This window comes from Oncorhynchus mykiss, chromosome 5, assembly GCF_057628025.1.
Source record: "Oncorhynchus mykiss isolate SJ-2025 chromosome 5, ASM5762802v1, whole genome shotgun sequence".
Lineage (NCBI taxonomy): Eukaryota > Metazoa > Chordata > Actinopteri > Salmoniformes > Salmonidae > Oncorhynchus > Oncorhynchus mykiss.
This window is the reverse complement of record NC_143026.1, coordinates 28,360,310-28,431,263: the sequence shown is the minus strand read 5'-3', so window position 1 is coordinate 28,431,263 and position 70,954 is coordinate 28,360,310. Positions and strand designations below refer to the sequence as shown.

Here is a 70,954-nt window from a genome sequence, read left to right as displayed (position 1 = left end):
GTGATATGAAAGTAGAGGGATTTATGTTTCTAGAACCGTACCACAATTAAGAATTGATTCACGTTTAGATGGAGTATTTGGTTGTTTTGGTATCCATAGCAAATCGCCTTCAAACAGAACATGTAAGGTCCTTGGACTATAAGGACGAATGTTAGGCTCCTTTAGTCCATTATTGGGCCTAGTGTAGCTAATGGGTACTGTGTCTGCAGACTTAAGTTCCTGACAAACTACAACGCAACTTTCACATTACGAGCTCATTAAATCTAATGAAATGTACACAATCTAGTGAACTACGAGCATAGAAGACAACTGGGAACATTTAGGCATTGAGGCCTCCCTTCACAAAGCCATGCTGGGACAGAAAGTGAGGGACTCCTACCTCTAGAGCCAGGGCCGTCTTGTCATAGGCACAGGGCACTCGTTTCTGGATGGCCTTAGCCATGACTGGCCCATTCTGCATGGAGGGCAGGGGGGTGATGACCGCTCCGGGGGTGCCAGGGGGAAGGGGCGAGGGGGTCTGAGGCTGAGCGTAAGCGTGGGCCGGTTCGGGGATGCCATAGCTGTTGGAGTTGCGGGAGCCGTGAGGAGGCTGGCCAGGATGAGGGGAGGGTCGCACCAGCTTCTCCACATAGGGCACAGGGATCATGCCCATGCGGCCCTCCTTGCTCTTGGCACTCCACCACTGCTCCTCAGGCTTCTCCAGGATGATCAGGATCTCCCCCTTCTTAAAGGGCAGGTCCTCAGCATCGCTGCCCGTGAAGTCGTACAGAGTCCGCACATACTCCAGGTTGTCTTCTGGGCCGCCCATCGTCTGAATGGGGCTGGTGCCTATAGCTGTGCTTGGGTACCTGGGGAGGAAGAGGGCCCGGAGGAGGGGGGAGCATAAAAAAAAAAAAACAGATTAACATGTACACTGAATTAAAATATGAATGCAACATGTAAAGTGTTGGTCCCATGTTTCATGAGTTGGAATAAAAAGTCCCAGAAATGTTCCATATGCACAAAAAGCTCATCTCTAAAATGTTGTGCACAAATTTGTTTACATCCCTGTTGGTGAGAATCTCTCTTTTGCCAAGATATTCCATCCACACCTGACAGGTGTGGCATATCAAGAAGTCAATTTAACAGCACGATCATTACACATGTGCATCTTGTGCTGGGGACAATAAAAGGCCACTAAAATGTGCACACAACACAATGTCACAGATGTCTCAAGTTGAGGCAGCATGCAAATGATATGCTGACTGCAGGAATGTCCACCAGAACTGTTGTCAGAGAATTGAATGTTCCTTTCTCTACCATAAGCCACCTACAAAGTTGTTTTAGAGGATTTGGCAGCATGTCCAACCGACGTCACAACCGCAGACCAAGTGTATGGTGTTGTGAGGGCGAGCGGTTTGCTGATGTCCACGTTGTGAACACAGTGCCCCATGGTGGCGGTGGGGTTATGGTATGGGCAGGCATAAACTACAGACAACGAACACAATTGCATTTTATTGATGGCAATTTGAATGCATAGAGATTCCGTGACGAGATCCTGAGGCCCATTGTCGTGCCATTCAACTGCCGCCATCATCTCATTCTTTTAGCATGATAATACACTGCCCCATATCGCAAGGATCTGTACACAATTCCTGGAAGTTGAACATTTCACAGTTCTTCCATGGCCTGCATTCTCACCAGACATGTCAACCATTGAGCATGTTTGGGATGCTGGATCGACGTGTACGACAGCATGTTCCAGTTCCCACCAATATGCAGCAACTTTGCACAGCCATTGAAGAGGAGTGGGACAACATTCCAGAAGCCACAATCAACAGCCTGATTGATGCGAAGGAGATGTGTCGCACTACATGAAGAAAATGGTGGTCACACCAGATACTAACTGGTTTTCTGATCCACGCCCCAAACTTTTTTTTTAAGGTATTTGTGACCAACAGATGCATATCGGTTTCTCCAGTCCATAGACTAGGGCCTAATTTATTTAAATTGACTGATTTCCTTATACAAACTAACTCAGTAAAATCTTTTTTTAATCGTTTCTTGTTGCATTTATACACTATATATACAAAAGTTTGTGGACACCACTTCAAATTAGTGGATTTAGCTATTTCAGTCACACCAGTTGTGGACAGGTAAATAAAAATCAAGCACACAGCCAGGAAATCTCCATAGACAAACATTGTCAGTAGAATGGCCTTACTGAAGAGCTCAGTGACTTTCAACGTGGCACCGCCATAGGATACCACCTTTCGAACAAGTCAGTTCGCCAAATTTCTGCCCTTCGAGAGCTGCCCCAGTCAACTGTAAGTGCTGTTATTGTAAAGTGGAATATCTAGGATCAACAACTGCTCAGACACGAAGTGGTAGGCCACACAAGCTCACAGAACACTGACCACCGAGTGCTGAAGCACGTAGCGTATAAAAATCTTCCGTCCTCGGTTGCAACACTCACTACCGAGTTCCAAACTGCCTCTGGAAGCAACGTCAGCACAAGAACTGTTCGTCTGGAGCTTCATGAAATGGGTTTCCATGGCCAAGCAGCCGCACAATGCGTAATGCCAAGCGACGACTGGAGTGGTGTAAAGATCGCCACCATTGGACTCTGGAGCAGTGGAAACACATTCTCGAGTGACGACTAACGCTTCACCGACAGACGAATCTGGGTTTGGCGGAGGCCAGGGGAACCCTACCTGCCCGATTGCATAGTGCCAACTGTGAAGTTGGGTGGAGGGGGAATAATGGTCTGGGTGCTGTTTTCATGGTTTGGGCTAGACCCCTTAGTTCCAGTGAAGGGAAATCTTAACATTACAGCATACAATTACATTCTAGACGATTCTGTGCTTTCAATGTTGTGGAAGGCCCTTTCCTGTTTCAGCATAACATTGGCCAAATGCACAAAGCGAGGTCCATACAGAAATGGTCTGTTGAGATTGGTGTGTAAGAACTTGACTGGACAGAGCATTGACCTCAACCCCATCGAACACCTTTGGGGTGAATTGGAATGCTGACTGCGAGAAAGGCCTAATCACCCATCATCAGTGCCCGACCTCACTTATGCTCGTGGCTGAATGGAATCAAGTCCCTACAGCAATATTCCAACATCTAGTGGAAAGCCTTCCCAGAAGAATGGAGGCTGTTATAGCAGCAAAGGGGGACCAACTTCATATTAATGCCGATGATTTTGAAATAAGATGTTCGACTAGAAGCAGGTGTCCACATACTTTGTCATGAAGTGTATTTTGGTTCAGTATTGATTATCACACAACTGTTTCAATATAATATGAACACAAGTTTTACTGCTGAAATACTGAAATCATCTGACTAGATCAGTATTTCCCAGTATTTTGTTTTTTGCCTTAGCACTACACAGCTGATTCAAATAATCAATGTTTGCCAGTGCAAGGGCAAAAAACTAAACGGGCACCTCTTGGGATCCACAGGACAGAGTTTGGGAAACGCTGGACTAGATCAAAGTACATACATTCCTCTCCCCAAATGTCACTACTGTTTTGTGTCACACCCCCTTTGTGAACATACCACACCAGTCAAGGTTAAAATTGTTATGAAACATATAAATAACTCAAACTGGTGTAAGACAGTAGCCCTAGCCGGACAGGAACTATGTAAGTCATTGTTAAACCTATCATTACATGCAGTCACTACTCAATAAGTAGAAGACTGGTCAAGTTTATGATCGACATGGGATACAACCCTGACTCAGTTTCTGAGAGGTCCATCACATAGCAGGTAATGTGTCAAGTCATTGGAATTTTAAAGATCTTGAAAACCTGAGGCCTAAATAAGAGCTTTTAACTTATTTCCATTGAGTGGTATGTGGCCGCAGGCACAGCCTCTGGCAGTTCCTTACCTGGGGGCAGGTTCTATCAGTGTAGTCGTATCCAGGTAGTGGATTTTATAGAACTCCAAAAGTGCTGGGAGGTGATCAAATTCTTGATCTCCAATTTTGAACCTCATGCTTGGTAAGGAGTTGATGATATAGTGGGACACTTTGGAATTTTCAGATACTGACAGCACATAGTCGCCAGGGCAGGTTGAAGAATCCCGAACCAAAAACATGCCATGCCTCTGTCCTTGTAATCTATTCTGCGCCTCCTGTCTCGACACCGGCCCAAAATACCAACTGGACCGGTCCGACGGATCGAACCTTGCAGATGACATATTTGATCAAAATTAACTTCTATAAACAAAATAGAAATAACAAATATTAGCTTAAAACAATAAATAAACAAAAACACAGAAGTTAACTAAATAAGCTAGATAACGATTTTGAAGATCCAGGGAAGGGTAATCAGCCGCCCAAATTGATTTTCAAGTCGAAGGCTGCAGGTTTCAGTTAGTTAAATCCAATACAAACGTAACCTGACGTTTCAGAGACTGTGAATTGCCTGAGACAACTCTGAAGCGTAACGGTTATTCGTTTATTGTCAATGACAAATGCCAGTTCTCAATGTCTAAAAGTAGAAGCTATACATATACAGAATGCCTGACTGCAACAATGATCAATCAAGGTTCCTCTTTAAGTTCCGTCTTCCCGAAAAAGCAAACATACATCTCATGAAACAATATAATGTATATCCAGTCCCTGTCAGTAAATGAGAACGGAAAAGGTCGCCTCACTACTTGATTAAACGAGTCTCCATTGTCGATACAATGTTGCAAATAGCTGTGCGCCGGAGCCCAAATTGTTACTTTGTATCTTCTTGGTCGAACTGTAAGGCACGAAATATATATGTTCAATCCTTTTCTTGAGTCCCGACAGACTTTTGAGGCAGTAACAAAAAATGGCGGCCTGCAACACGTCTCCACACAAAATTAAATCACAAGAGTGTCTCGGTTCCCCTGCATGTGTATAGAGTCCCAAAACAGTCGAATTTCTTGAGTATATTTCTGTCCTCTGATTTTTTTCAATAATAAGGACTCACTAGTATTTGTCTTTCCCTTGTTTATACTCGGCTCCACACCTCCAACCTGATTGAGTCTGAGACAACAAAAAAATGGCGGATAGAGGGCGGATCTGCGCGCTCCCAGTCTATCTGCACGTCACTGTCGCCTCGAGCGAGTGCTCCACCCCGGCGCGACAAAAAAAATACACTGTGGGTTTCTGAGAAGAAGAAAAAATCACTAAAGCTGTCTATATGAAATAGATGTCTATCTGAAACGACACAGTGGATTTTATTATTAGTTGGCTGAGGCTTATCTAATTGCCTGAAAACCCCCACTGATAATGAGTGGAGGTAAAGACAGGTTCTTGGCCTGCATCCAATCAATATGGACAACATAGGAGGACTTCATATCCAGATCATAGGAAGACCTTGATGGTGGTCCTTTGTACAAATGTATAGTTTTCAAATGGACTTTGATTCAGAAGGCAACTTGAAGTAGCACCCATGAAAAAAGTATACAAATATTGTTTGCTAAAAAAAAGTAGTACACTGGGCCTTTACTTTTTAAAATGTGTTATTTAACCTTTATTTAAATATACATTACTGGATCTTACATAGCCTGGTCATCTAGATTTGTACCATTAGACTTTCCATCACCATGAAGAAAAAGTATGCATAATACAGTAATTGAATACATTGAGAAGTCTAGTGGTTTGTGGCAATGTGATGTGATGCTGTGGCTCAGTTAGGAAAGCATGGCGCTTACAATACTAGGGTTGTGGGTTTGATTCCCACGGGGGACCAGTATGAAAATTTATGCACTCACTAGTAAGTTGCATTGGATAAGAGTGTCTACTAAAAAGGAATCAATCAACCATTTCAGTTTTCACATAGAAATAAGTTGCATTTGCAAAGTATTTCAAGAAACTGGACAAGATATATCAAGCAAGTATTTTTTATTCCACAAGTATTATCAGATGAACTGCTTTGTACAGATAATTATCAGACTCAAGTTACAAATGCTGGTAAACATTCAAATACATTTAATGTTTTATTTTTTATACTAAAGTAGTGCACTGGGCCTTTACTAGTCCTGTATTAGTGGACCGATTTAGACATCTTCAGCGCAGGCAACTGTTGACAGTAGATTATTAGCCTAGTGTATGCTATTCACCATTCAGTCTACACATGAATAGATGTCCCCAGCAGCATATTTCCCTATTTCAATTCCTGTTGATTCTCAACTTCCCCTCCATTCAAGCTTCTCTGAAGTGTCATCTGGCACAGAACCGTGACAGATCAACTTGGGCCTCCCCACATTCTAGAAAGGGACAGGCTGCATTTGAATTCAGGAAACATTGCCACCCAAGACCCCTCTTGCAAACCATAAAGCAAATGAGTTCATGCATGGTATTAGGACTAATATTAGCATGAGATGTTGTTTTGTAGACTTTATGAGGCAACCACATAGAACAGAGCAAAAAGTATAACATTGGGCCACATTGAGATTGTATCTTCCTCTCTTGGTTTGGAAATAGAAGAGTTGTCATGGTCCATACCTCTTGAGACTGCAGCTGGTTTGGTCTCATCACTGCAACACAGTCTGAATGTTAATAGATTTGCACCCACTGGTTCTTGCTAATGCCTGCCAATTCCCACATTCCCGCAAAGGCTCACTGGTGCAACAAATTGGATGAAAACAATCAGGAGTTTTTATGTGAATGTATAATATCTGCTGATTTCACCAGAGGTGGCTGGTCTGAGGAGCTATAGGACAGGCTCATTTTAATGGATGGAATGGAATAGATGGAATGGAATCAAACACATGGAAACAACATTTCCAGCCATTATAATGAGCCCGTCCTCCTATATCTTCTCCTATAGCTCCTCTCACCAGCCTTCTCAGGATTACAGGTATAGGCCTAGGATGCTTTATACAAATTGCACATTGCATTTGTTCTCTTCACTGACCAAGATGGAAAATACCATAAAGATGCATTTACAGAATTTCTGCAAACCTGCTGATTTATTTTTTAGTGTTTTTATGTATAATTTCTGCATTTTGGTTCTTTGAAAAATGCCTTCTAAGTTATTTGTTTCATTTTAATTTTCAATTAAGGAAGAATGTTCAGTGAATCTGTTTTTTATGATTGTGTTTTCCTTTTGTGTATTGTCTAATAAAATGTATTTTAATGTGTATGGATGTGTAATTTAATGTGTATATTGCATTTTGATGTGTAATGTTATGCTAAACAGGGCTCATCTGGAAAAGAGACATTGGTCTCAGCATTGACTCCCTATCAAAAAATATAAAATTCCAGGAATGACCAACGATTCTGTAAAAACAATAAAACACACACACAAAAACAACTGCTACGGCAGTCATAAGTGTTGGTAAGGACAGACAAAAATGGATATATTGTAGGCCTATGCATATCAGAATCAGACCTGTTTCTTTGTCCCTTTGAAATACACTTCCCCTTTACGAATAACAAATCACCCATGCAATATACCGTGTAATTTATGTTAAAAATGGTCATGCCCAAATGTATGCATTTAGGCTATTTGGGAGATGCAATCTTTGTGTTTGTGTGACTCTGCTGAAATGCAAGACACCTGGTTTCCTCGATTTCAACACGCTCTAGTGGGTAATGGAAACCACCATGAACCTTCATTAATTTATTTAGAACTTTCAGTATTTCCACAGTGAGATCACATGATGCTGAAATAGATTCTGAATAGACTGAGATCCCTGAAGGAGAGACATGGATGAACATGGGTAAATATTAACACGAGTGAACATTTAAATCATATATCACATTAACCCTATATATAGATTCCTCTCGCTTCTTATTTCTCGTGTTTTATTTATATATACACTGATTGTACAAAACATTAGGAACACCTGCTCTTTCCATGACAGACTGACCAGGTGAATCCAGGTGAAAGCTATGATCACTTATTTATGTAACCTGTTAAATCCACTTCAATCGGTGTAGGTGAAGGGGAGGAGACAGGTTAAAGATGGATATTTAATTATTGAGAAATGGATTGTGTATGTGTGACACTCAGAGGGTGAATGGGCAAGACAAAATATTTAAGTGCCTTTGAACAAGGTATGGTAGTAGGTGGCAGTCACACTTGTTTGAGTGTGTCAAAAACTGCAATGCTGCTGGGTTTTTCACGCTCAACAGTTTACAGTGTGACTCAAGAATGGTCCACTACCCAAAGCATATCCAGCCAACTTGACACAACTGTGGGAAACAGTGGCGTCCACGTGGTCCAGCATCCCTGTGGAATGCTTTCGACACCTTGTAGAGTCCATGCCTTGACAACTTGAGGCTATACTGAGGGCAAAAGAGGGTGCAACTTAATATTAGGAAGGTGTTCCTAATTTTCTATACAATGTGTGTGTGTGTGTGTGTGTGTGTGTGTGTGTGTGTGTGTGTGTGTGTGTGTGTGTGTGTGTGTGTGTGTGTGTGTGTATATATACAGTTAAAGTGGGAAGTTTACATACACCTTAGCCAAATACTATTAAACTCAGTTTTTCACAATTCCTGACATTTAATTAAAGTTTCCAACATTTAATCAAAGTAGCCACCCTTTACCTTAATAACAGCTTTTCACACTATTTGCATTCTCTCAACCAGCTTCACCTGGAATGCTTTTACAACAGTCTTGAAGGAGTTCCCATATATGCTGAGCACTTGCTGGATGTTTTTCCTTCACTCTGCAGTCCAACTCATCCCAAACCATCTCAATTAGGAATATCATTTGAGGTCAGGTGATTGTGGAGGCCAGGTCATCTGATGCTGCACTCCATTACTATCCATCTTGTTCAAATAGCCCTTACACAGACGTTGAGTGTGTTTGTTGGGTCATTGCCCTGTTGAAAAACAAATGATAGTCCCACTAAGCGCAAACCGGATGGGATGGCGTATTACTGCAGAATGCTGTGGTAGCCATGCTGGTTAAGTGTGCCTTGAATTCTTAATAAATCACAGACAGTGTCACCAGTAAAGCATCCCCACATCATCACACTTCCTCCTCCATGCTTCATGGTGTGAACCACGCATGCAGAGATCATCCGTTCACCTACTCTGCATCTCACAAAGACACAGCACTCATCAGACCAAAGCACAGATCTCCACCCGTCTAAAGTCCATTGCTCGTGTTTCTTACCCCAACCAAGTTTCTTCTTTTTATTGGTGTCCTTTAGCAGTGGTTCTTTGCAGCAATTCGACAATGAAGGTCTGATTCACTAAGTATTCTCTGAATAGTTGATGTTGAGATGTGTCTGTTACTTGAACTATGTGAAGCATTTATTTGGGCTGCAATCTGAGGTGCAGTTAACTCTAATTAACTTATCCTCTACATCAGAGGTAACTCTAGGTCTCCATTCCTGTGACGGTCCTCATGTGAGCCAGTTTCATCATGATGGTTTTTGTGATTGCACTTGAAGAAACTTTCAAAGTTCTTGACATTTTCCGGATTGACTGTAATTTCTCTTTGCTTATTTGAGCTATTCTTGTCACAATATGGACTTGGTCTTTTACCAAATAAGGCTATCTTCTGTATGCCACCCCTACCATGTCACAACACAACAGATTTGCTCAAACGCATTAAGAAGGAAAGAAATTCCACAAATTAACTTTTAACAAGGCGCACCTGGTAATTTAAATGCATTCCAGGTGACTACTACATGAAGCTGGTTGAGAGAATGCCAAGAGTGTGCAAAGCTGTCGTCAAGGAAAAGGGTGGCTACTTTGAAGAATCTCAAATATAAAATATATTTAAATTTGTTAAACACTTTTTTGGTTACTACATGATTCCATATGTGCTATTTCATAGGTTTGATGTCTTCACTTTTGTTTTATAATGTAGAAAATTGTAAAAATTAAGAAAAACCCTTGAATGAGTTTTGACTGGTATATATATAGTGATACTATGTTGATGTTGATTTCTGGACTGTACAGTAGAGCTTGCGAGTTAAGCATTTCACTGACAATAAATCTTGAACATAAACTATAGCTACTATTAGAGATATTTCAGCATATAGTCTCATTCCAGTTGCATGGTGATGCTTTGAAGCTGGTACTGATAACCCATAAAAAACACATGGCACAGGGTGTATGTTTGTAAAACAATGCACATCTAATTCCTTGTCTCACAGTTACATCCTTAGAATAGAAGGCTTTGTAGACCCATGAAATTCATAGGCCAAGGCCAAAATGTAATCATTGAAGGGATTTGCCTGCCTACTGATTTAGATTGCCCTGATTTGAACCATTTCTATTTTGAGTACAAAAGTGCATCACTTCCCGTCAAGGATTTGCTGATCACTACTACAATCAACTTAATCAGAAATGTCTTTGAAAATTACAGTTACATTGTTGCATTTATTGAATGGATGGAAAACTTTAACTGTAAATAAGTATGTTATTCTGCGGTGGGGTTTAACGGTGGTTGGCATCCAATATGTTGCAGTAGCCCCTAACTGGACTATAGGAAATACAAAAAAACTTCCAAAGAACCCTAAACTCAACAAAAACCCACTACCCCATTCCACTACTTTTACCCTATCTGCTTCTGCACCATGCCAATGGCCTGGGAGGACAGGACACCACCAGTCAACACACCCTGTAACTCTCCTGAAGTCTGACACCACAACATCTATTGTCTGTGATTTACGTTAAATTGCTATGAACGCTAAGAAGCCAACATTACTGATGCATATACCACTTGTTGGCGTATCACTCTGTGCTGGCACAGATCTACTACACCTTCTGCAATACTCTGACTCTGGCCACCTCAAACTACTTCTCTCACTGAACACTTCTGATCTCCAGCACCATGTCCACTACTACAATTAGCACATACCAATTATTTCCCCAATACTACACATTCCTTTGTATCATGATTTTCTGCACACTTCTCACACCTAGGAACTAACCTCCTACACACTGCTGCCACATGCCCATAAGCTTGATACCTGTAACAACGTAATGGGTTTGGCACAAAAACTCCTATTGGATAACTGAAATATCTAAACATCACTTTGTCAGTCAAAGAATCAACATCAAAACTCAAAACAACAGACAACAACTCCTCTGTCTCACCACACGCGCCACCATGCCTACGTTGCACCAACTGAGCATCACAAACACTGGGAATCTTCCCATTCAGCTGGTCCGCCTTCACATTTACTGCTACCCCAACAATCACTCCTTTCAATGGTGCCCTGTTCCTAAGAGCAAAGAATTAAACCGATCTTGCCCTGAGTTGCATGACATGGAGCACCTGCTCCCTCTGGTTGGAAGAAACACACAAATATCACAAACCCGCTACGTGTTACTTTCACCGACTCAACTCCTTTTCCATCAAGCCTGAAACCACAAATGGATCCGCCAAAAGGTAAGGATCCACTTTCTCCAAAAATCTCACTCCTACTAGACCAGATTCTACTTTATCATTGATGCCAGGTTTGGGCTCCGACCTATTTACCACACCTTCCACTTCACTTATCTTGCCATCACTCACTTACATTTCACCTCCAACACTCAACTTGGCATACTGCTCACTCTGTACTTGACACCAATCTTCTTCACCCCCATCTCCCTTTCTTCCGCAATCTTCATCAAATTCAACCTCTGCTTTCCTCATTCTCTTTGAAGCCTTCTTCCTCTTTTTCCTCTTCCATTCCTCACAGCTAAAAACAGAATACTGTCTCCTGCAGCTTTGGTAGCGGCAGTAAATCCCCACACTCATAACAGATGTTCCTGTTGTTCCCGCTTTCCACTTTACTGTGCCCACAAAATCCATGCTCCTGGATCCGCCCCTGCTATGTAGTTAGCTAACGTTAGTTAATGGTAGTTAGCAAGATGCTAGCTACAACACAGACCCCAGTGACATTCCTGCTTGGCCTCACTTGGAATAAAATGCACTTTATCTGCCAGGAATGAAACGAATATCATTGGCATGTGTTGCTAGGAAAATACAGCAGGCAAAATCTATCTGAATCGCTTCTTCTTTTTTAGTGAGTAGGAGATGAGAAAGGCAGGGACTGCCCACATGAAGTCCAGCAATGATATGGAGAATCATGTTTATGTCAAAGCCAAATCTTGTGTAAGTGAACATTTTAAATTACACACACACCTAGTAATCTCACACATCTCATCATGGATCATCAGACTACTCTTTAACATTGTATATGAGTAACTGGAATTATTGGTAAATAATGATGACCATCTCTCATCTAATAAGTATGTTATTGTTTACTTCTGAAAAAGAAGAATACTTGTTCCTGGTAGCAAGGTTGATCATTCACTTAAGGGATATTCGTCCGAACCCCACATTCCTTTTCTATCTGCTATGTAGTTCTGGTTCACGTTCAGATTTTTCGAGACAGCTATTCTGTCAAGTCGAGTTACGTAATGGACTGTGTTTTATTTTGCAGATAAAAAGGCGCAAGGAGGAGGTCCTGGACCCTGTTTCAGAAAGCGGGTTTAGAGTTAGTTGACTCAGAGTTTAAGAAAACTTTGGGTTTTCGGTTCTACAAAGCCAGTTCAGCTTAACTCTGAGTCAGTTACTATGGCAAGAGCTAACCTGCTCACTGGCAGGTTTTCTTCAACTAACCCTGAGTTTATCCTCCTCTTTAGCTGAAGCCTGTCGGGAAGAGGGTGATTAGACCCCGCTTGGATGTTTTATCATTCCCTGATGATTATCTGTTTGAGCGTTTCCGTTTTTCTTCCCAATTGATCATTCATCTGAACAATTTTCTCAAGCCTAATATTGTTCATGTGACACATCGTGAACATGCTCTCAGTTCGGAACAAATTCTTTGTGTTGCACTTAGTTTTTTTGCCATGGGGGGTTTCTATATAACCACGGTGACGCTGAGCATATTTCCAAGGCAACCGTCTGTCGGTCTGTCAGAAATGTGACTCTTACACTAACGTTTACTGTACACTTTTGTGGTGTTCCCAAGTCACAGACCCACAAGACTCCAAGAATTCCACAGAATTGCAGGTATCAGTCTAAGCAATAATTAATTAATTTAGTATGAAGCTTTGAGACTTGATGCACTAATCAGTTAATTTGATATATTTTAGGATTTCCAGGTGTGATTGGCTGCATAGATGGCATTCATATTCCTATCACAGCTCCTTCAGTAAATGAAGAAGAATATGTGAATAGGAAGTCTTTCCACAGCATTAATGTGCAGGTAGGCTTAAATAGTAGCCTTTGGCATTCCAAATGAAAGTTACATCAGAATACAGCTACTGCAGCTAATTACTGTTCTGCACTGTGAAGATCATATGTGATGCAGCGCACATCAGCCACGTGGAAGCAAAGTGGCCTGGGTCTGTGCATGACTTGCACATTTCTGTATACACTGAGCGCTAGATTTGCCCGTGGTGAGTTATATATATATATATATATATAGCTATATCCAATATCCAATTGTTTCCTCCTAATGCAACTGAAAATGTTGACTGTATCCTCGTATTATCATAGGAGAGTTCGATGGTTACCTGCTTGGTGACAGAGGGTACCCCTGCCAGCCCTATTTGCTGACCCCTTACCCTTACCCTGATCCTTAGCCCGGCTCGCAGCAACGTTATAACTTGGCTCACTGCAGGACACGAGCCAGGGTAGAGATGACCATTGGGATGCTCAAGGCCCGGTTCCAGTGCCTTCGTAGGCTCAGGGTCACCCCAGAAAGGGCAAGTGTCATTATTGTGGCATGTGTGATTCTCCACAACATTGCCACAATTAGAGGAGATCAATGTCCTACTCAACCAGTGAACGATCCTGATAATGATCCTAACCACCCCACTGACGCATGAGATGGAAGAGCAGTCAGAGACACAATATGCTACCATCATTTCTGATTGATCCATCACCTCCCCAGTGTCAAATAAAGACTTTATATATAATAAGGTTTTATTATGGTACAACACTATCATCAACTGTTAGATGTTATTTTTAAGGTGTAAACCTCAATAGGCCTCTCTGTATCTTCCCTCTCTGTGGCAGCTGACAAGGTGTCTTCATCCTCCTGTAATGAAAATTCAACCATTTGGGTGTTCTACTCTAACCCGTTATAAAATCTGTGGAGTATCAAGAGTACTTACAACTGCATGGAGGTCTGTTATGGCAGAAGGCTCCACCGGACAGATGACACCATCAGTAACTGGTAGAAGATGAAGATTAGACAGTTAAATTATAACTTTACCCAGAAAAGTTCCCCACCTAATATGAATTTTGTTTTTACAACAGTGTGCAGGCCACATAAACTGAGTCACCTTAAAACAGATTAGGATGTCTGAAGGACAATTAAGAATCTGAAAAAGTAACAGCAGTCAATTACAAAGAATTGTACTGCTACAAGAAAATCAGTGTGCCAAGTTGTGTCATAGATGGATGGGTGGGAGTCACTGAGGTGACACTGGCAAAAGGATGAATGTACATATAATTCATTTTAATAACTAACCTCTTATGTAGGCCCTTGTGTCCCTTCAGCCTCTGTGGGTGGTGGTAGGGGTGGATCCCCAACTGTTTTTCAGCCCTCAGCCTTTTTTATATTGGCTATAATGGAGGACAAATTTGAACATGTCCAGTGAGCACAAATTTGGAGACTTGTATGTACAAAGGCATTTAGGTGTTACTTTCAAATAGACAGTATTAAATGCTGCCCGTGTTAGGATGGCTGAAAATGCTACTTTTTTTTTTTGTTGCTTTGAAAATTTCACTAACTACTTAAATATCACATGTTGAATGTAGCCAATGAATGATGTTTAATTAGGTAGGGTAGGCTAAACAACATCACAATTGCTTGCTGCCAAGTACGTTTTGTTAAATATTAAAACACACACACACACACACACACACACACACGTAATAAATATGTTGAATAAGTGGAACACTCAAGATAAAAGCAATTTTTTGTTGTTATTTTGCTGCTGCTACTGTATTGCTTTTTTTCTTGCATACACATTCATTCATATTTCTAACTCAACTGGGGTGAAGAAGGAGGTTTGAGACCTTTTTTCTCCTGTTGCCATGATGAATCATGTCATTTAATTAATTTCCCAAACGTCACTTTACCACTCTATATTGCTATAGAATGTTCACAAATGTCTTACTATACGTCATTTACAAACATTCTATGAATTTATGAAAATGTGAACAGGGCACCGCTCAAAGGGGTGTTCAGTGGGTTAGCGTTGAGTGTAGAGGTGGCTCAAAGGAAAAATAACATTCCTGGTGTTTGTGACGCCCGCCGTTTGGTGATCCATAGACTCAGTGGCAATGGCGAGACTGAGAATAAACTGTCTGTTTTGTAGATTTTTGACACAGAGTTTCTATCTGATGAGGTCAGGTTAGGTTGTAGTTGCTATTCTGCTATGAAACCTCTACGGTGCTTTGGGTGTCAAGGATTCAGACATGTTGCAGCAATGTGTAGAAGGGAGACCCCAAGATGTGAGAGATGTGCAGGAGGACATAGAGGTAGTGTACAGTTGGGATAGAGAAAGCACTGTGTGTCAACTGTGGGTGCACCCATGCAGCTGGGGATCCGAAGTGCCCTGTGAGAAAGAGAGACAGGTTGAGACCGCCAGAGTTCGAGTGTGGCAGTAAGTTTCCTATGCTGAGGCATCGAAGAGAGTGGTTAGAGTGTTGGACTAGTAACCGGCAGGTTGCAAGTTCAAACCCCCAAACTGACAAGGTACAAATCTGTCGTTCTGCCCCTGAACAGGCAGTTAACCCACTGTTCCTAGGCTGTCATTGAAAATAAGAATTTGTTCTTAACTGACTTGCCTAGTTAAATAAAATAAAAAAAAAAGAGTAGAAGATAGCCCAAATGTGAGTGATTAGACTGGGAGTGAGTAGGCCTGAAGAGTAAGGTTTAGTAAGGTTGGGTTTCTTGTGTTTATAGCCATGGTGATCAACTGCACTGTACTGATGGAGTGGGAATCACAGGAGATAGCTGTGGTAGTTGCAGCAGCATAGTTTTCCCCTAATGGCCTTCCCTATGCCCTATATGAACTTGTTCTTTCCCTTTGTTATTATTCTGAAGAAGGCCATTGACGGCTGAAACGTCAATCTTTTATTAAACGTGTCTAATAAAACTATGTATTATTATGGTGAGCAAGGTTGCGCCATTTCCTCTCCAAGGTTGCAGCAGCAGATAAATATTTTGAGTGTGAGAGGTTTTAGTGCATAAGATCTACAGGAAGTTGAGAGAAGGGGTTCCATCATCCCAGGTCGACAGCCTGGCACGACCATTTAGGTCCAAGTATTGGGATGAGGTGGTGGGTTTTGGGGATAGTGTATAGGTGCAGGGTTAGATGGTAGAGAAATTAAAGATTTCCCGATTCCCCAGTGACCAAAATGTGCAATCCGCACTCCGACCTGCGAAAGGCAGCAATACGCAACACAGCGTCTAGTCTCCCGGAAATTTACACGAAGAAGAAGACTCTGCAATGGAGGTCCCAGGACCAGATAGCGACTGGAGAAGCCCTGCATTCCGACAGAAAGTTGTTGCACAAATGTGAGACAATTATGTTTTATTAATATTGTTTGTAAACGTTGTGATATTTTAGTTACTCCGCTATTATCACTACAGTGGCTAGCTAGCTCACCACAACTTCAGTCAGCGCTAACGAGTTAGCAGCTAGCCGGGGCAGTCGCTTATTTGGCTTTATGGATCAGCCCATTGGCGGCTCCTCTGGTTACTAGCCAGCTAGCTATGAAACATGCTTGTTATGAAGCCGTAAACCAAGCTTAATCAGGGTTGATGTAGTTAGCTACATGTGTCCGTATTTGCCATAAAGACCTAGCTAATTAGAGTGTTTTTCCCGAGAAGTTTTGAGACGTTTAGCTATTTGGGCTTTCAGCTAATGGTTAGTTAAAGTAGCTAGTTACTATAGTCTTCGCTGTCTTTGCTTCGCTTGCTATGTAACTTCTTCGGAGAGGTTTATCGGCGGTTGGCATCCAATTTATGTTGCATTACCCCCACCAACTAGATTGGGATATAAATCCATTATAATTTGATGCACAAAATTACACGATTTAACCCTATCTGGCCCTACCCCAGGACAATGGCCTGCGAGGACAGGACCTCAACACACCCTGTAACTCTCCTGAAGTCAAATCTCGTATTCACACATACTTCTCTGCTGTACAGTTGGTAACCATAGCTATGAACGCTAAGAATCCAAGCATACTGAAGCATTTCACTCATTGACCTATCCCTCTGCTGGCACAGATCTACTATTAATTAGCAGGGATTGTCTCAGTATCCCTCACACTGGATCCATCTTCCTCTACATCTTTCACTGCGTCTAATCCTGGTAACCTCAACCCGCCTCTCTTGCACCGGACACTTCTGATCTCCAGCACCATGTCCACTACTACAATTAGCACATACCAATTATTTTCCCAATACTACACATTCCTTTGTATCATGATTTTCTGCACACTTCTCACACCTAGGAACTAACCTCCTACACACTGCTGCCACGTGCCCATAAGTTTGACACCTGTAACAGTATAGTTGCGTGATGCGTAGTGCCTGCTCTCTCTGGTTGGAAGAAACGCACACAAATGTCTCAAGCCCACTATGTGTTACCATCACTGACTCAAATAATTTCCCACCCAACCTGAAACCACAAATGGATCCACCAAAAGGACAAATCTCACTCCTACTGGACCAGATCATTCGTTTTCATGTCCATCGATGCAGACCTCGGGCTCCGACCACTACACCACACCTTCTACTTCACTTAACTCGCCTTAACTCACTTCCATTTCACCTCCAGCACTCGACTTGGCACCAGTCTATTTCACCCCCTATCTCCTTTTCTATTGCCATCTTCATCAAATTCAACCTCTGCTTTCCTCATTCTCTTGAACACCTTCCTCTTTTTCCTCTTCCATTCCTCACAGCTAAAAACAGAAGACTGTCTCCTGCAGCTTAGGTAGCGGCAGTAAATCCCCACACTCATAACATAAGTTCCTGTTGTTCCCACTTGTCTCTAGCCTTTTAACACTCGACTGTCCCCACAAAATCCATGCTCCTGGATCCTCCCCTACTATTTAGCCAGCTAACGTTAGTTAATGTTAGTTAGCAAGATGCTAGCTACAACACAGACCCCAGTGACATTCCTGCTTGGCCTTACTTGGAATAAAATGCACTTTATCTGCCAGGAATGTAACGAATATCATTGACATGTGTGCTAGCAAAATACAGCATCTATCTGAATCACTTCTTCTCTTTCAGTGAAGAGGCGATGAGAAAGGCTGGGACTGCACACACGAAGTCCAGCAATGATATGGAGAACCATGTCTATGTCAAAGCCAAATCTAGAGTGAGTGAACGGTTTAATTTACACACACCTAGTATCCTCATCATGGATCATCAAACTCTAACATTGTATATGAGTAACTGGAATTATTGGTAAATAATGGCCATCTCTCATCTAAGTGTGTTATTGTTTACTTCTGAACAGGAAGAATACTTGTCCCTGGTAGCAAGGTTGATCATTCATTTCAGAGACATTCGTACGTACCCCACATACTTTTTCTATCTATTATGTATGTCTAGCTCACATTCATATTTTTCGAGACGGCTAATCTGTTAAGTCACGTAATGGACTTTTTTTGTTTTGCAGATAAAAAGGCGCAAGGAGGTGGTCCTGGTGTGTTATTATTTTGCAAAACATGTTCTCCGTTACTAAAATACTTTCAGAAGAATATCTACATATGCCACTGCACATTTGTAAATGTACACATTGCCTCCCCTCTTCCAGATCCCATGAATGCCCTGACAAATCTCCCAGGTGTTCCAGGGGTTCCAGGGGGCATCGGTATGGGGCCTCGGCCACCTGGTGCGCCCATGGGTGGAATGGGGCAGATGCAAATGAGTCAGCATGCCATGGCAGGAGTGGCTGGAAATCCTCAATCGAGTGAGTATCTCTGAAGCTATTTAATTTTCTCACTTTATTTCATGTTTATACCATGGTGTTGTTGAATACTCGTTTCTGATTGGCTTGAAGGGCTTTCTAGAGCCTGCATTATCACTATAACGTACGGTAGAATTCACATGTTCGAGCTGCTTTTGAAAGCAAAAGTTTAATTTAAAACATTGATATTATTGAATTAGATTTTCATAATAGCAGGCTAGGACTGATGGTTTGGTTAGCTAAACTAGCAAGTCTGTTTGGTTGACAAGGCAACTACTGTAGCTATCTAGTGAACTTGCTAGCTACTTCAGTGGATGTTGAACACAATACTACCTGCAAATTAACATTTCGTTCGGCAAATGTGTTAAAGTGGAACTGACAGCATTTTAACTATATACTTTGCAGATATGAGACAAACAATCATAGTCAATAAAATTCCCAGTTTATGCTTCAAAACCAACTTTGAGGTTTTAAAAATAGGTTATATTTGACAAAAAATTCCATGACATACAGTAAGGCATTGTTGGCAGAATAGATGGATGCAGTTCAATACATGATTAATATAATTCACCAATACTTGGTAGTCCAAAAAATATTGCTATCAGGTTGTAAATCAGATGGCCTGGTACATTGTTTGCTGCCTCCACACAATCGGGGCTCACCGTTTGTTTCAATGACTCAATATTTTGAACAGAAAATGTAACTACAATCACACTTGCAAGGGCAATGATCATAAGGTGGATAATAGGTTAGCTCACATGTGTAACAAACAAAGCCCGTGGGCCGACTAGGGCACACAAGCTAGTATAAAGGAGTCAACAGTTAAGTCATCTACTTTATGGAACTACAGGCTGATGTGCTTGCATCACTAAATTCAAATTCAACTGCACTGCTTTCGTGTGTCCCATTTAGAGCCTACAGCGCAGGGAAACTGTACAGACAGACACATGACACAGTCCTAGCTAGGCTGCTAAAATGTTGCAGTCTGGTTTCGGTTTTTAAAGCTGGACAATGAATGACAAAACTAAACCTGCAACAAAACACTATGCAAAGGAGAAATATGCAGGCCTATTACAGCAACATATTAAGCAGTCGCCTAGTCTGGCTACACAACTACAATACATTTTAAGTGCACCATACAGCAATGCTGCCTTCAACCGCACCGGGGATTCATGCAGTACAAAAACACTGAAATCCATGTTAAGTTCAAATGTTGCAACAACCTATAGATAGGTTGTTGATTGGAGTAATTAAATACTTTTTGATTAGTTTCACAACATTATGAACACTTGCAGGCATAGCAGCAAAGCTGGACAAATATTATTTATATTTTGTTTAAATAAGTCAAAATGCTATATACGACATCCTATGTACATAAGTGGACATTATAAAGGGCCATATTTTGGCCATTGGGTCGAAGTTGCACGTAAAAAAAATACAAAGAAGCTATGTCTAGCCCGCAAATTCATTGTTTTTTCAATATGGCCTGTTCGCTGATGGAGTTTGACACCCCTGGGCTAGCATATTTATTTTTGTAGCTAGTTAAAAATCACAAAGCCTAACATTAGCTAGTTTCTAGGAGGATGTCATGTCATTGGAGGAGTGGGTGAGTGACTGACTCATTGTTTTGGGGTAGGTACAGCTAGAGATGCAGGTGGCATTTGGTTAGCTAGCAAGAAATGTGAATCGCTTTGCTAGCTATTTAAGCTGAACTTAGAACGACTTATCCACAGTGTCACGAACCGGCTCAAAGCACGTAACAAACAAGGAGACAACGTGGAGATAAGGAACAACAAAATACATGTATTTAAGTAAAGTAACCTAAATATAATTAACAATGGTGTGTGTAATCAGTAATCAGTAGTGTGAGTGGTTGCGTGCAAGGTGTAAACACCAAAAACAGCCACAAAAATGCCACAGCCAAAATCTGTGTCTGCATGGCAAGAGTCTCAATGGATTGGGAAGAGGTGCATTTTTCCTGGGACACACCCGAGCCCAGGTGTGCCATTTTGCTGACGACCCTCCTGGCTCCGCCCACCGACATCCTATTAAGGAAAACAAAAGCAAAGAGAATTCGGCAGACAGTGGGAGGGTTGTCCCCCCCCCACCCAATAAAACCGGGGTCCAACAGAGACCCCGGAACACCATACCAGTCACACGGCAAATTAATCCAGCCTTTGCGTCCTTTTGCCCCAGCCAACCTCGTCCTCCCCAGACCTCAGCAACCTTTGGACAGGAAGTAACCTTTAAGAGGAAATAAAATGAGACCAAAAGGGAACAGACAGGAGCGACAGAACAGGACAATACCAGACACAAAATAAAACACTGTCAAGGGAGCGACCACAGTAGAGAAGTTCCAATAAAAACTACAATAATAACCACTCATTCTCGAGAAACGCATCAATTCCTTTTTAGTAGTTGGTGGTGGAAAAGCATCAATAGCTACCACTTTAGCCCAAACAGGACGCACTTCACCCTGCCCAACCACCTTTCCAAGGTATGTAACGGTCGCCTGAGCAAACTCACATTTAGCCAGATTGATCGTGAGGAGACCCGGAGCTTGAACAAGGCTTGAATACGGGACAGATGTTCCTCCCAAGTATCTGCATATATCACTACATCGTCCAGATAAAGAGCGCACCCGGCCAGACCGGAGACAACCCTGTTCATAAGTCGCTGAAAAGTGGCAGGTGCATTACGCAGGCCGAAACTCATAACTGAATACGAGTACAGACCAGAGGTTGTAATAAAGGCAGAGATTTCACGTGCCCTACTCGTCAGTGGCACCTGCCAATAGCCCTTTAAGAGGTCAAATTTGCTCACAAACTTAGCTGCGCCGACTTGATTAACGCAGTCCTCCATCTGAGGAAGAGGTAATTAATCTGGCTTAGTGACACTTTACCTTCCGGTAGTCCGTACAAAATCTGTTTGTCCCATCCGGTATACTGACCAAGATACAGGGAGAAGCCCAACTGGAGAAAGGCTCTGCCTTCTTACTCTCCAGCATGTACCTGACCTTAGCATCCAGACAACACAGTTTCTCTAAAGAAACTCTATAGAACCGCTGACGAATGGGGTCAGCATCTCCAATGTCAATATCATGTTCTATTAAGTTTGTATGGGTAGGTGTATCAGAAAACAAACATGGAAATCTCAGAATCAGACCAACCATCTCTTTCTGCCCATCAACAGGTAGATGAGCGAGAAGGCTGTCTAAAATATCCAGTGTCTCTGAATTTTTCAATCTACAAACGTCAGGACCAGGAACATCTTCCTCCTCATGCACGAACCGAGCATGACAAGAACCTAGGGAAATAACGGTATCGGCCAAAATAACAGGTTTACTGTCCTGTTGACTCCCACTGTTCAGTCTCAGAAGAATGTGCATAATAGTTTTAACAAATTTACATGGCACAGTTGGTGTGCTTTTCTCCATTCTGGAGTGGCAACTAGATAGTTTTGCTCAGTGTACTGGCGCATCACCGTATATGGACCTTGAAACTTGGCTTGAAAAGGAGAACCAACAATTGGCAGCAGAGCAAGAACCCGGTCACCTGGACTAAAGTGACGAGGCTCAGTTCGCTGATCAAATATGCCCTTCATCCTCTCCTGTGAAGATGACAGCTTCTCTTTAGCCATTTCACTAGTGGCGTACAGGCGTCACCGGAAATCACACACATACAATAAACAGGGACTGAGGGGACTTCCAGTCATCCTGGAGAACAGATAGAAGTCCACGCACCTTATGTCCAAACACAAGGTCATTTGGACTGAAACCCGTGCTCTCCTGTGAAACCTACCTAGCGGCTAACAGTAACCAAGGCAACCCCTCCCAATCCTTATCCATCTCCGTACAATAAGCTCTCAACAAAGACTTAAGTGTTTGATGGAAACGTTCCAGTGCTCCTTGACTTTGCGCGTGATAGGCGTTAGACAAATTGTGTTTAATATGGAGCAGTTGGAGAACCTGACCAAACAGATTGGAGGTGAAATTAGATCATTGTTCTCTCTGAATGACCTTAGTTTCTCTCACTGTTTGGAATCCCTGAGTCAAAGCTTTTAACACAGACTTAGTCGTGATACACCGGAGAGGATAGGCAGCAGGAAACCTAGTGGTCTGACATTACAGTGAACAGGTAACTACTACCCTTTTTAGAACGAGGCAGAGGACCAAACGTCAATAATCAGATACTCAAAAGGTTGGCTGAGTACAGGAATAGGAAACAGTGTTACCGGCTTGATTAGGTTTACCAGTTAATTGACAGGTGTGACAAGTTTTGATGAACTCCTAAACATCCCTCTTTAACCTAGGCCAAAAGAAATGTCTTAATATGCGATTGTAGGTTCTCCTCACACCCAAAAATAAAATAAATACCATTGGAGAAAATAGCCATGGGCGACATCTCCCAACTGTTCCACAGGCACAATTTGGTCACGCAACTCTTCTAATGTGGGGTCAATCCCGTTGCGCATTCATTAGATCGGATAACGTCGATACCCTCAATAGGCAACGAAGAACAAACCCCCACAACAACCTCACCTTTAACCAGTCCACAATCCAACATCAGTTCATGCAATGGAACTGACAGTGTTCAAACCTATTCCCCTAATTAGAACACTATTCACCGAATCAGTCTCAGCAGAGAAGGGTAACACAAATTCCAACACAAACAATTCAGAGGCACTTGTGTCTCAGGATCTTTACTGGCACTAGGTTCTTCCTGACGACAAACCGCTCCGTAATGAAATGTAAATAGTCTGGGTCAATATGGACTTTCACATGCCCCTGGGCATGAGACGAGGTGTCAGGAATGAACTGATGTGGAACAGGCGCAGCTAACGCCGTAGGCTTAGATTTAACGTAATCACATGTACTGAATTTACCCCTAGCCCTGAGAACCGGACATTCGTTTTTCCAATGACCTGAACCTTGACAGTAGTGACACTCTTGACCAAAGTCAGCTTTACCACGGGAGTCAGGCTCCTAGTTGAATGAAACTCTGCCCGTGAACCAAAGTATCTCGGTGAGCGAGGCCCAAATCGCTCGGAACGCTCCCACTCTCTCCAAATACGTGGCTCTGCAAAGACACTTGTGAGTCAAAACATACTCGTTCGCCAAAACCGCAGCTTCAGCAACAGTCTTTACTTTTCGTTCATTAATGTACGTGGCTATACGATCAGTGATTGTGTCCTTTAATTGCTCTAACATAATCAGATCACACAGCCCTTGGAAAGTCATAACTGCAGAGGTGGAACATCAGCGATAATACTCGTGCAAACTCAACATGAGTCTGTATCATCCCTTTTTAAAGTTCTAAATCGTTGACTGTAAGCCTCAGGAACCAATTCGTAAATTAACCTAAGTGTCATAACTGACACTGTCGGCAACACTAAGAGCTGGATATTGCATCCTGCGCTTTACCAGTCAGTACACACTGCAACATTAAAGTGTGGTCAGAATCAGGCCAACTCCTAGCGTCAGCAACACGCTCAAACAACGAAAAGAATGTCTCAGGGTCCTTTTCATTAAATTGAGGCAACAACCATAAGTTCCCAACAATATCAAATGTGTCCGGGGCACGACCAAAAGAGGAATGACCCCTAGGTAAATCTGGGTCACCTTCCCAGAGCAAACTCTCCCCTGAGAGCTTTCCTTCCCTAACCAACTCTAACCGCTCTTGTTGCAGCTTGAATTTAGCACGCTCCAAATCCGGTTTAAACACCAATTCCTTTTCATACTTTACACAATCATGCTCTAGCTTTTCACGATCATGCTCTAACTGTAACCGAAGCAGTTCAAAAAGAAGACTACTAGGACTAACCGATGGCGCGGTCATTGTAACGATACGGGGAGACAGCGAGTCCTCAGCAAAGGCTGCCCCAGTGGTAACTTCAAGAATACCACTCCATCAGATTGGCCTTCAATATCACCCTAATAGAATTTGACGTTTATCACAAATTTCAACCTTGTAGTGTTCAGCAACTTTCAACAGCTGTTCTTTAGTACATAATTCTAACAGTTCCTCTGATGGAAAGCGAATGAACTCGTCTACGTAAGACACCATAGTCAACAGAAAATAAAAAAAATTAAAAGATCTCGCTCTTCCCCTCTGCTGAGCACACCAGACCACAACCAGATGACAATCACACTGGGCACCACAGAAGAGAGAGGAGATATATATGGAGCTTCCCCAAAATCTACAGTAACTCAACCCTAGTCTTCGAGCGGATTTGTGGTTGGTAATTACGCACTGTAGCGCGCTGGCAAGGAAATAAACCCCCCAGCACACTGGCAGATTCCCCCAAGCCACGGCTGTGCCCCCGAGACAATTGTTCAGTCCACAGACACCACACAAAACAAAATAACCATGCCCAATGTATTCCAAAGTGAAACACGTCGCTAAGCCTAACAGAGGGGAGGGGGAGGACGAACGAACCAATGTACTTTCTCCAATGCAGCACACAACGAACTATCCACTGCAGTGGCAAGTTTACCAACCAACCAAACAAAGGCAACCAGTACTGGGCACCAAACATTACAACTAAAACAAGATGTAACAAAAGATGCAAATTAAGCACCTACAGAGTTTAACATTAACACATTTTTCGCCCAAACAACACACATACTAGTAAGCCAAATTACACTAGTATTAGTCCTTCATAATGCAACAAAGTGCTATACACCAAAATGTCTAGGAACCAACCTTATGAAATCCCGGACAAGCCCCCACTTGTCACGAACCGGCTCAAAGCACGTAACAAACAAGGAGACAACTTGGAGATGGGCAATAACAAAATATATTTATATAACTAAAGTGAACTAAATATAATTAACAATGGTGTGTGTAATCAGTAGTGTAAGTGAGTGGTTTCTTGCATACGTGATAATGAGGGTTGTTGAAAGGTGCCAACGCAAACAGCCACAAAAATGCCACAACCAAAATCTGTGTCTGCATGGAGAGAGACTCTTCAATGAATGGGAAAGAGGCGCATTTATCCTGGGACACACCCGAGCCCAGGTGTGTCCCATTTCGCTGACGACCCTCCCGGCTCTGCCCACCGACATCCTATTAAGGAAAATAAAAAGTAAAGAGAAAGAATTTGGCAGACAGAGTGGGAGGGTCGTCACAACAGTAGGCATATCTCTTAGTTGTCAACCAAATGTATTTGGCATCAATCAAATGTATTTGGCATCGGTCAAATGGGTGGGCTGGCAAGTTCCCATTCAGTAGTCAAAATGTGGGTTGGGACAAGCTGCAGGACGAGCAGGCGACTATTCCACGCTACTATTCCCCATCGTTTATCTGTGAAATTGACGGCCAACTAGCTGAAAACGTTTGAGAGGGTTTATCTAATGTTCCCTCTAGATTTGAGCTAATCTCACTCTGGCTAGCATTAGTTGTTGATCTTGTTGATGTGCATAGGCAACTGAGGGGGAGAGCCTATATTTTTCATGGTTGTTTGATCAATAGGACTGTGAAATCTATTCAGGTGTATGTTGTGTAGCTGTTGCTACTGCCTGTAAACACAGTCCATTTCAAAGTGAAAGATATTGGGCCCGTTTGGCAAATGGGTTATTTGCATATAGGCCTACTGTAGCTCAGATTGGCTATAGCGCACCAGTTTGCTTAAAGGTAATTTGTGGTTTAGTACGTTACCCTGCGCCCCTGCTTCATTGCTCCAGACCACCGCAAGTGGGAGATAGAGTGCTGATTATGCTTTTTTGGTCCCAAGGCGCTAATGTGTGTCTACCTGAATGAATGCTGTCAATGATTTGGTGATATAAACCAAATTGATACTGAATTGTGCATGACTTAAATTAAATTTGAATTAACTGAATGATAAGGATGAAGAAGAAGAAGAGGGCGATTACATTTAGGACAATAGTGTAAGAATTGCTCTTTCTCTGTCCACACACGCACACCTGAAAAAATACTCATTTTTTTTTGTCTCTACTTCATCAGAAGAAGCTGTAACTGGACTGTAGCATATTACTTCCTTGAACTGTTGTTAAACTAAGTGAAAATATCTGTTGACTGAATATAAGCAGCAAGTAATGTCTGCTAAATAAACAAGTTGATGGTGCAGTCATATAGCCTCGGCACATACAAACGACAACTACATCGCACTTGCCCAGACCCACCTGCTCACATCCCCATCTCCAGCGCCTGTATCACTCTCCGCCACATGGCCTCAAACTGCACTATTTTGTTTCTCTCCGTTGCCCACGCACTTTCTACATTTAAATAAAGCATTTAAAGGCGGACTTTGGTTGATTTTCAATTTGTAAGAAATTTTTTTTTTCAAGATGATTGACGAGAAAAGTATCGTCCAACCCATAGGGTCTCACTGCACTCTTATATCCCAGAAGAATGGCTTCAGAGGGGATGGCTGGTTGAGAGAATTCCAAGAGTGCAAAGCTGTCATCAGGGTGAAGGGTGACTACTTTGAAGAATCTAAAATCTATTTTGATTTAACACTTTTTTTGGTTACTACATGAATACATATGTGTTATTTCATAGTTTTGATGCCTTCACTATTATTCTATAATGTAGAAAATAGTGAAAATACAACTTGAATGAGTAGGTGTACTGTATATCCACTAGGCTAAAACATTATCACATTTTTCCTTTGGATTATTTAATGAACCTATATCATGTTATCCCTTTGGAGCACATGCAAAAGCGAGTTGTTGAACGGAAGTGACAAAATGTATTACAATTGAATTTTAATGAGCTGATTGATGAGGATGATGAAGAGTGTTTGAATTCAGAACAATAGTGTAAGAATTGCTCTTCCTCTGTCCCACGCGCACATACAAAAAAAAAAGTTTTTTTGTTTCTACTTTGTCAGAAAAAGCTGCAACTGGACCGTAGCTTATTACTTACTAAAACTGTTACACTGTACGGTTTTTATTCTAATAGAAATTAAAATGGTCTTATATTCTTAAACTAGGTGTTTACTGAAATATACGCAAGTGATGTCTGCTAAATTAACAAGTTGATGGCGAAAACCAGAGCTATTAAATGTAGGTGTTATATTTATTACATTTACTTGTGGAATGTTACCGAATAGATAACAACAATAGAAAAAATATTCTGGTGGCATTGGTAGAGAGTCAGGTGGAGAATGGCGTGAAAGTGCACTGTACTGTAAGTATGTAATAACGCTGTGGGCCAGGTGTAAATGGTTTAGCAGCCTTTCCAATACATTTGAATACATAAGAAGGCATCCACCCCTTGATGGGCTATCAGCAGGACAATACTCTTGCCGAGTTTAGGGACTTTAAATGTATTAATGGATGTTTGCGAGGCATGTCACTTCACCCATCTCTTTGCATAGCCCACCACATGCACTGTTTTCTAACCACATCTGGATGGATCCATAACGAATTACTATGGGAATAAATCACTGAATGAGAGAAATAGTGGAATAAAGTAGGCTAATGCAATTGAAAGCAACAAATTGTTGCATACTGAAACACCCAAAGTTATCCAACTGTTATAATAGGATTTGAAGCAATAGCCTACCCACATGTGGTCAACTATTTCCGCAGCGTTTCACGCTGCTTTTAGACATGCATGGGGACTGGTCTTGATAAATCAATCATATCTCCGTTTAGATATTAGTTAGCCTACAATTAGACTGTGGAAATGTTAGGATTATTTTGCTCTTCTCTTCCAGTCACTTAGTAGCCTAGACCTAGCCTAGACCTACTCTCGACCGGTCGTACAGCGCCATATTGTCCTAAAGGAAACCCTGAGGCCTACATAGGCTAATGTAAAATGCATTTTCATTTTTCTTGGAATAGAAACACCATAATATTAATCAATTTAATTAAGCTACATTTCTAATAGTATAAACAACACATCAAATACAATAATACTTTACAACCAAATTATAATCAATCCCATATAGTTAAAAATGTTTTAGTCTCTAGTATAGCCAATATTAAAAACAGTAAAATGCGATCGTGAATTCAATCGCTTTAGCCACATGTTACGGTTTATTAATTGTTTAAATATTCAAGGGTCCCTTAGTTAAGTACATGGATGACTTGTATGCTGTGTGATGACATGCAGGAATGATTGATTGATGTACTGTATATTGAAGTCGGCCTTTATGCCAATAAGTAAGTTACGCTAAAAACAGCTACAGTAAACAGGACTCTTAGGCTTACAGCTCCATGTAATTTCAATAACTTTATTTAATTAAAAACCTTAAACCCACCTGTCCCTGAATTTACTGAAATATGTGTATTTCAAGTAAAAAATATGTGTACACTCAAGTAGTAGGCCTACATTAAGATAAATATCATAAAAGACAACTTACTGAGCATTTCATCAAAGTACCATGAAGGTCTGCTGTGCGCTATGCATATTAACAGTAGAATATCCAGGACTCGACAAGTAGCCTACCAATAGCTGCCAGTCTATAAATACATTTAAATACACAATCACAAAGGAATCCATTAATATTTTGTTTAAGGTCATTAAAAAACATAATACTAAGACAATTTACTTTCAAAAGAACAGAATAGCATGTATTTCTCTGTGCTATAGTAGCTGAGGCTATGGTTGCTTCATGTCAACAAAATTCATTAACTTGTTATACTCTTTCAGATAGGGTATAGCAATCAAAATGTCTGGCCTGCATGGACCTCTGTAGGATTATTTAGGAAAGAAAGCAAGCGCCAACAAGCTTCATGAAGACGCCCTCAAAGATGCCCTCTGGTGGCTTCAACAAGCATTAAGGGCATTAACGGCAACAATGGCTGACAGTAAAATACTATGACGTCATGCACTGTAACATGCTGTACCATACCGAGGCATCCTGTAAGTGGTGCTGCAGTACGATGCAACTTTGAAATGAGGAACACACCTTCCACGTCATTCAATATTTTTCCATAGAACGCCTCGTTGATTATCCCTTACTTATTTTAATTCTGTCTGTTAGCACACAGAAACAATTGGATCAATAGCTTACCAGTCATGACATTTTGATTTTGTATCAGGGACCTCCAAACTCATATTTCTGTGTCCTCCGTGAGGCTCAGAGCATGTGAGCGGAGATGAGTGGGAGCTGAGCGGGCACAGTTTGACTGGAGCGTGGGAAAAGACGTGGAGCGCTCTGTGAGATGAACAGGGTGTCCAACTGCTCAACTCGGCTTACATGCACTGCTCCAGACTCTTATTTCTGTGTGCTCAGGTGTAGGGCTTTTCCTCCAGGGCTTTCCCCACGTTTTCAGCTGGAGGATGTCTGTTTTGTCCACATCCTCCCTGTAGTAGGAGGTCCAGGGCAGATGCAGATGCAGCAGATTGCCCAGCAGCAGGCCCAGCAGCAGGCCCAGCAACAGTCCATCCAGTTCCAGCAGTTCCAGGCACAGCAGCAACAGACAGCCATGCAACAACAGCAACAGACGGCCATGCAGCAGCAGCAGCAGCAGCAGCAGCAGACAGCAATGCAACAACAGACAGCCATACAACAGCAGCAGTTTCAGGTCCAGCAGCAGATGAAGCTGCAACAATTACAGCAGCAACACCATCAGAACCAACAGCTCCAACAGCAGCACCAAAACCAGCAGCAGCAGCAGTCCCAAAACCAGCAACAACAGAACCAGGTATAAGCTTAAAAGCCCTGCCATGATAGCCTGCCTAGATGTACAATTAAAAGCAAACATGCAAGAAGGCAGTTGAATTGGTTTATCTTTTGGTAAACAAGTATGACATGACGACAAAATATATTTTTGGTTTAAAATAATCTGCTTCTTAATTATTTACACACCCTCCCCCATCTGTCTTCAGATGCACCCATCAAGGCACCAGCAACAGCAGATTCAGTTACAACTCCAACAGCAGCATGCACAGTCCATCCAGCACATGGTCCAGCAACAACAGCAGCAACAGGTTCAGTCTCAGCCCCAGCCGACCCAGCTGCCCCCCCACTCCCAGCAGCAGCAGGGCATGGTGCCCCAGTCTCTGGCTGGGCAGATGGCCCCCACACAGCATGTGCCCATCAGCTCACTCAGTCAGCAGCAGCAGCAACAGCAGCAGCAGCAACAGCAGCAGCTCAAGATCCAAGCCTTGCAGGTAAAGCAGAGGTGGTGTTATTGAAAAAGATGAACTTAAAGTTTAGTTAAATCTCTGTAGAATAGTGGTGACTCTTTGTTGTCCACTCTAAATTGATAATCTATAGTATCTGGGATAACACACATATTCCAGTAACTTGTTTACACACCCCTCTGCTTGCTTGCTTCCCTATGTGTGTGTATGTGCCGTGTGTTCTTTGTATGTGTGTGTGCTTTGTGTGTGGCCAGGCTAGAGCATTGCAGCAGCAGCAGCAACAGCAGCAGCAGGCCCAGCAGGCAGCGCAGCAAGCCCAACAGGCGGCGGCTCAGGCCCAGCTAGCGGCAGCTGTACCTGGCCAGGTAAGAGCACTGCAAGCTGGTGTGGTGGAACTGATTGACTGCCACTGGTCACTGAGCCTGGCCTGGAGTGAGTGCATGCTTTCAGATTTACCCGTTTGGAGTGACGACAGGGTTGATTGAATTTTGGGTCGCAAACTCTACGCTGCCCTACCAAGCAAAAAGGCATTAACTGCTCATAGTGTGGAACTGAGAAAAATGGCTTTTATTTACCTTGGTCTCACAGTAACTTTATGCAGTTACTGCTAACATGACCTCCATTCTTTTCTCCAAAACACAATATAATAGAGGCAGGATATTTGTCCACATTATTAAGCATTTAATGTAGTAAAAATGACATTAACACATTTTTGACGAAATGAGCAGTTACTGCCTTTTTGCTTGGTTATGGCAGTACTGTTTTGATCATATTTAGTTTCCTGTGTTGCCTGTTGCCATACTTAAGCTGCTGCCATAGCCAGAAGGTAGTAGTAGTTGTTATATCACATAGCATTAGCTAGAGAGACTTAAGCTTGCATCGATTCATATAATGGCACATTTTCTGCTTAATGGCTCAGGGGTTCTTTGGTTTGAACAGAATGATGAATCTCCTACGTAACCCAGGGAATCAATTTAGTTGGTTGTCATTTGCATGTACAGTGCCTTCAAAAGATTCACACCCCTTGTGTTTTCCACATTTTATTTTGGAATGGCTTGAATTTAAAATGGAATAAATTTATATTTTTATCACTGACCTACACGCAATACCCCATAATGTCAAACTGGAATTATGTTTATTGACATTTTTAAGAATTTAATAGAAAATGAAAAGCTGAAATGTCTTGAGTCAATAAGTATACAACCCCTTTGTTATGGCAAGCCTAAATACGTTCAAGAGTAATAATTTGCTTAACAAGTCACATAATAAGTTGCATGGACTCACTCTGTGTGCAATAATATTCTTTAACATGATTTTTGAATGACTACCTCATCTCTACCCCACACATACAATTATCTGTATGTGTGTGTGGTAGTCGAGCAGTGAATTTCAAACACCGATTCAACCACAAAGGCCAGGGAGGTTTCCCAATGCCCCACAAAGAAGGGAACCTATTGGTAATTGGGTAAAAATATAAAATACATTGAATATCCTTTGAGCATGGTAAATTTATTCATTACACTTTAGATGGTGGATCAATGTTCCTGAGTGTTCCGAGTTACATTTTTACATTGTAATCTCTGCCAAAGCTGCTTATACAAAGTATTGACTCAGGTGTGAATACTTATTTATGTAAATTAGATATGTCGGTATAAAATGCTCAATACATTTGCTAAAATGTCCAAACATGTTTTCACTTTGTCATTATTGTGTGTAGAGTAATATATTTAATATATTTAGAATTCAGGCTGTAATGCAACAAAATGTTGAATAAAGGGCATGATTACTTTTCTGAAGGCACTGTATGGTGCTTTTTGAGAATTTCCTGATAGGCTTGGTACTCATCTTATCGCTTCCCGGCAAAGGAGTGATAGAGCTAGGATTAATTTCCACAGGACACTCCCCCATCCCTTCTTTCTCTACCAAACTAGAATTAATGGAGACCTCTTCACCCCAACGCTAATTCTCCTCCCTATTGAAGGTTTCTCAGAATGAAACCCATGGGTGGGCTGCTGAGAGAAATGAAAGTTTCTCTCCCAGAGGATGTCTCTTTATTATACCTCAGACCTACTTTAGAATGTGTTGTTCCCCCTTCATGCATGTGTGCTGTTCGTGCAATGAATGCTATAACTGCATGCCTACTCTGTCCTGCAAACCAAATATATCCTTTAACTCAGCTGCTACATCTACTAGCGCTACTCTTAGATGCAAAGATATGGCATCATCAATTATTGAAGGACCCCCACCATCTCATCCAATTGACCAATAGACACGGTTGGGAAATCACTGCCAAACCTCTTACTGGGGGGAACAATGGGGTTCCACCATTGGCGGTCATTTAAAATACTTAAAGCTAGTTATACTAGATTACCAAAAATGATTATGTTATTTGTAGTCATTTGACAGATGTTTACCTTCTGTACTTCACTAATCAATTTAAATAATTGTCAAACGCACTGCATAGTTTAGCCTTGTGAATAAAGAGGGAGCAAGTTCCCACTGGCTGTGGAAGGCCTCATCACTGTTGTCATGGTAACACTGCCTGGCTGTGTGTCTCACACCAGGGTTAAAGATATGACTAACTGTTACTGTGTGATGTGTGTCAATGAGTGTGCGTGCATGTGTGTGTACGTGTATATGTTTGTTCTTGTGTACCTTACAAGTGTTGTTCTTGGGAGCTTGCTTGCATATGCGTGTGCAAATGCATTGTGCATGCATGCGCCTCATCTCCGCTGATGCATTGCATTTCTTGTTTTGCTTGTGATATGTCTGTTGTCCCCTCTGTCCACCTCCAAGATGATGATGCCCCGCCTTGGGATGCAAATTCCGCCCCGGTTGCCCCGCGCTGCCTCGAACCCCGCCATACCTCCAAACTCTGCTGCCGTGGGAGGACAGCAGTTACCACAGGTATTTACGCCAAGGTAGAGTGACCAGGCAGTACTCTGACCCTGACCTCTATGGTGACCACCTCTCCTAAAACCATGTCCCTCTGGTGTGCTTCCTTATGCCAACTATTACCCTTCAGTGCAGCCCTCTAATCTCCTCCCCACTTTACCCAAACCACCTCTCCTGCTCCTTACACAGACCATTGGAATTAGATCTGATAGTGAATGTCTGTTCTCATGCTCAGCATGTAGTTGATTCATGAAAAGAGAGTTGTACCTTCTACAATCAGGTTCTGATTTGGAACCCATGAAGGGTAGGCCTTAGAGCTGGGACAATAAACCCAAAATTACCGACACCGACATTGCCTTCCTCTTACTGAAGCATTTTGTGTACCTCTGTAATTTTTTGTGATTTTGCTACACAACGTTCCTGTAGATGGCTCTGAAATAGTTTTTCCCACAGTAATAGCCTATGCATTATCTGCTATGAAAGTATCTGCCTGTCCCTGTTTTGCTGTTGGCTGCTGTGAGCGAGCCACTCCCTCTCCCCACTGTGTGCACGGAGGAGGGAGAGATGCATTCTGAGAAGCACAAGTATATGACCGTTTCTCAAAATGCAATTGCGGGAAAAATACAGTTTTCAAAGCAACTACTGTTCCAGTTCCAGAGAGGAGTGTCACAGCTTTCTGTGAGTATAGCATTTATTTATCACCTCTTAATACTGAGTTCATGGCACCACTTTATAACTGGAGTAGGCTGTAAGCCTAGTATGGTTTCGATGCGCCCGAAGAGTGGAGCGCGCAATTTGCAGTGTATAGGCCTACATCAAGTAGCCTAGGCCTAGCGCTGGAAAGTTTTTGTAGATCATTAGCCTACATTTACTGATAGATTCATTAATTAGTCTACATGGCAACAATATCATATTTAGCCTGTAGTCCGATGTGCACAAAGAGGCCAAATTAAATCTGATAGGCTAATCCTAGGCTGGATTCTATTTTGACAGGTTGCATATCAAAATAACAATCATGCATTCCCTGGATATGTTAGATGAAATAGCTTATTTTTTTTAATCATAAGCTACCATCTATTGTCTTACTGGGTACTGGAAGAAATCTGTCTAGAGTCCTACCGCTAATGTAAAGTATTTGTCCATGACATCTTTTTTTTAATAGTTGTATTTATTATTATCCAGCAAAATAGTTACATTTATCACAATGACTTTTTGTACATATTGCCAACTCTAGCACCTCCCCACAAAATAATAATTTAGTAATGATTTATCAATATCGCAAACAACTGGTCAATTTATCGCAATATGTATTTTTGTCCATATTGCCCAGCTCTAGTAAGCCTATAGATTTTGTTGGAAATGTAGTGTATTGCTAAGTATTCATTGTTGTGTTTGGTAAGTACCAATAAGACACTCAATTATATTTTCTTCCCATCTTCCTCAGTAGGCACTCAGGCCCTGATCGGCGTAATGGCTTGAAGCAGGTTTTTCCCCCTGCTATTAAGGTTGGATGGTAATGTGATGCAGCTTCCAACCAGCTGAACAGTTGCTTGGGTTCCTCTGATGTGAGCTCTCTTTTCTTTTCACCTCCTCCAAAGGTGCAGCAGCACCAGATGATGTCATCGCCCTCGCCGGTACAGGTGCAGACACCCCAGTCCATGCCCCCCCCTCCCCAGCCACAGCCATCGCCACAGCCCCCATCCTCCCAGCCAAACTCAGTCAGGTGAGCAAAGTTGGCATGCTCACTCATTGACTGGAATATGGCATTTGAAAGTTTTATTTCAGGTGTAATCTTGAAATGAAATTCTCTGGTGTCAACTATGACCCTGTATTGTGTTTCTTCACAGCAGTTCTGGTCCCACACCGTCGCCGGGGGGCTTCCAGCCTAGCCCGTCCCCCCAGCCCTCACATAGCCCAGCCACCGCACGCACCCCGCAGAACTATGGTGTCCCCTCCCCAGGACCTCTCAACACTCCAGGTACTGTCCCAACTCCTCACTGGAGCAGAGGTGCGGTTCTAAGCCCGTAAGCCTCATACCTCACCTATGATTGTTTTCCTTACTAAAGTTGACATTCTTAATTATCTTTATGTAAGATGCTGATTTGTATGGAGCTTCTTTAGTTTCCCATTTGCCTGTTATGCCAAATATTGGAAGCCCAATCAAACCCATTCTCAGTACCCCTGTATATGTATACACATATTGAATGTACAGTTGAAGTCGGAAGTTTACATACACTTATGTTGGAGTCATTAAAACTCGTTTTTCAACCACTCCACAAATTTCTTGTTAACAAACTATAGTTTTGGCAAGTCGGTTAGGACATCTACTTTGTGCATGACACAAGTCATTTTCCCAACAATTGTTTAGACAGATTATTTCACTTATAATTCACTGTATCACAAATCCAGTGGGTCAGAAGTTTACATACACTAAGTTGACTGTGCCTTTAAACAGCTTGGAATATTCCAGAAAATGATGTCATGGCTTTAGAAGCTTCTGATAGGCTAATTGACATAATTTGAGTCAATTGGAAGTGTACCTGTCGATGTATTTCAAGGCCTACCTTCAAACTCAGTGCCTCTATGCTTGACATCATGGGAGAATCCCCCAAAAAATGTAGACCTGGTTAATCCTTGGGAGCAATTTCCAAACGCCTGAAGGTACCACGTTAATCTGTACAAACAATAGTACGCGAGTATAAACACCATGGGAACACGCAACTGTCATACCACTCAGTAAGGAGACGCGTTCCATCTCCTAGAGATTAACATACTTTGGTGCGAAAAGTGCAAATCAATCTCAGAACAACAGCAAAGGAACTTGTGATGCTGGAGGAAACATGTACAAAAGTATCTATATGCACAGTAAAACGAGTCCTATATCGACATAACCTGAAAGGCCGCTCAGCAAGGAAGAAGCCACTGCTCCAAAACCACCATAAAAAAGCCAGACAACGGTTTGCAACTGCACATGGGGACATGTCCTCTGGTCTGATGAAACAAAAATGGAACTGTTTGGCCATAATGACCATCGTTATGTTTGGAGGAAAAAGGGGGAGGCTTGCAAGCCGAAGAACACCATCCCAATCGTGAAGCACGGGGGTAGCAGCATCATGTTGTGGGGGTGCTTTTCTGCAGGAGGGACTGGTTTAATTCACAAAATAGATGGCTTCATGAGGTAGGAAAATGATGTGGCTATATTGAAGCAACATCTGAAGACATCAGTCAGGAAGTTAAAGCTTGGTCGCAAATGGGTCTTCCAAACTGACAATGACCCCAAGCATACTTCCAAAGTTGCGGCAAAATGGCTTAAGGACAACAAAGTCAAGGTATTGGAGTGGCCGTCACAAAGCCCTGACCTCGATCCTATAGAACATTTGTGGGCAGAACTGAAAAGGCGTGTGCGAGCAAGGAGGCCTACAAACCTGACTGAGTTACACCAGCTCTGTCAGGAGGAATGGGCCAAAACTCATCCAACTTATTGTGGGAAGCTTGTGGAAGGCTACTCAAAACATTTGACCCAAGTTAAACAATTTTAAAGGCAATGCTACCAAATACTAATTGAGTGTATGTAAACTTCTGACCCACTGGGAATGTGATGAAAGAAATAGAAGCTGAAAAAAACACTTTCTCTGCTATTATTCTGACATTTCACATTCTTAAAATAAAGTGGTGATCCTGACTGAAGACAGGGAATTTTTACTATGATTAAATGTCAGGAATTGTGAAACTGAGTTTAAATGTATTTGGCTGAGGTGTATGTAAACTTCAGACTTCACCTGTATATGAGTATTCTGATTGTTGTCCCATGTGGTTGTCTGGTGATGTGTAGGGAACCCCAGTTCAGTGATAAGTCCAGTCGGTGCCTCTCAACTGGAGGACCAACAGTACATGGAGAAACTCAAACAGCTTTCCAAATACATCGAGCCGCTGCGCAGGATGATCAACAAGATAGACAAAAACGAAGGTATACACTCATGCCATGCTCTTTCTTACTTTTATGTCCATTCTCGGCGGTTCCCACTCACTAAAGGGAGTTTGTGTTCCCAACAGATAGGAAAAAGGACCTGAGTAAGATGAAGAGCCTGCTGAACATTCTCACTGACCCCAGCACAAGGTACAATAATACAAGTGTGTTGCTTATGAGTGTGTCAGTGCCTATCCATGTTGGTCTTAACAATGGTTATAGAATGTATCTCCTCTCCCTGACTTGCAGGTGTCCTCTCAGGACCTTACAGAAGTGTGAGATAGCACTGGAGAAACTGAAAAATGATATGGCTGTGGTAAGCGTGAGACCCCGTTTTTCAATCATGGTGAAAATCTTTGTGCCGTTATATTGCTCTTTGGGTCTCAAAATGTCTTTCTGTTGTGAGTTCATAAAGGTTACCCATTGAAAGTGAATCATTAGTTGTAAAGAACCTAAAACCCTAGCAACTATTTAACTAAATGTTTCCCTATTTAGCTTATTAATAAGACATTATTCTAAACTTGTTCTAGCCGACACCACCCCCTCCACCTGTGCCCTGCACCAAGCAGCAGTACCTGTGCCAGCCCCTCTTGGATGCCGTCATGGCAAACATCCGCTCTCCTGTTTTCAACCATTCCCTGTACCGTACCTTTGCCCCAGCCATGACAGCCATCCACGGGCCTCCAATCACGTGAGTTTACCCTAACCACTCCTTCATGTCCAGAAACCCTACAGGGTGGACACATTTTCAGCTGATATCTTGGCGCGACCCTGCTTTAGATCTGTCCACGTCTCTATCATTGATACAAGACCATCCTCATTTCCCTACAGTGCATTTAGAAAGTGTGTGAAAGAGTACAGTAGCAGTGGGATCAGGCCGTCATCTGACACCCATCTCTATTTTCTCCCACTCCACTCCACAGAGGCCCCACCATCGTGGCCCGGAAGAGGAAACACGAGGAGGATGACCGCCAGACCATCCCCAACATCCTGCAGGGGGAGGTGGCCCGCCTCAACGCCAAGTTCCTGGTTAACCTGGACCCCTCATTCTGCAGTAACAACGGCACGGTACATCTAATCTGTAAACTAGGTGAGTTTAGGGCAGAGGTTGGCAACTAGATCCAGCCACGGTTGCATTGAGACACGATCACGTCTCTCTTTTTTATTCGTGGGAACAGATTTCCTAAATTAAACTAATTTCTAGCTGAATTCCTGATTTTTACAAGACTAAAATCCTTACGGGGCCGCCTGTTGCCGACCCCTGGTTTAGGGCGTTAAGAAATTAAGGCTGGGGGAAATCACATTATCCTCCCTCAAAGATAAAGTTAATTGATGTCTGATGCTATTCTCTGCTTTTCTCTTCCAGACGACAAGAACCTGCCAAGTGTGCCACCTCTCCAGCTCAGCATCCCTGCAGACTACCCAGACCAAAGCCCTCAGTGGGCAGACGATGGGCAAGTGTATGGTAAGACACACTGGCTCTCTCTGTACCCATACTCAAGTATGTAGCCTGTTTTAGTCAAATTGACTTTAACTTTGGTTGTAATGAAATGTTGCCCAATATTACCTACAGTTTAAAATGTATAACAAATTAAATGTTCAGCAAAATAACAATTTTAATTTTTTAACCATACTGCCATGTCAGTAGCTAGTCTTTTCAGGTTTCATGCATTTTCTAGTTGATTAATGCATCACTTTGTTTTTCTCTCCAGGTGCCAACCCCTTCCTAAAGAACGTTCACAGAAACATGACCTCCAAACTCCTACAGCTCCCAGACAAGCACTCTGTGACTGCACTGCTCAATACTTGGGCCCAGAGTGTCAGACAAGCCTGTCTTTCTGCAGCGTAGACAAGAGGCTCACCTCTTCATCAAACCTCTGCTGGAGACAACATAACTTATCACAGACTGTGCAAACTGAAAAGGGTGGGCTACCTCACCCTGGAACGCCAGCTCTCCCCTACCACCACTAGGGTGTGCTGTTGAGGCTTCAACACAAAATGGTATTATGAGAAAGTCCATTTGGGGTGTGTTCTGTAAAGAATTCTAGGGTGAGAATATGTATAACCAATAACTAAACACTTTTCTGTGTAAAGCTTTGAAGTGTGTATATGTGCTCGTAAGGGAATTTGTCTTTTTGTTATCAAGAATAAATACTTTTTTGCTCACCTGTTTTCATTAACCAGATCCATCCCCATCATCCTTTACCATAAGACGAAATTCAACTGACTTGACCAACCTAACAACAACGGCACACCAAAATAAGTTTAATAGGGAGAAATAAAAATGTATGTACATTGAAATATTAACTTTATATACAGTACCAGTCAAAAGCTTACATGTTCTCTACTCATTCCAGGGCTTTTCTTTATTTTTAGTATTTTTATATTGTAGAATAATAGTGAAGACATGAAATAACACATCATGTTGTAACCAAAAGTGTTAAACAAATCAAAACATATTTGAGATTCTTCAAAGTAGCCACCTTGATGACAGCTTTGCATTCTGTCAACCAGCTTCATTAGGAATTGTATTTTTTTTAATTTTACCTTTATTTAACTAGGCAAGTCAGTTGAGAACAAATTCTTATTTTCAATAACAGCCTAGGAACACTGCCTTGTCCAGGAGCAGAACAACAGATTTTTTACCTTGTCAGCTCAGGGATTCGATCTTGCAACCTTTCGGTTACTAGTCCAACGCCCTAACCACTTGGCTACCTGCCACCCCAATGCTTTTCCAACAGTATTGAAGGTGTTCCCACATATGGTGAGCACTTGTTGGTTGCTTTCCTGTGGTCCAACTCATCCCAAACCATCTCAATTGGGTTGAGGTCGGGTGATCACTCTCCTCCTTGGTTCACCTACACCTACACCTACACCTACTCTGTCTCACTACTCTGTCTCACTAAAACATGGTGGTTAGAACCTAAAATCTCACATTTGGACTCATCAGCCCAAAGGACAGATCTCCAATGTCCATTGCTCATGTTTCTTGGCCCAAGCAAGTGTTTTCTTTTTATTGGTGTCCTTTAGTAGTGGTTCTTTGCAGTAATTCAACCACGAAGGCCTGATTTCACACAGTCTCCTCTGAAGAGATGTTGATTTTTCTGTTACTTGAACCCTGAAGCTTTTATTTGGGCTGCAATCTGAGGTGCAGTTAATTCTAACATCCTCTGCAGCAGAGGTAATTCTGGGTCTTCCTTTCCTGTGGTGGTCAACATGAGAGCCAGTTTCATCATGGCGCTTGATGGTTTTAGCGACTGTACTTGAAGAAAGTTTCAAAGTTCTTAATTTTCCAGATTGACTGACCTTCATGTCTTAAAGTAATGATGGAGTGTTGTTTCTCTTTGCTTATTTGTGCTGTTCTTGCCAAAATATGGACTTGGTCTTTTACCAAATAGGGCTATATTCTGCATACCACCCCTACCTTGTGTTGTGACAACTGATTGGCTGAAACGCATTAAGAATGAAAGAAATTCCACAAATGAACTTTTAACAAGGCACACCTGTTAATTGAAATGCATTCCAGGTGACTAGCTCATGAAGCTGGTTAAGAGAATGCCAAAAGTGTGCAAAGCTGTCAAGATAAATGGTTGGCTATTTTGAAGAATCTCAAAATATATTTTGATTTGTTTAACACTTTTTTTGGTTACTACATGATTCCATATGCAGGTAGCCTAGTGGTTAGTGTTGGGCCAGTAACTGGAAAGTTGCTGGATTGAATCCCCGAAGCTGACAAGGTAGTAAACCCACTGTTCCCCGGGCGCAGAAGACGTGGATGTCAATTAAGGTAGCTCCTCTGATTCAGAGGGGTTGGGTTAAATGCGGAAGACACATTTCGGTTGAATACATTCAGTTGGACAACTGACTACGTATCCCCTTTTCCCTTCACTATTTTCTACAATGTAGATGTATTTCTACAATGTAGAAAATAGTAAAAATAAAGAAACCCTGGAATTAGTAGGTGTGTCCAAACTTTTGACAGGTACTGTTAACATTCATTAAGTGGTAATTTAAGTCCTTCAATGGCCATAATAGGAGCTGGTCCTGATCTTATTTAAAGAGGCTTTGGTTCTGCGGTGCTGGCTGGCCTGCTGTACTGTTTGCCCCTCTCAATGCACTGTTCTCCTCAGCCTGCTCCTCTGTACAGCCTGGGTCCTTTTCTGCCTCTCTGCGATGCTGGAGCTCAGGTGCTGTTTGAGGGCTGGGAGGATCACCCTCTCTGTCACCCCTGCCTGGTTCCCAGACCTGGAAAGGGTACAGGGACATGGAGGATAGCTGTTCCACTACCAAGGTTAATGTTTCTGTATAAGAGATTAGGAAAGATTCACTTACATTCTCTTGGGAAGTGCTAGTTGGGGAAACTTCTCTGCCTTGCTGAGAGGGAAATTAAATGTATTGTACAATTTACCTGTATTTTTTAAATATTTTTTTAATATAAATGACTTATTCAGGTGGACAAGATGCCTACTAAACTGCTATTTACCTGGTGCTGTCAGCAAGGTAGGCCTTTGTCATGATGTAGTTCTCAGGAGTGATTTTCTTGTTGAACACAATGTCTCGGAGGACAGCCTTCACACGTATAATCTATATGAAACAAACCATCAGGGAGAGCGATACTTCACTGAAAGAACACTGTCAGTTCTCCATGTAAACTTTACATTGAGTTATGGAGAACATGGTCAGAAAACAACTAGCTATTGGGCAAATGACAAATTATGCATGCCTTTGTAAATGTAAGACATATTTATGTAGTTTATGGTTTTACAATGTGACAATCTATTTTAATTGTCTGCTGCACAAAATGACCGGTTTTAGTAGAATCATTCTAAACCAGTGGTTGCCAACCGGTCGATCGCGATCTTTAAGGCATTCCTAGTCGATCACCCAATATTTCTGTAGAAAAGCCAACGAACAATAAAGGCTTGCGCTCCTTTAAAAAATGTTGTGTTGAGCTGTTGCTGGCAGGTGCACTTGATTCAAAAGTCCTGCGCACCGGGTAAGCAAAGTGTTCCCATGAGACAAACTCCGCCTACCTGGCGGACCGGCAAATCTGTGACTAAATCGAGTGCACCTACTGCGCTGCCCAGTCGGATAGCTCAAATCACTGTAGTTACAGAGCTTCCATGACCCTGGCCACAGCCAAGTTTAATAGGCTACTAGCCTACGTAAGATTGAATAACTTTTAAAACCATGACCACAGAGAGACTCAACGAATACAGCCAAGAGCTGCTGTTTTTATGAGTGATTTTAAGTCTATATTCAACACTATTATAAAACACGATTCTTCAGGCTGCAACTGCAATGAATGAGTAGCCAAGTATCGATAGCCCTGCGTTTTATTATTAGCAGCTCGACGTGTCAAATTTAATATTAAGGGATATTTAACTTTCTCTGGTCATAGGAACAACATGAATTTGTGCATGAGGCAGATGCGGTGCGACTTGAGTTTCGCCATCAGGTGGAAGACGGTGTCCCCTCTCTCTGGTCAGTCTTACCGGAGGAAAGGAAGGAGAGAGCAGGGACCGTGAGAGGCGGTTGGGAAAAATAGTTTTGAACGGTCATCGTCCTGATTTGACCTGGTTGACCATCAGATGCAGGCACCATCAGCCCAGTAAAACAAAAAAGCTAATTATTTCAATTCATGCTCCACAGTGCCTCACAAGTGCTAAACCAATTATATATTTTATTATCAAAGCTTGAGTTTTGAAATATAATATGGTCTGATTAACAATATTGGCAGGCCAATCATATAGCCAATATGCTGTGATAATGTTTTAGGCCTACTGCCCAAACCGTATTCCTACAAAACTGTATGAGGTTAATGTAAAAAAGCTAAATCTGAGCAGTAGATTTCCACTTGCTTTTTGACTGCGAAAGTGATCTTGACTCAGAAAAGATTGGTTTCCCACTGTTCTAAACCATAGTTATGTTGGCCAATGCTAAGGGACTGTGCAATAGCATCGATGTGTCAGAGGATGACATCTGACCTCCTGAGACTGCAGGCTGTTGGCGTTGTAGAGCTGCCGTATGATAACCTCACATTCTTGAAGGGTGGGGGGTCGGGGGGGATGGGATGGGCTGCTGTGGATCCGGAGGGGTTGTAGAGAGGTGATGAGGCCTCCCCTCAACTCTGACTCGTGTTCAAGCTTTGCCACTCCAGTGGTCTCAGTGTAGGCGTGAGCCACACAACCGTCCCCCGCTATACTGCTTCCGTGGGGGTCAAACAAGTGTTTTTAGACGAGACACTTTTGGAGAAGATGAACTAGGGGGTAGAGGTATGGATGCTTACCTGAGCCATGGGTCTTGAGATGGGCGTGTGTCTTGTAAAGGTTGCTCCAGGTAGATCACTCTCTCTGTCTGGGCCTCACTGCCCTGTGTCGGTGGCCTTGTGCTCCGGTGGCTTGATCCTAAAGAAATACCTTCCCCAATAGGTAGGCATATGCGCCACACAAGCTTACACAATCCTTGTTCATTGATTTCTATTATGGGAAACTTAAAGAGATGTTGTGAAAAGTAATATCTAACGACCACAGATCTGAAAGTCCAAGAGCCAATGCTTTATTGGTCCTAATAGACCTAGCCCACTTGTTCCAGCAATGATTGAAGAGATGATTGAAGCCTACCTTTTCTGCAAGACTTTGAAGGCTCCATGATCAGCTTATACTGCAGCTCTGTAACATCAAAGTCAAAGAGAGGTCATGTAGAAGACATGACACAGAACAGAAGTAGACATGACAGGTGGCAGCAACAGCATACCTCAACTGCCGTGCTGTTTATAAGCTCTTCTAACAAGGTCCTTTGAGCAACCTTGGCACTATGTGTCTCGCTGCTCTGACAGAGTGAAGACAGAGGACCCATGTGATTCTTTTTAACTGGATTGAAATATCTCTTTGTGGGGGGGATAGGATGCGGAGGCGATATAGAGAAGCTTGTCTGTTCTGTAAAATGATACTGCATTCCACCGCCTCCCACGGTGAGATACTCACCATCCTTTCATTTTCCTCATTCAATAACTATCACTATGCAACCACTAGCGCTAGGCTATAGTGTGTCACCTCTGTCAGCAGTGCCTCATCCTCAGATCCCTGTGTGATTATCATGCTAAAAAACGTGCAAACAAACATGTATTACAGATACAGATTTCCACTAAAGAACTTTATCATATACAAATTATTGCTGGCTAGTGGCTACCCATAAAATCTAGGCCTATTAGGCTGTATGGAAAGAAAGGCAGTAGTCTAGCTTAAATTGTGGCATTGGTATAGTTAAGGGGAAAGGCCATACATTTTATATGCTATTTTAACTTAGTAACATGATGTATAACGTTACTGTGCAAAGATGAAAATTATGGTGCTCAAACCATGACAAACAAATCTGCTGCCTATGATGACGCTTTTGGAAATCAAAAACATCAGTAAAGACACGAGGACAGGTTTGACTCACCTTTATTTTCCCGTCTGAGGTCATCTATTTCACCGTGTAGCTTCTGAAGAGTGTCCTTGTGCTGTAGTTGCAGGAACTGAATATTCCTCTGAAGCGATGCAACGCGAGTATCCATGTCCCGGTGAGATGAGACCTCTCCCCCTCTGTCCCCTCGGGGTGAATCGGACAGCGGTTCAAGGTGGTTAAACGGGAAAGGACGTGGTTGTGGAAAGCAAGGCTTGTCAAGACATCCAACGCGGGACCAGTGGGGTAGATTTCGGACAGGCGGAAGACTGTTGCCTGACATAGCTAAACTATACGGTTAGCTAGCAACACGACAGTTTTTTTTAAACTGGCTGGCTAACTTAGTCTAGCTAGCTACTATGTAGCTAACAAATAACAACAGGTCATTCTTTCCGCATGCATAATCGTGCAGCCATTACCCCTTATCGTAAACGTTCCCGGTTAAATGGATTGTTCACCTCCACAATATGCAAAGTTTAGAAACAATTTAACGAGACAGCTAGGAAAAATAAAAATACACCGATTACCCACAGCCACTATCGACAACGATTTATTTCCCCTTTCACTCTCCTTAGTGGACATGCACTACTACCATACAACGTTGCCATGACAACCATACTGTGTTGCTCCGGTGGCGGGAAATATAAACGTATCTGAACATTCGACCATTCGAACGCAGCATTGTGTCACTGTAAATGTCTGTCTCGTCTTTGCAAGAACACATATAGACAAGCATACAGAAACGATAAAGGCAAATAATTATATTTTCAGTTCAATTTATTACTTTATTTCTTAGAAATTAAGTGCGGGTCTGGACCGGTTCCGACTGACATTTTGGTGTACAAAGCACCCTGTGAATACCATATGGTTCTATGTGAAGCAGAGTTTCCAAACCAAGAGGAGCAACATCGCGAGACTGGGGGTGGTGAAGATGGCGGCGAGTGCAGACGAGATTTCAGCTTGCTCCGAGTAACCTTAACTTTTATCCCTCGCAAACGTACTTAAATGTAACAGAACTTGGCTTATAGTAAACACAATAGAGAACAAAGCTTAATTGACCGCTAATTTGATCTGAAACTTTGAGAAATGTAAGAAAAAAATGTGTGAAAGAGCAAAGAGAAGGCAGTTTCTAGCTGAGCACTCATACATTGGAGAAAAAACGCCATCTGACTCCTCGGGAGAACATAGTCGATGCTGTCTCTGCAAAGATAAACGAAAGAGCCGATGGTCTGGAGAAAATGATACGCGAAAACATCAAAAATAGTTGACCTCGAGACCTCTCTGAGTCATGCATACAAGAGTATCGAAGAGCATAAACGTGCAAAAACGGCTACTTCTGAGAAATGCACTGCACAGGAGAAGACCATCACAGACAGTCAAGAGTGCTTATCCGAAGCAGAGCGATACCGGAGAAGGTGGGGGCTACGGCTTTACGGTGTCCCCTAGGACCAGGATGAGAATGTGAAGCGCTTAGTAAGAGACATCTGTAACCGTGTGGCACAGGACTTCTCCGATGGATATGGCTGTGGATGTCTCTCATCGTATTGGGAAGAAAAAACCTTCTCTGAAGAAATAGCACACTTTTTACTTGAAGCCTTTAGGAGGAGGCTATAAAGAAGGGAGAATTACCTGCCTCTCTGAAGCAAGGGGTTATTACTCTTATACCTAAACCACACAAGGATCTCTTAAATATTGATAATTGGCATCCAATCACACTCCTAAATAACAACTACAAAATTATAGCCATAATCTTTGCAAAAAGGTTGAAGTCTTGCTTGAATGATCTGATTGATGAATGTCAATCAGCGTTTATGAAAGGGCGCCATATATCTAATGACTTCCCTGTTATCCTATTTTGGGATTTTCAGAAAGCATTTGATACAGTAAGTCACAATTTTATCTTTGATTGTCTTAAGCATTTGGAATTTGGTCGTTTTTTGCTGTTGATGCTATTAGAACTATATTTAATGGTGGCAATAGTTGTATCAAACTCTGTCATGGAACATCCTCAAGATTTAACATTTACAAAGGAATATGACAAGGTTGTCCAACTTCACCTTTTTTATTTTTGTTAGTATCTCAAATTTTATGCTCATTAGTTCATAAAAGTCAATTTGAAGGCATTACATTCCTGGCCAGAGAGATCAAGATATCCCAACTGGTGGATGACACCATTTAAAATAAAATAAAATGTGTCACAAACTAGATTAGCATTGGATATCGTGAAGCAGTTCTCCAAAATCTCAGGTTTGTTATGAAAGGAGCTGTCAATCCATCAGATTGTAACATCTCTGAAAAAGATACTGTAACCTACCTCGGTGTAAAGATCATTCACAGCCGTAAGATTTTTGGTGATCTTAATTTGAACCCTGTAACTGAATCTGTCACAAAAAAAAGTCTTCAAGGAAGGGTGCTTTTATCCGAAGCTGAGGGGCTATATCGTGCATCCTATCTTTTTTCATCTATTGACATTCCCAAATCCACTTGCTGTACCTTAGGCTTTTGTACAACTTCATATGGAAAAACAAGCCACATAAGAGGGTTTGTGATGGCGGTCTAAATGTCTTAGACTTCACTCTCTTCAATCAGATATCAAAGGTCAACTGGATTAAAAGGTACATAAAAAATCCTCATAGTTTCTGGAATGTTATACCTCGTTTTGTTTTCAGAAGTTCAGAGTAGAGGTCGACCGATTATGATTTTTAGTGGGAATCTATTTACAGAGAAAATGTATGGAAAGATAAAGGTTGAGGTTTCAAGCAAGGCATATGACACAGTTATTAAAGCTATACCTAGTGGGATAAAAACTTTACTTCAGAATAATGCATATTTTGGAACATCTCCGATTGTAAGCGATATCCAGGTGAATGGCATTGGTCTACTAGATACGAAATTCAACTATCGTTTATTAAGGGATATTTTCTACAGGAAGTCTATTCCCTCTGCGATATTTTGTTGGGCTTCAGTGTTTGATGTAAACTGGCGCCATGCTTGGCTCACTCCACACATATTTATGGTGACCAATAAAGTAAAGGAGATCTCCTTTAAGATTATCCATAGATTCTATCCGTGTAATAGCTTGATTTCTAAATATATACCTGATGTTACCAGTGAATGCAGTTTTTGTGAACTAGAAACAATCTATTGAACACTTCTGTCATTGTTTATATAGTGAAGTGTTCTGGACTGATGTAAAACTATATCTTGGCCTCAAAATATATGAAGAAAAATCCCCTTAATTTTTAAATCTGATTTGGAAAACTATTTAGAGTCGTTAAAACGTATACAAAACAAAATGTTTAAAAAATGTATTTGCTACATGTCTGTATTTGAATTGATATAATGATATAATTGATATAATGTGGATCATTTTAATTTTTTTCTAATTTCTTTGTGGAAGCCCTCTGGCTGTTATGTTTGGCATGTTACTGTTAATAAAATAAAAACATTGCGAGACTTCCCGGGCATGCTTGCAAAACTTCCGGACACGTTTTTCTCGGAAAGCTGTGAGTACTATTATATGATACAGTATCAGTACTTGTTGCATTTACACAGGGGTGGAAAGTACCAAATTGTTGTACTTGAGTATAGGCAAAGATACCTTAATAGAAAGTGACTCAAGTAAAAGTGACAGTCACCCAGTAAAATACTATTAGAGTAAAAGTCAAAGTATTTGGTTTTAAATATACTTAAGTATCAAAAGTAAAAGTATAAATATTTTCTAATTCCTTATGTTAGGCAAACCAGATGGCATTATTATTATTTAATTTTTTTAATTTACAGATAGGGAGGGGCACACCCCAACACTCACATAATTTACAAAAAAAAGCATTTGGGTTTAGTGAGACCGCCAGATCAGAGACAGTAGGGATGACCAGGGATGTTCTCTTGATAAGTGCAAAAATGTGATAATTTTCTTGTCCTGCTAAGCATTCAAAATGTAACGAGTACTATTGGGTGTTGTAGCGAGACTATATAAAGGGGGTACCGGTACAGAGTCAATGTGTGGGGGCACAGGTTAATCATCCTACCTGTAGCCTACCTGCCTCTGGTTCAATGCATTTCCACCTCTCACTATTAGTCTTGATTGTCCATCTTCTGGAATTAAAATGAGATATTCTAAAAGATCAATCTTGCTGGCAAAACATCATTAAATATTGCTATGTTATTTAGCTATAGTTAGTGTGTATATAATGAGCACCCAGATGCTGTGTAGGCATCACAATAATATCAGACAGAGACAAGCTGGCTCTGTGAAAAACTTTACGGGCCGCCTTGGCGTTGGTTACTGCACTGAACAAAAATATGAATGCAACATGCAACAATTTCAAAGATTTGACTGAGTTACAGTTCATATAAGAAAATCAGTCAATTAAAATAAATTCATTAGGGCCTAATCTATGGATTTCACATGACTGGGAATACAGATATGCATCTGTTGGTCACAGATACCCTTAAAAAAAGTAGGGGGGGGGGGGGGGACAGTCAGTATCTGGTGTGACCACCATTTGCTTCATGCAGATTGATCTCCTTCGCAAAGAGTTGATCAGGCTGTTGATTGTGACCTGTGAAATGTTGTCCCACTCCTCTTCAATAGCTGTGCAACGATTATGGATATTGGTGGGAACTGGAACACGCTGTCGTACACTTCAATCCAGAGCATCCAAAACATGCTCAATGGGTGACATGTCTGGTGAGTATGCAGGCCATGGTAGAATTGGGACATTTTCAGCTTCCAGGAATTGTGTACAGATCCTTGTGACATTGGACTGTGCATTATCATGCTGAAACATGAGGTGATGGCGGCGGATAAATGTCACGACAATGGGCCTCATGATCTCGTCACGTGCATTCAAATTGCCATTGATAATATTACCATTGTGTTCGTTGTCCGTAGCTTATATCTGCCCATATCGAAACCCCACCGCCACAATGGGGCACTCTGTTCACAACGTTGACATCAGCAAACCATCTGCCATCACTTTGTCTGCCATAGTTGAGACCGGGATTCATCCGTAGAGAGCACACTTCTCCAGAGTGCCAGTGGCCATCAAAGGTGAGCATTTGCCCACTGAAGTTGGGTACAACGCCAAACTGCAGTCAAGTCAAGACCCTGGTGAGGACCGCAAGCACGCAGATGAGCTTCCCTGAGACGGTTTTTGACAGTTTGTGCTGAAATTCTTCAGTTGCACAAACCCACAGTTTCATCAGCTGTCTGGGTGGCTGGTCTCAGACGATCCCTCAGGGAAGAAGCCAGATGTGGATGTCCTGGGTTGGTATGGATACACGTGGTCTGTGGTTGTGATGCCGGTTGGACGTACTGCCACGTTCTCTAAAACGACATTAGAGGCGGCTTACACTAGAGAAATTAACATGTTATCTGGCAATTATCTAGAGCATGGCATCATAAATAACTACATTATCATTTTTAGATCAGTCAGTCAATTTACCCATTATACATTACGGTTTTGATCCTCTCGAAGACGGCTAGGGTATTAGTTGAGAAATCTGCCTATTTTCCTCAAAGGTATGCAATGTCACGATTTCAATGCTATACAATATTACAGAGAACAAGTTAATTATCTCTCATTGCTGAAAATATTTGTAATGTTGTACTTGTTCACGTAATTCATGCTAATGTTGGGTTATTGAGTTAGCGTCCAATTGACTCACATTCACTTCTTGAAGGAGTGAACTCCTTGTCCCAGAATGAACCGCACGGCCCATTGACAACGAATGGGTAAGGTTCACAATGACCGTTAATACGATTCCAATGGAGTTTCCCATCTCCTCAAAAGTATCTTTGGCCCAGGGAGACTGCATATGAATGATGACAGTCTAGCGAGTCCAGCCATCGTGGTTTCATCTCGATGTGATATTCTTAGCCGGACTTAGAGCTTTCCACATGAACAAATACTAAATAATTTCATAGAATTGAAAGAAGACCAGTTTCTCTTGGTCACAGATGGACGAAATCACTTCATGCTTAAAGAAAAGGTTCACCCATTTTGAACGTTAAAATGTTTTTGTGCATCTGAGTGATGTTCTATCGATTCCCTGGGTCATTTTATGTTTTCATGTGTATCTGAGTTATTGGCGTTCAAACATGGAGAAATGCTTGAGGGATCACCATGATAAAGTCTCTCACTACACTGGAAGTTAATAGGAATACGACTTTTAGTTTGCGAAAATGTCTATCATCAGTGACGATTTTAGCATGTAAATCTTGGTGGGGCAAACAGGAAAAAAAATCTATGCATGCCAGCAAAGCCACTACACAACACTAAACAATACATTCATTGCACTATAACGGTGACAAACGGTGCCCACAAACTGTTAGGGCCAACATAAAGCTGTCCCAACAGCAGTCCCAACACTACTAGACCTGGCTATCAGCTGAGCCTTGACTGGTAGCAAAACAGTTAATTCAGCCTCATTTGCTGCCTTTAAAAAAAACATAGCTGATATGACTGACTTGCTTAAACAAATGTGGTTTCTACTGACAATTGAGATGTACAAACTATGGCATAAGGTGACGACGAGCGCATAAGAGGCAATCCGTAATTTCAATTAAGAAATTGAGGAGCGAGCTAGGACGGGCGTAGTCAATATAACTGTTTGTTCAGCACTTTTGAAATGTACAGCGACAGAATTCAGAACATGGGTCGTTCTTACAGTATTCTCCCTGTACACCAAGTTAGAACCGTAGGATAAATAAAAGGGGCACATAAGCAGACAATGAAAGCTCTTACAATATTAGATAATTACATTTCTTAATAAAAGGCTATAGGCTACATGTGCTTCACCAAGTCAGAACAGTAGGTTAAATTATGTGGGGAAAAGGGACCAAATTATTAGGGTGAGGCACATGGGCTAACTGCTTACTACAGAACATACACTTAGTATTACTTTCTTAGCTACAGTATACATATCTCCCTGGCATATTACATCATTTATGCAGCAGCATAGAATACTTTTTTGAACCTTGTTGTTCTGTGCTCACTTGAACAGGAAGGTGGCGCGGAACTCTGAAAAAACAAAGTCGAATCACGATGACGTCAGTGATCTTCAGGTCGAAGCTCTAGAAAGAGGCAGAGTTCCCGACTTGCAATTCCGAGTTGGATGACCGTTCAAAACGTATTTTCCCAGTCAGAGCTATTTTCTTTTTCCAGTTCCCAGTTGTCTTGATCTCATTGAAGTCTGAAATGTCAGAGTTTCCAGTTGTTTTGAGCACGGCAGAAGTCATGCTGGATTGACAGCAAGGCCAATGTCGAATGTTTATCCTTTTAAGCTTGGAAAAGAGACCCATAACCTCAGACTTGGACCACACACCCACTCCACTGAATAGCAGGCTAGTGATTGCTTTGCAATGCTTGAAGTTAGCCACTGATTCCTTCCAAACCAGTCACTGTTGATTTTGCGATTTTCAACTTGTTGTTGGTAATGTTTATGTCCAATGATTCATTATTTCCCTTCATATGACAAGGATTGAAAAGGATTTGCCAGTAGATTGTTGACTTGATTCATGATAATGACTCCTAGCTAAGATTTGGAAAGTATGACGTTGACGCTGTCCAATCAAAGCTACTGTAGATGTAACGTGATTTGACATCATTTTATCTGTGGCCAATGACCTCGAGCCTTCTTGGATGGGCACTCGTAATATAACTGTATGGCAGCACCCAAGGGGCTTGAATTTTCGAGCTCTACCCATAGATTCTGCGTTGACATAGGGTCCCCATGAGTGACAACACCAAGCCAGTCACGGAGCAACTAGGGAACATTACTAACCCCTACACTCCGTATTTTTCACTTGCTGCCCCACAACCACAGAAAGCACTGAGCTAGGCTGAAACACCTGCATTTTGGAGCTGCCTTACACAAGAAAGCAAAAAAGAGAATGTTTGTATGGGACTTTATTAACTGAATGATATACAGTACCAGTCAGAAGTTTTGACACACCTGCTCATTCAAGTGTTCAAACAAAAAAGTGTTAAACAAATCATATTCATATCAAATAAAAATATATTTTATATTTGAGATTCTTCAAAGTAGCCACCCTTTACCTTGATGACAGCTTTGCACACTCTTGGCATTCTCTCAACCAGCTTCATGAGGTGGAATGTATTTCAATTAACAGGTGTGCCTTGTTAAAAGTTAATGGAATTTCTTTCCTTCTTAATGGCCGTGCTGCTCCTCCAGTTTCAACTGTTCTGCCTGCGGCTATGGGATCCTGACCTGTTCACCGGACATGCTACCTGTCCCAGACTTGCTGTTTTCAACTCTCTAGAGACAGCAGGAGCAGTAGATATACTCTGAATAGCCAACTGACATTTACTCCTGAGGTGCTGACCTGTTGCACCCTCGACAAAAACTGATTATTATTATTTGACCCTACTGGTCATTTATGAACATTTTAACATCTTGGCCATGTTCTGTTATAATCTCCACCGGGCACAGCCAGAAGAGCCACTCCTCATAGCCTGGTTCCTCTCTAGGTTTCTTCCTAGGTTCTGGCCTTTCTAGGGAGTTTTTCCTAGCCAACGTGCTTCTACACCTGCATTGCTTGCTGTTTGGGGTTTTAGGCTGGGTTTCTGTCCAGCACTTTGTGACATCAGCTGATGTAAGAAGGGCTTTATAAATACATTTGATTGATTGATTAATGTGTTTGAGCCAATCAGTTGTGTTGTTACTTGGTAGGGGTAGTGTACAGAAGATAGCCCTATTTGGTAAAATACCAAGTCCATATTATGTCAAGAACAGCTCAAATAAGCAAAGAGAAACGACAGTCCATAATTACTTTAAGAAATGAAGGTCAGTCAATGTGGAAAATTTCAAAACCTTTTAAAGTTTCTTCAAGTGCAGTCGAAAAACCATCAAGCGCTATGATGAAACTGGCTCTCACCAGGACCGCCAAAGGAAAGGAAGACCCAAAGTTACAGTTGAAATCGGAAGTTTACATACACTTAGGTCGGAGTCATTAAATCTTCGTTTTTCAACAACTCCACAAATTTCTTGTTAGCAAACTTTAGTTTTGGCAAGTCGGTTAGGACATATACTTTGTGCATGACAAGTCATTTTTCCAATAATTGTTTACAGACAGATCATTTCACTTATAATTCACTGTATCCAGTGGGTCAGAAGATAACTTAGTGTATGTGAACTGTGCCTTTAAACAGCTTGGAAAATTCCAGAAAATGATGTCATGAATTTAGAAGCATCTGAAAAGCTAATTGACATCATTTGAGTGAATTGGAGGTGTACCTGTGGATGTATTTCAAGGCCTACCTTCAAACTCAGTGCCTCTATGCTTGACATCATTGGAAAATCAAAATAAAAAGAAATTGTAGACCTCCACAAGTCTGGTTCATCCTTGGGAGGAATTTCCAAACGCCTGAAGGTACCACGATCATCTGTACAAACAATAGTACGCAAGCATAAACACCATAGGACCATAAGAAGGAGACGCGTTCTGTCTCCTAGAGAAGAACATACTTTGGCGCGAAAAGTACAAATCAATCCCACAACAACAGCAAATTACCTTGTGAAGATGCTGGAGGAAACAGGTACAAGAGTATCTATATCCACAGTAAAACAAGTCCTATATTGACATAACCTGAAAGGCAGCTCAGCAAGGAAGAAGCCACTGCTCCAAACCGCCATAAGAAAAGCCAGACTACGGTTTGCAACTGCACATGGGGACAAAGATTGTACTTTTTGGAGAAATGTCCTCTGGTCTAATGAAACAAAATTGGAACTGTTTGGCCATAATGACCATCGTTATGTTTGGAGGAAAAAGGGTGAGACTTGCAAGCCGAAGAAAACCATTCCAACCGTGAAGCACGGGGGTGGCAGCAGCATGCTGTGGGGGTGCTTTGCTGCAGGAGGGACTGGTTTAATTCACAAAATAGATGGCATCATGAGGAAGAAAATTATGTGGAAATATCTCAAGACATCAGTCAGGAAGTTAAAGCTTGGTCGCAAATGGGTCTTCAAAAAGGACAATGACCCCAAGCATACTTCCGAAGTTGTGGCAAAATGGCTTAAGGACAACAAAGTCAAGGTATTGGAGTGGCCATCACAAAGCCCTTTGTGGGCAGAACTGAAAAAGCGTGTGCGAGCAAGGAGGCCTACAAATCTGACTGAATTACACCAGCTCTGTCAGGAGGAATGGGCCAAAACTCACCCAACTTATTGTGGGAAGCTTGTGGAAGGCAACACAAAATGCTTGACCCAAGTTAAAAAATGTAAAGGCAATGCTACCAAATACTAATTGAGTGTATGTCAACTTCTGACCCACTGGGAATGTGATGAAAAAATAAAACTTGAAATAAATCACTCTCTACTCTTATTCTGAGATTTCACATTCTTAAAATAAAGTGGTGATCCTAACTTGCCTAAGACAGGGAATTCTTACGAGGATTAAATGTCAGGAATTGTGAAAAACTGAGTTTAAATGTATTTGGCCAAGGTGTATGTAAATTTCTGACTTCAACTGTACCTCAGCTGCAGAGGATAAGTTAATTTGAGTTACCAGCCTCAGAAATTGCAGCACAAATAAATGCTTCACGGAGTTCAAGTAACAGACACATCTCAACATTAACTCTTCAGAGGAGATAGTGTGAATCAAGCCTTCATGGTCCAATTGCTGCAAAGAAACCACTACTAAAGGAGCAATGGACATTAGACTGGTGTAAATCTGTCCTTTGATCTGAAAAGTCCAAATTTAAGATTTTTGAATCCAACTGTTGTGTTCTTGTGAGACTTACAGTAAGTAAACGGATATCTCTGCATGTGTGGTTCCCACCGTGAAGCATGGAGAAGGGGTGATGGTGAGGGGTGCTTTGCTGGTGACACTGTCAGTGATTTATTTAGAATTCAAGGCACACTTAACCAGCATGGCTACCACAGCATTCTGCAGCGATACGCCATCCCATCTGGATTGCGCTTAGTGGGACTATCATTTGCTTTTCAACAGGACAATGACCCAACTCGCCTCCAGGCTGTGTAAGGCCTATTTGACGAAGGAGGAGGGTGATGGAGTGCTGCATCAGATGTCCTGGCCTCCACAATCACCTGACCTCAACCCAATTGTGATGGTTTGGGATGAGTTGGAACGCAGAGTGAAGGAAAAGCAACCAAAAAGTGCTCAGCATCTGTGGGAACTCCTTCAAGACTGTTGGAAAAGCATTCCTCATGAAGTTAGTCGAGAGAATGCCAAGAGTGTGCAAAGCTGTCATAAAGGCAAAGTGTGGCTACTTTCAAAATATATTTTGATTTGTTTAACACTTTTTTGGTTACTTCATGATTCCATGTTTTATTTCATAGTTTTGATGTCTTCACTATTATTCTACAATGTAGAAAATAGTAAATATAAAGAAAAACCTTGAATGAGTAGGTGTTTCCAAACTTCAAATCAAATCAAATCAAATTTTATTTGTCACATACACATGGTTAGCAGATGTTAATGCGAGTGTAGCGAAATGCTTGTGCTTCTAGTTCCGACAATGCAGTAATAACCAACAAGTAATCTAACTAACAATTCCAAAACTACTGTCTTGTACACAGTGTAAGGGGATAAAGAATATGTACATAAGGATATATGAATGAGTGATGGTACAGAGCAGCATAGGCAAGATACAGTAGATGGTATCGAGTACAGTATGTACAAATGAGATGAGTATGTAAACAAAGTGGCATAGTTTAAAGTGGCTAGTGATACATGTATTACATAAGGATACAGTCGATGATATAGAGTACAGTATATACGTATGCATATGAGATGAATAATGTAGGGTAAGTAACATTATATAAGGTAGCATTGTTTAAAGTGGCTAGTGATATATTTACATCATTTCCCATCAATTCCCATTATTAAAGTGGCTGGAGTTGAGTCAGTGTCAGTGTGTTGGCAGCAGCCACTCAATGTTAGTGGTGGCTGTTTAACAGTCTGATGGCCTTGAGATAGAAGCTGTTTTTCAGTCTCTCGGTCCCAGCTTTGATGCACCTGTACTGACCTCGCCTTCTGGATGATAGCGGGGTGAACAGGCAGTGGCTCGGGTGGTTGATGTCCTTGATGATCTTTATGGCCTTCCTGTGACATCGGGTGGTGTAGGTGTCCTGGAGGGCAGGTAGTTTGCCCCCGGTGATGCGTTGTGCAGACCTCACCACCCTCTGGAGAGCCTTACGGTTGAGGGCGGAGCAGTTGCCGTACCAGGCGGTGATACAGCCCGCCAGGATGCTCTCGATTGTGCATCTGTAGAAGTTTGTGAGTGCTTTTGGTGACAAGCCAAATTTCTTCAGCCTCCTGAGGTTGAAGAGGCGCTGCTGCGCCTTCTTCACAATGCTGTCTGTGTGAGTGGACCAATTCAGTTTGTCTGTGATGTGTATGCCGAGGAACTTAAAACTTGCTACCCTCTCCACTACTGTTCCATCGATGTGGATAGGGGGGTGTTCCCTCTGCTGTTTCCTGAAGTCCACAATCATCTCCTTAGTTTTGTTGACGTTGAGTGTGAGGTTATTTTCCTGACACCACACTCCGAGGGCCCTCACCTCCTCCCTGTAGGCCGTCTCGTCGTTGTTGGTAATCAAGCCTACCACTGTTGTGTCGTCCGCAAACTTGATGATTGAGTTGGAGGCGTGCGTGGCCACGCAGTCGTGGGTGAACAGGGAGTACAGGAGAGGGCTCAGAACGCACCCTTGTGGGGCCCCAGTGTTGAGGATCAGCGGGGAGGAGATGTTGTTGCCTACCCTCACCACCTGGGGGCGGCCCGTCAGGAAGTCCAGTACCCAGTTGCACAGGGCGGGGTCGAGACCCAGGGTCTCGAGCTTGATGACGAGCTTGGAGGGTACTATGGTGTTGAATGCCGAGCTGTAGTCAATGAACAGCATTCTCACATAGGTATTCCTCTTGTCCAGATGGGTTAGGGCGGTGTGCAGTGTGGTTGAGATTGCATCGTCTGTGGACCTATTTGGGCGGTAAGCAAATTGGAGTGGGTCTAGGGTGTCAGGTAGGGTGGAGGTGATATGGTCCTTGACTAGTCTCTCAAAGCACTTCATGATGACGGAAGTGAGTGCTACGGGGCGGTAGTCGTTTAGCTCAGTTACCTTAGCTTTCTTGGGAACAGGAACAATGGTGGCCCTCTTGAAGCATGTGGGAACAGCAGACTGGTATAGGGATTGATTGAATATGTCCGTAAACACACCGGCCAGCTGGTCTGCGCATGCTCTGAGGGCGCGGCTGGGGATGCCGTCTGGGCCTGCAGCCTTGCGAGGGTTAACACGTTTAAATGTCTTACTCACCTCGGCTGCAGTGAAGGAGAGACCGCATGTTTTCGTTGCCGGCCGTGTCAGTGGCACTGTATTGTCCTCAAAGCGGGCAAAAAAGTTGTTTAGTCTGCCTGGGAGCAGGACATCCTGGTCCGTGACTGGGCTGGATTTCTTCCTGTAGTCCGTGATTGACTGTAGACCCTGCCACATGCCTCTTGTGTCTGAGCCGTTGAATTGAGATTCTACTTTGTCTCTGTACTGACGCTTAGCTTGTTTGATAGCCTTGCGGAGGGAATAGCTGCACTGTTTGTATTCGGTCATGTTACCAGACACCTTCCCCTGATTAAAAGCAGTGGTTCACGCTTTCAGTTTCACGCGAATGCTGCCATCAATCCACGGTTTCTGGTTAGGGAATGTTTTAATCGTTGCTATGGGAACGACATCTTCAACGCACGTTCTAATGAACTCACACACCGAATCAGCGTATTCGTCAATGTTGTTGTCTGACGCAATACGAAAAATGTCCCAGTCCACGTGGTGGAAGCAGTCTTGGAGTGTGGAGTCAGCTTGGTCGGACCAGCGTTGGACAGACCTCAGCGTGGGAGCCTCTTGCTTTAGTTTCTGTCTGTAGGCAGGGATCAACAAAATGGAGTCGTGGTCAGCTTTTCCGAAAGGGGGGCGGGGCAGGGCCTTATATGCGTTGCGGAAGTTAGAGTAACAATGATCCAAGGTCTTTCCACCCCTGGTTGCGCAATCGATATGCTGATAAAATTTAGGGAGTCTTGTTTTCAGATTAGCCTTGTTAAAATCCCCAGCTACAATGAATGCAGCCTCCGGATGAATGGTTTCCAGTTTGCAAAGAGTTAAATAAAGTTCGTTCAGAGCCATCGATGTGTCTGCTTGGGGGGGGATGTATACGGCTGTGATTATAATCGAAGAGAATTCTCTTGGTAGATAATGCGGTCTACATTTGATTGTGAGGAATTCTAAATCAGGTGAACAGAAGGATTTGAGTTCCTGTATGTTTCTTTCATCACACCATGTCACGTTAGTCATAAGGCATACGCCCCCGCCCCTCTTCTTACCAGAAAGTTGTTTGTTTCTGTCTGCGCGATGTGTGGAGAAACCCGTTGGCTGCACCGCTTCGGATAGAGTCTCTCCAGTGAGCCACGTTTCCGTGAAGCAAAGAACGTTACAGTCTCTGATGTCCCTCTGGAATGCTACCCTTGCTCGGATTTCATCAACCTTGTTGTCAAGAGACTGGACATTGGCAAGAAGAATGCTAGGGAGTGGTGCACGATGTGCCCGTCTCCGGAGTCTGACCAGAAGACCGCCTCGTTTCCCTCTTTTTCGGAGTTGTTTTTTTTTTGGGTCGCTGCATGGAATCCACTCAGTTGTCCTGTTTGTAAGGCAGAACACAGGATCCGCGTCGCGAAAAACATATTCTTGGTAGTACTGATGGTGAGTTGATGCTGATCTTATATTCAGTAGTTCTTCTCGACTGTATGTAATGAAACCTAAGATGAGCTGGGGTACTAATGTAAGAAATAACACGTAAAAAAACAAAAAACTGCATAGTTTCCTAGGAACGCGAAGCGAGGCGGCCATCTCTGTCGGCGCCGGTACTTGTATATATACCGTTCAAAAGTTTGGGGTCACTTAGAAATGTCCTTGTTTTTGAAAGAAAAGCACTATTTTTGCCCATTAAAATAACATAAAATTGATCCGAAATAGTGTAGACAAGTGTAGACATTGTCAATGTTGTAAATGACTATTGTAGCTGGAAACAGCTGATTTTGTATGGAATATCTACATAGGCATACAGAGGCCCATTATCAGCAACCATCACTCCTGTGTTCCAATGGCACGTTGTGTTAGCTAATCCAAGTTTCTCATTTTAAAAGGCTGAATGATTATTAGAAACCCTTTTGCAATTATGTTAGCACAGCTGAAAACTGTAGTTCTGATTAAAGAAGCAATAAAACTGGCCTTCTTTGGACTGGTTGAGTATTTTGAGCATCAGCATTTGGGGTTTCGATTACAGGCTCAAAATGGCCAGAAACAAATAACTTTCTTCTGAAACTCGTCTATACTTGTTCTGAGAAATGAAGGCTATTCCATGCGAGAAATTGCCAAGAAACTCAAGATCTCGTACAACGCTGTGTACTACTCCCTTCATAGAACAGTGCAAACTGTCTAACCAGAATAGAAAGAGGAGTGGGATGCACCGGTGCACAACTGAGCAAGAGGACAAGTACATTAGAGTATCTAGTTTGAAAAACAGACACCTCACAAGTCCTCAACTGGCAGCTTCATTAAATAGTACCCGCAAAACACCAGTCTCAATGTCAACAGTGAAGAGGCCACTCCGGGATGCTGGCCTTCTAGGCAGAGTTGCAAAGAAAAAAACATCTCAGACTGGCCAATAAAAATAAAAGATTAAGATGAGCAAAAGAACACAGACATTAGACAGAGGAAGATTTGAAAAACATGTTATGGACAGACAAATCTAAGTCTGAGGTGTTCGGATATGTCTGTTGGTCAAAATGAATTAAATTCAATCAGAAAGAAAAACGTTTGTGAGATGCATAAAAAATAAAAAGATGCTGGAGTAGTGCTTGACACCATCTTTCAAGCACAGTGGAGGAAATGTGATGGTCTGGGAGTGCTTTGGTGGTGGTAAAGTGGGAAATTTGTACAGGGTAAAAGGGATCTTGAAGAAGGAAAGCAATCACTCCATTTTGCAACGCCTTGCCATACCCTGTGGACGGAGCTTAATTGGAGCCAATTTCCTCCTACAACAGGACAATGACCCAAAGCACAGAGCCAAACTATGCAATAACTATTTAGGGAAGAAGCCGTCAGCTGGTATTCTGTCTATAATGGAGTGGCCAGCACAGTCACCGGATCTCAAACCTATTGAGCTGTTGTGGGAACAGCTTGACCGTATGGTACGTAAGAAGTGCCCATCAAGCCAATCCAATTTGTTGGAGGTGCTTCAGGAAGCATGGGGTGAAATCTCGTCAGATTACCTCAACAAATTGACAACTAGAATGCCAAAGGTCAACAAGGCTGTAATTGCTGCAAATGGAGGATTCTTTGACAAAAGCAAAGTTTGAAGGACACTATTATTTAATTGAAAAATCATTATTTATAACCTTGTCAACATCTTGACTATATTTTCTATCATTTTGCAACTCATTTCATGTATGTTTTCATGGAAAATGTATTAGGGTAGCTAGAACTTTTGAATGGTAATGTGTATATATTTGACATTGTTTGCAAACTGATATGTGACACATATTGCCAAAATAATACACAAAACCAATTATTTTTTGCTAAACAAGTGGGGCTCATCTGCCCTGAATGACAGATCGCCACTGCCTATCATAAAACATTTAACGCTTTTTAACTAGGCAAGTCAGTTAAGAACTAATTCTTATTTACAATGATGGCCTACTTGTACAGCCCCCGGCCAAACCCTCCCCTAATCCAGACGACACAGGGCCAATTGTGTGCCGCCCTATGGGACTCCAGTCCATGGCCGGTTGTTATACAGCCCAGGATCGAACCCGGGTCTGTAGTGATGCCTCTAGCACTGCGACTGCTGCGCCATTCCGGAGGCTGTATTCTCTCGAATGAGCCATTGATCATATTTATGCTATATTTCTACCTCGAGAATTTGATTTAACGAAGGGCCTAGCACATTTTTCCTATTTGTCTGCCTCTTTAGATCAGGGTGCATTGCATGGTACCGTTGCCAGAGATATAGAAAGTTGCTAGAAATCCAATTAATGAAGGAACGTATAACGTCCCACCCGGCAGACTGCTGCGTCATGCGATTGCTAAATGTATGCCGCATTCAAATCAATTGGGAACTCGGAGAAATACGAGGTAAAATCATATCAGTACTCTAAAAGGAGGCTTGAGTTCAAGGTTGCAATTCCGAGTTGGATCACCGTTCAAATTTTTCTAAGTCGGAGCTCGTTTTTTCCCCCGATTCCCAGTTGTTTTCAATTTACTGAACACGGAAGGCAGAGAATTCCGATTTACCAGTTGTTATGAACGCGGCATATGTCGAGAAACTGGCCTACTTTCATAGAAAGTACGTAATGTCACTATTCCAACGCTATACGATACTATGTATAGCAAGTTAATTATCTCACATCTCAGAAAATATTTATGTTGTACTTTTGTTGACAAATTCGTGCTAATTCTTAGAACCCCCAGAATGCACTTCCTCAAAGGTATATACCGTTGCGAATGGGGACTACGCTGAGGCACATTGATCAGCAGGTTGAACATGGTGAGATTGTAGACTCCTAAATTGATAGTTGTAAAATCTCCTAAAATAAATGCACTAACTAGCCACATTACATGCTGATATTGTATTTGGTATTTCAAGTACAAATAAATGTTCATATTATTTGTACTTGAGCTTGTGTCCTCAAAAGTGAGGACAACTCAGCATTTTTCTTTTTTACAAGGTCAGTTCTAGACCTTTCGAAAACTAGGACAGTGATTGTTTATGGCCAGCTCATGAAAAAATAAATACGTTTGAGTGTCTATTTCGGCAGAAACCTACATTTTCCTCTACCATTGAGGTAAAAATACTAGTGCAAGAGTCTTTACTACACCTGTAAATCTTGTAGTTTGAGGATAATCACCACCATCCTTTCATTGTTCAAGTGACAAACATTCAATATCTTGTTAGAATTTTAAATCAAACAACTATCCTTCACATATCAACCAGTAAAACTGCTTAAAAATATTAATATTTAGCGTAACGTCATCCAAACGGCAATGTGCTTGAATTTATTTACAAGATTAAAAAGAAACAACATTTATCACAATAGGTGGCCCAAGCATGAAGGCAAGTGGCAAAAAAAAAAGCCATTTCATTCTCCTGCTACTGGAACTTGAGTTTATCTCCAAACAGGGCAACTTAAGAGTCCGTAGAGAAATCCTCCTGTAAGGATGAGTAGTGTGCTGGACATGGGGCCGAGTGAGAACAGTGCCCCAAACAGGTAAAGCAGTAGAAGCATCAGCAGGGTTCTGTAGCTCGCCAGCATGCGCAGGCTTAGCCGCGGCCGTCGGTACCTCTCTGCTGTTAGTCGTGTCTCTGGGCTCCTGCACCTGCCATCCGCCGCGGCCTCGGGGCTGGCCAGGTAGTGCCGTCCCAACTGGCCCAGGAAGTCCGGCCGGGAGCACAGAGCATCCATGTGACCTCCGAACTTTGGATGGGAGAGGCAACAATTATGACAGGCCAAAACAGACAGAATTCTGACTTCTATGGAAACCCATTTTCTCTTAGTTCAGCTTTTGGGTGTATACAACAGATGTACATATTTCAGAATAGATCATGATAGTTTACAGCACTGCTGAGGTCTCACAGTCAAATAGAGATGACAGGTTCAGGGTATCAGTTTTGCAAATTGCAAAGAATTGCCATGTCACATACCCTCTCATTCACCAGAGATGAGATCTTGAAGAACAGTCTGACCAGGATGGCGTTCTCATAGCTCCTGATGGGCTGAAGCTCTGGGTCCCCTTGGTACTCTATCTCAAATCTACGCAGTCCATTGATGACCTGAAAAAACATCACATATTTAACAGTGTGTGGATATATCATAAGGGATGTATGTGTGTTGAAGGGGTTTGGTTATTAAAGTTGAATAAGTAGTCTGACCTGCATCCGGCCCAGGTCTGTGAGGATGAGTCCGTTCTCCCCTTGAACACAGTCTGGTAGCTGCTTGGAGTTCCCATCGTCCTGACCAGAGCCTAGGGTAGCCATCAGCTGAGACAGTTGTCCTGCATTCAGCTGTAGACGACAAAACATAGCATGAGTTGAGGAATTAAGTCTGCATTAGCTCATGCTAAATGTTCAGGAAAAGTGATATGTAAACCTACCCGAAATATCTGACAGAGGTAGTCCAGTGACCTCTCCAGAAACTCATGGGTCTTAACACACGCCCCGGTGTCATCCACCTCTCCTCCATTGAAGGTGTAGTTGAGGTCAGGGGAGCCCATTCCAAACCAGGACATGAAGGAGTTGTTGGCCGCCACCTCAGCTGACTGATCTGACATCTTCTTGGCGGTCTGCCTCGCCTGGTCGATGATCTGAATGAGCTTCAAGACCTACACCAAAGGAGGATGACAACTGACCACGTTTATAGTTGGTCCATCTAAGCAAAAGGGCAGGCCTAGGCGGTTGGGTCTTTTGATAAACAAGAATAACGTAGACTTACCAAGACAGTCAGCAAGCAACAGCAACAGAGTGCAGTTCAGAGAGATCTAATCTTGCAGAATATAGCTAGCTCATTTTACTAGCACTGGGAATTTCCAGGGACCTCACGATACTTAGTTGGAGATACGATATGTATTGCGATTTGATACTGCAAGTTTGTGATTCGCTTAGAAATCTCAGATCTTTTCTCCCAAAGTTGGGCTCAATTTCAGAATTGGAATTTGCAAACTGTCTGGAATTGAAATTAACTTGATCGCTAGTATGGTCCCCTCCGCTCCACTCACCGTGCCCCTCAGCTCCATGCCGAACATCTGTTTATACTGACAGTCTTGGCCCTCCAGACCATACACGTGGCTCTTCACCCTGAACACCCTGTCTGTCACCACAGGCTGCCGGGCCGATAAAAAGCTGCCACCGTGGCCCGGCGAGAGGAAGCACCGGTGCTGCCGGTGGTGGAGGACATGCTCCGGCTCCAGAAACAGCTGCTCTCCTGGAGAGGGACAGAAAGTGGAAGGACAGGAGAATTACATTAGGACAGGGCAGTGACAGCTCAGACTGCTATAGCTGGACCATTACATGACTATTAGTGCATATACATCACACAAGTATCATAAGGCTGGGTGACTGTTTTTGTCCTTACCTTTCTGAATCATCTCCGATAGATTTGGCTGAGCGAAGACTTTGGCCACCCTGAAGACCATTAGTGCATTTTTGACGTTGACCAGGTCTGTGCGTACCACCCTGTTAAGGAAGCCCTGAAAGAGCTTGGTGTACATGAGCAGGTTCTCCTGAACAAACAAGCTCCTGAATTTTTTGTTGAGAAAAACTGGTTAGGAAGATTAATGTAAAAATGTGAGGAAGCAATAAGACAAATATCTAATTCCTTGTCAGTACTGCAGAGTCAAAGACTTGAAGGAAGCACTACAAACACATTTATTCAGCCTGACCCATCTGGTGATCCAACAAATAACTCACCATTTCTCAGGTACACCTTTGTTCTGGTCTGTCTGAGGATTGGTCTTCTCTCCTGTGTACCTCCATGGCTGGATGTAGCTAAGCCACGTCTCCAACACCTAAACGTAGAGATACAGTGGTGCTTTAGAGATAAGAGCACACAAACATTTTTATCTCCATTATAGGAGGTGGTGAGTTGTATTGGTTGGACCCAATGAAAATTTGTGATTGACACCAACACTTCACCCAAGCTGAGAAGGTTGAGGATTGAGCTGTGACACCTACCACTCTGAAAGAGGCATCTAAAGGCCAGTGGCCAAAGCAGTGCTGGAGGAACACATATAGCTTCTGCTGGACAAAACGATGTACCACCACCCTAGAGACAGACCAACAGTGAATTAGAGGCCAAACTAGATCCAGACCATTTAAAGTTACAATAAAGTTGAGAATGTCGACCCTAATGTCTGACCCTGGTGGTGCTCACTGCTCAACTCACCTCTTCAACTCCTCCAGGGGGCTGGTGTGGGAGTGAGCCGAGGAGGAGACCTGCTCAGGTTTCAGGCTGCAGGAGAAGGCATGGAGGTGCTTCACTAGGAGACGAACCACCAGAACGTGCTCCTCTGTTGGGGTGAATGGCTCCTGAAACAGCCAGTCATACACAAATCCACAGGGACAGCAGCCAATCATAAGAAGCTCCTCGGATAACAATAACCAATCACACAGCGGGCTTGGAACATAACCCCTATTCCTGGTACTGTTTCTCAAATGACCCTGTTGTTGAAAAAGTCTATCTGGAAAAGGCATTCCATGTGTCTAGCTCAGAAACAGGCACAGACTTTAAATTGAGATTCAGGCCCATTATTCTTAGAGAAAGAGGTAGACAATTTGATGATGAATTCATTGATTTAGGGCAATGTGGTTTTTGAGGTTTTGAATACTGTAGTATTGTTTGCGCAGAATGGAAAAATGTGAAATGAGAAAGAAATGGTACACACATTAACCACATAGTAACATAGCAAGACATGCTTTAAAAGAAGAAGGGTACGTGCACATGCGCACAAAATAAAATGTCAAATTCTCCTTTCAGGGATATTTCTCTATTGGCCATATTCTACTGTGAGATGTTGGTCTGACATTATGTCAAAATGGTGTGCTGTCAAAATGGGGCCCATCCAAGGATAGGTCTTCGACTGGTTGCGTTCAGGCAGTTGGTTTTATAGAATGCACTGTAACAGCATTCAAATGCTTTCTTGAAGAGAAGTACCCTTGACCTTCCTGTCCTAACCTTAGCGCTACTCTGTCTTCAGGGCCTAGGTTTACCTCCAGCAAGCCTAGTGGGATTGAATGAAAAGGGAAAAGTACTTGGTACGTGTGGAGGGTTCCAGAGCCAGGAGGGGTCAGGGGTTGGCACAGCATGCTGGACATACTGAGGCGATACTGCAGCAGCGCCAGCTGTACGACCCATCACAACCAGGGGAGGAAGAGGAGGGAAACAACATTACAGTGGGGGGGAAATAGGAGAGAGAGAAGAGGGAGGTGAACATGAATAGAAAGGATAGGGTGCATCCAAAGAAAAAGAGGTGAAGACCAAAAAGGGGAGAAAATGAGCAGAAACAAAACAAAGGATAAAGACAAACAGAAATATATTGACCACATGAACACAATGCTATGGCAGCTAGAGTGATGTAGTAGCCCTTTCATACCAAACACAGGAAAGATGAATGGTTTTATCTCTACAATGAGGGACACAAAACATGGTTAAAAACAGATTTCTTAGAGGTTTTTGGGAAGAACGGTTCAAAGGTAAAAGGATTGTTTCGGTCCAATGGCCATGACCGGTAGTTTTTTTTAGGGGGGAGTGGGAGTACTGCATCTCTTACACTATGGACAACCACATACTTTAACTATACATTCTAACAGAAGATGGCATATGTACTAGGCTACTAGGTGATAGCAGGGATAGGAAGAATATGGCTTTTACGCCTTTGGGGATTTGAGAGGTGTATGGATAATGAAAAAGACTTGGCTAGATTATATTGAATGGATGTAGAGATGGCAAACAGCTGAACAGCCAAATAAACAACACAAGGGTACTGAAACAGTGAATGGAGCCACAGACAGCATGCACAGGTCTGAGAGAAGCAAACGCACTACTACCAGATACACATACAAAAATAAGTGCAGTAAATTTGCACTGCAGTTGCCCATATGCCAATAATTCAGCAACAAAAGAAAATCCTCCAAACAAAAAGCCTGCCTTTCATATAAAATTAGAAATGCCTGATCCCATGCCCTTTTTTGATTGGTTTGACATTGAATTTTGATCATTTTGACAGTATTCATGCTTCATAATCTATGCAAATAAAGACAGTCAAGACAAACTAAAGCCAGACCTCCCTCTGTCTGATTTTCCAGTTACCCTGAAAGATGTATTAGAAATTGAAAAAAAAAAAAAAAAAACTCATATACAGTGAAAAAGGAGATGGATACAAATCACATTTCTATAGCCCAGATGAGAGTGCACATCTTATTCAGATAGAAATATTCCCCTCTAGTTAAAAAGAGTACAGTGGGACCCGTTTTGTGTCCCAGTTGTGAAAGCCAGGTTGATTTGATGCAGATCACCATGTGAGGCAAATGGTACTCAATGGGGTGAGCCCTGCTGTGGTTCAAGTGTGTGTGTGTGTGTGTGTGTGGAGGGGGAGGAGTAGTGATCAGCCAGTCAGCCGTGCGGTATTGCAGTGCAGGTGAAGGGGTTGAGCCTGGTAGTGGGAAGGGCCATGTGTGACATGCTCTTACCTTCACCTGGGGGGACTGCAGCTTCTGATACATCTCCAGGGAGTAGTGATGCAGCCACATCTCCACAAACACCTGGGGATAACACACACGTCTTATTCCCGATACCCTAAACACCTGACTGACAGTTCACACCAAATCCATTCATGGCTGACAAATGATGAAGGCGGCTCACCTGTAGTAATGCCTCTGACCTCCAGATCTCCTGGGCTGCAGGGTCAGCAGTGACTGAGGGCTGATGGGATATGTGGCGCTTAAGGAGGCTGGCGCTGTGGATGCCATACCCTGCAAAAGGCACGCTGGGAGCCCTGGACACCAAAGACATGACAGTGCGCAGTGAGTTTCCTAGCATTAGGAAGGAAAGAGAAACTAAAAGGAGGCAAAGGAATAAGAAAGTATGTGCTCTTATTGGACAAGTTCAGGTAGCATCCTTCAAAATGTTATCACCCCACTGATCACAACCCTGTTAGCGCCCTCAGTCACATCTGACTTTGGAGTTCTATCCCCACTGTAGAGTACCTGGGAGCAGGTGGAGACACAGAGCCTCTTTTATAGATGAATGGAGAAGGGGGAACACTGCCCTCTGTAGGAAGGAAATACTTGAGGTAGGTGTCCACTAGCACAAAGTATGCACTATCCAGGCTGCTCACATGCTGTCCTAGAGAGTAGTTCTGAGAACACAACATCAAAACACTTGTGTGAGGTCAAATAATATAGTCTGATTCACGTATCACAAACTACCAAAATAAGATATTGTTATGACAGTTGAGCATCGTTACCTTTGGTGTTATGAGACTGGAGGCAAACATAAACATGTAATATTCAAAGGGATCTGAAGAGGGTTAAGGACATACCACCAGACTTTAAAATACACCAAAATCACAAACATACATTGTCAACAATGTTTTTGAGAAAGCAAGGGCCGAGTGAGTTTGAGCGTCAAGGATACTGAGTGCCAGGCTGAGTGTCTGCAGACCAGACAGAGGAAAATGCAGCTTGTTGTTTAAAAGTGGGCAATCTGGGAGAACACCTTCCTGTATGGACACCTTTACAGGACCCTGCAAGAGGGGAGGAGAAATAATAAAGTGGTTAGTGTAAAAAAAAAAAAATTGTGGAAGACCTTGCTATGTATCAAATAAAAAAAGTTATGTTTAAAAAGAGATGCGACTTACAGGCAGGAAGCTGACTGGTATTTCATATTTGTACTCCTCTGCTTGAAGCTTGTACACAAGCTTCATCATTGGACCACTGAAAATCACACGATCATAATTAAAATCAGTAAATTACTGCTTTTCTAAAATTCAACGTCATAAAGGTAGACAGTGGACAGAAAGACACGGGAACACAAAGACAGACATAGGATGACAGACTACCTAGGATTGAGAAAGTCCATAACGATGTTGTACTGATTGCTGCACGCCTGCAGAAATCCCAAGTTCCAGCCCACGATGACACCGTCAAGACTGCCGAAAACGCTCTCTACCAGCCAGGGGAAAATCAGGTGCAGCTCCTGCAGAGAGAGATAATAACAGAGGATGAATGTTTTTAGGTAACATGGTTGAGTTGAACCAGGTTCAGGTACAAAGCTGACATGCTGACTGACTAAACATTGACATAGGTCAGATCATCAATATCCAACTATAACTACAACCCCCCCCCCCCCGTATAAACAACACTGGCTTATACAGACAAACTGTACCTTTGCAGGGTAGTCATCAATGACCTTCACCAGCTCCTGGCAACACTGGAGAAAAGGCTTGGTGGTCGAGTCCATTTTCAGGTTGGCCTGTAAAGAAAAGACAACATCATTACTGCTGACAACAGTTACTGCTGCCACGGTACTATGCTAGCGATTATGTGACAATGACTTGGCATTGTCTCAAATTCAAGTAGTCAACATGAAGTTCACATGTTGCTCATGACGAGCAGCAACACAATATACTAACTAACCAGAAGGTAACTGGGCTGTTGCATGGCTGGGGCAGCCATAGAAAATTCTAGTTAGACGAGACGCGGTCAGACGCGATTCAGAATCCAATTGACACCTGGATAGACAAAGCAGAAATTGTTCAGAGGGGCTTTGTTGATATTGTGATTATCTATATCAAACAAATTAGGAGCATAGCTAACTACAGTTAGCTGGCTAGCTACCCAGTGAGGGGCACATATGACTACAAAACGCTTAAACACCGGAAGCAAGATAGCCAATAAGCCATTCAAATTTAAACGTGGCTGAAACTATAACCACCAGTAATTACATAGCTTTGCGTTGGATAACTAACGTTACCTAACATCAGCAAGCTAGCACTAACGTTTGCTTTCTAGCTAGCCTGCCTGTGGTTAGCTAGCTTTCTGTACTGCCATCAGCTTGTGAGCTACCGTTAGCTGGCTTAGTTTAGCGGCTAAATGTGGCAGGCAGCAGCTAACAATGCTACGGGCTGACA

The 70,954-nt window shown here is 42.4% G+C and overlaps 4 protein-coding genes across 14 annotated transcripts in view; 1 reads left to right on the top strand and 3 right to left on the bottom strand.

The window, feature by feature from the left end:
- The window catches only part of LOC110523531 (crk-like protein), a 15,295-nt gene extending 10,253 nt beyond the window's left edge, over positions 1-5,042 (bottom strand). The window contains exons 1-3 of one of the 4 annotated variants that reach the window (XM_021602308.3): positions 4,642-5,042; positions 3,872-4,201; positions 380-848 (exon numbers count right to left, since the gene is read on the bottom strand). In XM_021602308.3, the coding sequence (XP_021457983.1) occupies positions 380-848; positions 3,872-4,182 (780 nt within the window). In that variant the 5' untranslated portion in view covers positions 4,183-4,201; positions 4,642-5,042. The remainder of the gene's footprint in view (positions 1-379; positions 849-3,871; positions 4,202-4,641) is intronic. The other 3 variants (XM_021602309.3, XM_021602310.3, XM_021602311.3) reach the window with 3 other exon arrangements.
- Positions 5,043-16,124: 11,082 nt separating this feature from the next.
- LOC110523530 (mediator of RNA polymerase II transcription subunit 15) lies at positions 16,125-39,964 on the top strand. 4 transcript variants are annotated; one of them, XM_090234375.1, is made up of 18 exons: positions 16,125-16,461; positions 18,193-18,280; positions 18,422-18,473; positions 18,584-18,610; positions 18,722-18,877; positions 30,163-30,494; positions 30,679-30,963; positions 31,191-31,301; positions 33,733-33,843; positions 35,430-35,554; positions 35,682-35,809; positions 37,664-37,798; positions 37,885-37,948; positions 38,048-38,114; positions 38,329-38,489; positions 38,722-38,888; positions 39,165-39,263; positions 39,511-39,964. In XM_090234375.1, exons 1-18 carry the CDS (start codon positions 16,394-16,396, stop codon positions 39,645-39,647), a joined length of 2,313 nt encoding a protein of 770 aa, XP_090090501.1. In that variant the 5' UTR covers positions 16,125-16,393; the 3' UTR covers positions 39,648-39,964. The 4 variants fall into 4 exon arrangements, with proteins under 4 accessions (XP_090090501.1, XP_021457980.1, XP_021457981.1 ...); XM_021602305.3 differs by having other exon boundaries at positions 35,679-35,809; XM_021602306.3 differs by having other exon boundaries at positions 30,160-30,494.
- An 83-nt stretch (positions 39,965-40,047) lies between these two features.
- Positions 40,048-45,956, bottom strand: ccdc74a (coiled-coil domain containing 74A). 3 transcript variants are annotated; one of them, XM_021602301.3, is made up of 7 exons: positions 45,242-45,956; positions 44,422-44,469; positions 44,088-44,217; positions 43,786-44,002; positions 42,282-42,382; positions 42,131-42,172; positions 40,048-42,043 (listed from the first exon to the last, which is right to left on the bottom strand). In XM_021602301.3, the coding sequence occupies exons 1-7, from the start codon at positions 45,525-45,527 to the stop codon at positions 41,908-41,910; spliced, it is 960 nt and encodes a 319-aa protein (XP_021457976.1). In that variant the 5' UTR covers positions 45,528-45,956; the 3' UTR covers positions 40,048-41,907. The 3 variants fall into 3 exon arrangements, with proteins under 3 accessions (XP_021457976.1, XP_090090503.1, XP_090090504.1); XM_090234377.1 differs by having other exon boundaries at positions 44,088-44,205; positions 45,242-45,874; XM_090234378.1 differs by lacking the exon at positions 45,242-45,956 and adding an exon at positions 44,555-44,631 and having other exon boundaries at positions 44,088-44,205.
- Positions 45,957-63,297: 17,341 nt separating this feature from the next.
- Positions 63,298-70,954, bottom strand: part of LOC110523528 (sphingomyelin phosphodiesterase 4) — an 8,016-nt gene continuing 359 nt past the window's right edge. Inside the window, exons 2-20 of one of the 3 annotated variants that reach the window (XR_016495970.1) lie at positions 70,461-70,555; positions 70,210-70,296; positions 69,884-70,020; positions 69,683-69,758; positions 69,460-69,568; positions 69,290-69,342; positions 69,030-69,181; positions 68,686-68,818; positions 68,514-68,585; positions 67,077-67,166; positions 66,211-66,353; positions 66,000-66,090; positions 65,736-65,833; positions 65,401-65,515; positions 65,045-65,250; positions 64,424-64,651; positions 64,203-64,334; positions 63,975-64,103; positions 63,298-63,747 (exon numbers count right to left, since the gene is read on the bottom strand). Coding sequence is in view for 1 of the 3 variants with exons in the window: in XM_021602296.3 (XP_021457971.2) it covers positions 63,439-63,747; positions 63,975-64,103; positions 64,203-64,334; positions 64,424-64,651; positions 65,045-65,250; positions 65,401-65,564; positions 65,736-65,833; positions 66,000-66,090; positions 66,211-66,353; positions 67,077-67,166; positions 68,514-68,585; positions 68,686-68,818; positions 69,030-69,181; positions 69,290-69,342; positions 69,460-69,568; positions 69,683-69,758; positions 69,884-70,020; positions 70,210-70,296; positions 70,461-70,499 (2,448 nt within the window). In the remaining 2 variants the exon portion in view is untranslated. Of the gene's footprint in view, positions 63,748-63,974; positions 64,104-64,202; positions 64,335-64,423; positions 64,652-65,044; positions 65,251-65,400; positions 65,565-65,735; positions 65,834-65,999; positions 66,091-66,210; positions 66,354-67,076; positions 67,167-68,513; positions 68,586-68,685; positions 68,819-69,029; positions 69,182-69,289; positions 69,343-69,459; positions 69,569-69,682; positions 69,759-69,883; positions 70,021-70,209; positions 70,297-70,460; positions 70,556-70,954 lie in introns of all 3 variants that reach the window. The other 2 variants (XM_021602296.3, XR_016495971.1) reach the window with 2 other exon arrangements.

What these genes read in the sequence shown, in the direction of transcription:
- ccdc74a (XM_021602301.3), bottom strand. Translation starts at nt 45,527, where the DNA reads ATGTCAGGCAACAGTCTTCCGCCTGTCCGAAATCTACCCCACTGGTCC. An exon ending in TCTCAAGACCCATGGCTCAG is followed by an intron (nt 44,003 to 44,087) that starts GTAAGCATCCAT and finishes CCACGGAAGCAG; the next exon opens with TATAGCGGGGGACGGTTGTG. An exon ending in CTAGCACTTCCCAAGAGAAT is followed by an intron (nt 42,044 to 42,130) that starts GTAAGTGAATCT and finishes TACCCTTTCCAG; the next exon opens with GTCTGGGAACCAGGCAGGGG.
- LOC110523530 (XM_021602303.3), top strand. Translation starts at nt 16,394, where the DNA reads ATGGAGGTCCCAGGACCAGATAGCGACTGGAGAAGCCCTGCATTCCGA. An exon ending in ATGTCAAAGCCAAATCTAGA is followed by an intron (nt 18,281 to 18,421) that starts GTGAGTGAACGG and finishes ACTTCTGAACAG; the next exon opens with GAAGAATACTTGTCCCTGGT. An exon ending in CGGCAGCTGTACCTGGCCAG is followed by an intron (nt 31,302 to 33,732) that starts GTAAGAGCACTG and finishes TCCACCTCCAAG; the next exon opens with ATGATGATGCCCCGCCTTGG.